A 72,089-nucleotide genomic window follows, 5' to 3' on the forward strand; every position below is an offset into this window, starting at 1 on the left:
ATTCCTAACTATAAGTCTCACTTTATAAGTACATTGGTCTACATTGGGCTACATTTGGGCTACATTTGGGCTCTGATATATATAGCCCAATGTGGCCCAATATATATTTTTTTAAAGTTAATTTTCTTAAAAACCACTTGAGCATATATCTTGAGACATAGCAAAGGCACATCGGGCTACCAGTCCCTTCAATTTTGCATTTTTTTTGTATATATATATATATATATATATATATATATATATATATATATATATTCTGCATTGGAGCGCTCCCGGTGCGCGCCCCGGGGAGCGCAACGGAAAGCGTAATATTATGAAGCGCCCCGGGGAGGGTCCCGTAAGTGCCATTTTCGCGAACGAAAACATGATCGTGACGTATCGCGTAGCCGCGTCTGCGTGATACGCACGGCGTAAGCGCACCCGGAAGCACTCAAGCGAATACGATCGCGTAACGTAATCTTTCGACGCGCTTACGTGACGCGACCCGGGGCGCACCCCGGGACGCGCCCCGGGGCGCGTAGCGTAAGCGCGTCGGGTCATTTGACCTGAAAATAACACTTTTCATTGGTTCATAACAGTTTTACTTTCATAATGATGAAACCCCTGGTCATGTGACCTAAAATTAACACTTTTCATTGGTTCAGGATATTTTTTTTCCCAAATGATGAAAGCCCACACCTTTTTTCCTTATTCTACCTTTTTGCTTTGAGAGAGGAAGACCTGTACTTATATCTGTCGAAAATGGCTACATTAGCTGCAGCTGCTGGATCTTCTGGACCACCACCACCACCAACACCACCACCACAAGGACCTTCACAACTTCACAGTGGTGGAGATCAAGAACAGGAGGAGGATGAGGACGAAGAGGAGAGTAGATTCGTCCGAGAGGACAACATAACCTACAAGCCAAAAGAGCACATCATATGGCAATTTTTTTTTACCCCGAGTGACAAAAAAAAAGTAAATGCACCTAAAGCAACCTGCCTAATCTGTCATCAGGAGCTGTCAAGGGGGAATCCCAACAAGAAATACTCCTTCGGCAACCACACAATGATTAGGCATATGCTTAGAGAGCATCCCAATAACTATTCTAGGGCAGAGGTCAGGGAACTGGCCAAAAACCCTGTCCAATCTTCTGCCAGCACCACCCAAACTACTGTTTCCACCCCATCAGGACCGGAAGTTAGGGAGACATGCTCCATCATACAAACCAACTTTTCACATTTTAAAATGGTTTGTAAATTTTGTGGTCAAACAATTTGCTATGGTGAGCAATGCATCACACCTATTAATCGTGCTTGGGAAAACCACAAGTGCCAAAGGAAATATAAATTTGTTGCACTTTTTTTTCTCCTGTTGAGCTCTTTTGAAATGCCTGTTTTTTGTTTCTCCCCTTAAAAAATACAAAAAAAAACAAAAAATGTTCAAAAAAACCAAGAAAAGAAAAAAATGTTTAAAAACCCCCCAAAAAATATAAAACAACAAAAAGAATAAAAAAAAAAACAGTTCTTTTCAGAACTACCTCCCATTTATATAAAATGACTTAAATTTTAAAACTCTGCCATTCTCTTTTCTCCCTGGTGCGCGTACCGGGCGCTCCCCCCGCGCAAATCGGAAAAAAAAATATTTTTTTTTTGCCCCGCGGGGCCCTTTTATAGCCCCCACATGGGTCTACTCTGCCCCCTAATGGTCTTTTCCCCCTTTGTTTTGGCCACCTCTTGTGTCTCGATCATACCGAGACACAAGATGACGGCCGCTCCGGACCGTTTGGAATGTTTACAGACACCCGAAAGCCAATCAGCTTTCCGTGCGCAAGTCGCGTAGCGCGCCCGGAGAGCTCCCCGGAGCGCGTACCGGGCGCGCTTACAGATATATATTTTTTTGAACCTAAATTACTCAAAATCCCCTGGAGCACATATCTTGAGACAGAGCAAAGGCACATCGGGCTACCAGTCCCTACAATTTTGCCAAGATTGGTGTAAATCCATTCAGCCATTTGGGCTAAAAGTGAGGTCGACCGCCCAATAGAAATTAACATGGGGAAAACATGTTTTGGGACCCCCCTTTTATCTCGGCCCCTGCTTGACGCATCCCCCCCAAACTTTCAGGGAAGGACCGGAGCTCGACGAGGCCATTTTGAGGAAATTTTCAGGCAGATTCGTCAACCGGCGCCAAAGTTATTCCAAATAGAATTTTGAGATTTAACATTGAAAAAAATCCTAACTATAACTACCTACTGGCGACCACCAGTAGGTAATATATATATATATATATATATATATATATATATATATATATATATATATATATATATATATATATATATATATATATATATATATATATATATATATATATACATATATATATATATATATATATATATATATACATACATACATACATACATACATACATTCGGCCGCTTTGAATTGATAATTCAGCACGCATACCAGGAGCGTGTGAAAAGGACCCGTTTCTAAGCGTCCGAGGGAGTTCTGGCTAAAAGGAAGTTACCCAAGGTATTGGAGATGACTCGGACCACCTCATTAAACCTACCCAGCAAGAAGGTCATTTGCACCAATGGCAAGCCGGAAAACACGGAGGAAGACTGGCACTGTTTGATGTCTTCCGTGACCAATTTGGAAGAAGTTTTGAAATGAGGTGAAACGCCTGTGGGGTGAGGAGAGAAATGATTAAAGAATTACAACATCGGAGCATTTGGGAAACAGAACCCACCTCTACATGGCAAGAAATCAGCTGTTTGAAAGCCCCAGCGACAGTGAGTACCTACCAGAGACTTCTGGGAATTGTAGTCAAATGACTTTGTTGGCAGACTACTAGAGACAATTGTGCTTTGGATTGGGGACAGCTGTACTCTATCAAGGAGGAGCCAGAGAGTTTTAAATAAGGGGAGTAACCCGCATCCGGTTCACAAGGCATCTGACCAAGACTATGTCGAAATGCATTATGCCTGCCTGAAGAAAATAAAGAAACCCCTTTCTTTCGCATCATCCCACGAGTGTCCTTTTGGTTGTTTGCGCAGCGAGCGGCCGCTTTGAATTGATAATTCAGCACGCATACCAGGAGCGTGTGAAAAGGACCCGTTTCTAAGCGTCCGAGGGAGTTCTGGCTAAAAGGAAGTTACCCAAGGTATTGGAGATGACTCGGACCACCTCATTAAACCTACCCAGCAAGAAGGTCATTTGCACCAATGGCAAGCCGGAAAACGCGGAGGAAGACTGGCACTGTTTGATGTCTTCCGTGACCAATTTGGAAGAAGTTTTGAAATGAGGTGAAACGCCTGTGGGGTGAGGAGAGAAATGATTAAAGAATTACAACATCGGAGCATTTGGGAAACAGAACCCACCTCTACATGGCAAGAAATCAGCTGTTTGAAAGCCCCAGCGACAGTGAGTACCTACCAGAGACTTCTGGGAATTGTAGTCAAATGACTTTGTTGGCAGACTACTAGAGACAATTGTGCTTTGGATTGGGGACAGCTGTACTCTATCAAGGAGGAGCCAGAGAGTTTTAAATAAGGGGAGTAACCCGCATCCGGTTCACAAGGCATCTGACGAAGACTATGTCGAAATGCATTATGCCTGCCTGAAGAAAGTAAAGAAACCCCTTTCTTTCGCATCATCCCACGAGTGTCCTTTTGGTTGTTTGCGCAGCGAGCGGCCGCTTTGAATTGATAATTCAGCACGCATACCAGGAGCGTGTGAAAAGGACCCGTTTGTAAGCGTCCGAGGGAGTTCTGGCTAAAAGGAAGTTACCCAAGGTATTGGAGATGACTCAGACCACCTCATTAAACCTACCCAGCAAGAAGGTCATTTGCACCAATGGCAAGCCGGAAAACACGGAGGAAGACTGGCACTGTTTGATGTCTTCCGTGACCAATTTGGAAGAAGTTTTGAAATGAGGTGAAACGCCTGTGGGGTGAGGAGAGAAATGATTAAAGAATTACAACATCGGAGCATTTGGGAAACAGAACCCACCTCTACATGGCAAGAAATCAGCTGTTTGAAAGCCCCAGCGACAGTGAGTACCTACCAGAGACTTCTGGGAATTGCAGTCAAATGACTTTGTTGGCAGACTACTAGAGACAATTGTGCTTTGGATTGGGGACAGCTGTACTCTATCAAGGAGGAGCCAGAGAGTTTTAAATAAGGGGAGTAACCCGCATCCGGTTCTCAAGGCATCTGACCAAGACTATGTCGAAATGCATTATGCCTACCTGAAGAAAATAAAGAAACCCCTTTCTTTCGCATCATCCCACGAGTGTCCTTTTGGTTGTTTGCGCAGCGAGCGGCCGCTTTGAATTGATATATATATATATATATATATATATATATATATATATATATATATATATATATATATTGATACATATATATATACATATTACCTACTGGCGGTCGCCAGTAGGTATATATAGTTAGGACCTAGTTTCCATAGGAAATCCGCAACATTCTATTGGGAATAACTTTGGCGCTGGTTGATAAATCTATGTGAATTTCTCAAAGAAGATGGCGCGTTACGCTCCGCTCCTTCCCTGAAAGTTTCGGGGGGATTCGTGAAGCGGGGGCCGAGAAAAAAGGGGGGTCCCAAAATGAGTTTTCCCCATGGAATTTTCCATAGGACCTTTAGACACGGCTACAGCCCGAACGGCTGAACGGAATTACAAGAAATTTGGCAAAATGGTAGAGTCTGATTCGCAGATCACGCTTTTGCTTAAATGGTGTAAATCCCTCCAGTAGTTGCTGAGAAAATTCAAGTTGAAATCAATTATATATCTATATGCGCGCACAGTGCGAGCACCGTGCGCGCACCGTGCGAGCACCCCGCGATTTTTAAAAAAAAAATAATAATTTTTAGGGGCCTTGGGGGTCCTTGTGGGACCCCCTGAGCAGGCCTAGAAGGTCAGGGTGCTTCTACCCTGCCCCCTTTTTGAGTGCTACACATTTGTCTTCCTGCTTTCCTGTGCCTTAGTCTACTGAGACACAAGATGGCTGCCAACTGTTTCTGTTTTGGAGTGTTGATAGACATTAGCAGCCAATCAGCATGCCTTCCAGAGAAAGTTGCATGCTCATTGGCTGTCAACACTACAAACCAGGAAGTGTTGGCATCCATCTTATGCTAGGTAGACCGAGGCACAAAAGAAGCAGAGCTCACAGCCCACACAGCTCTCACAGCCCACACAGCTCTCACAGCCCACACAGCTCTCACAGCCCACACAGCTATCACAGCCAACACAGCTCTCACAGCCCACACAGCCCTCACAGCCCACACAGCCCACACAGCCCTCACAGCCCTCACAGCCCACACAGCTCTCACAGCCAACACAGCCCATACAGTTCTCACAGCCCACACAGCTCTCACAGCCCACACAACTCTCACAGCCCACATGGCTCACACTCTCACAGCCCAAACAGCTCTCACAGCTCTCACAGCCCACAGAGACCTCACAGCCCACACAGTTCTCACAGCCCACACAGCTCTCACAGCCCACACAGCTCTCATAGCCCACACAGCTCTCACAGCCCAAACAGCTCTCACAGCCCACACAGCTCTCACAGCCCACACAGCCCTCACAGCCCACACAGCCCACACAGCCCTCACAGCCCTCACAGCACACACAGCTCTCACAGCCAACACAGTTCTCACAGCCCCACAGGTCTCACAGCCCACACAGCTCTCACAGGCCTCACAGCCCACACAGCCCTCACAGCCCACACAGCCCTCACAGCCAACACAGCTCTCACAGCCTTCACAGCCCACACAGCCCACACTCTCACAGCCCAAACAGCTCTCATAGCCCACACAGCTCTCACAGCCCAAACAGCTCTCACAGCCCACACAGCTCTCACAGCCCACACAGCTCCCACAGCCCACACAGCTCTGGCAAAGATAATACCAGCAGAGAACAAGCACTGGCAAAGACAATAACGGCAGCAAACAAACACTGGCAAAGACAATAACGGCAGAAAAAAGAAAAAAGGCAAAGACAATAACGGCAGCAAAAAAAAAACACGGACAAAGGCAATACCAGCAGCAAACCAACACTGGCAAAGATAATACAATCAGGGGGGCAGGGGCACAAAAAACGGCACAATCAGGGGACAGAAGGCCCGACAAACGGCACAATCAGTGGGCAGAAGGCAAGAAAAAACGGCACAATTAGTGGGCAGAAGGCAACAAATACGGCACAATCAGGGAGCAGAAGGCAAAAAATACAGCACAATTAGGGTGCAGAAGGCAAGAAATATGGCGCAATCAGGGTGCATGAGGCAGGAAATACAGCATAATCAGGGGGGCAGAAGCCAACAAATACAGCACAATCAGGGGGGCAGAAGGCAAGAAATACTGCCCAATCAGAGAGCATCTTGCTCCGGTCCAAAAATCGGATCCCTAGGGCTGCTCAGGTGGTCCCACAAGGATATTAACATATTTAAACGTTATCCGCTAATAGAATTTGCATTTTCAAAACCTTGCAAATTCACTGAAAAAACCATAGGTTTCAGGCCTTATTCAGGTAGGAATTGGCATTTAAAAAACCTTTGAAATTCACTGAAAAAACCATAGGTTTTAGGCCTTATATAGTTAGGAATTAACATATAAAAAACCATTGAAATTCACTGAAAAAAACATAGGTTTTAGACCTTATATAGTTAGGAATTAGAGTTTAAAAAACCTTGAAAATTCACTGAAAAAACCATAGGTTTCAGGCCCTATATAGTTAGGAATTAACATATAAAAAACCACTGAAATTGCTCCTATATAGTGAGTTGAACTAACTATATATTTCGCGCATTCGCAATCCACTGCTGATGATGTCACATATTACATCATTCATGACTTGGTCAGTGACATCACTGATGACATCACTGATGACATCTCAAATGACATCACTGATGACATCCTCCAGTGTCTGTGTGTTTTTGTAAAGTTTAAATATGTTTTACATATTGAAGAATGAGTGGATGTATAAGAGTATGGATGAAGGATTTGATTGTATAAGTGAGTAAGTATGTGTTAGTATATCTGTGAAAATGTAAGCTGTTCTGAGTTTAACTGTATAGATGAAGAAATCAAAGTGTGATTGATTCTTTACAGGACTGACTAGGTGTGTGAGTAACTCCATGGATGAGTGGCAGTGTGTGAGTGTCTGCATAGGTGTATGAGTGCATATGATAGTGTTGTTATAATGAGTGACTGTATGTACGAGTGATTGTATGGCTGAATGAGTGAATGTGTGTGCAGACGTAGGAGTCAGTGAGTGCGTATGTAGTAACTGGTATTCGTGTGTCAATGGTTTCAAAAATGATACTCTGTATTTAACACTAGGTGTAACAGAGGTTATATTAGAGTGTAAGGAGGAGCATTGTATTATCACATGAAGTATATCATCAGTGGTGTGATCATTGATGTCAAATTAGATGTCATCAGTGATGTCATCAGTGATGTCATTTGAGATGTCATCAGTGATTTCATCAGTGATGTCACTGACCATGTCATGAATGATGTAATATGTGACATCATCAGCAGTGGATTGCGAATGCGCGAAATATATAGTTAGTTCAACTAGTTAGTTCAACTAACTATATAGGAGCAATTTCAGTGGTTTTTTATATGTTAATTCCTAACTATATAGGGCCTGAAACCTATGGTTTTTTCAGTGAATATATATATATATATATATTCACAGAAAACACCATAGGTTTTAGGCCATATATAGTTAGGAATTTGCATTTACAAAACCTTGAAAATTCACTGAAAAAACCATTGGTTATAGACCATATATAGTTAGGGATTAGCCTTTTCAAAACCTTATTTTACTCACACAAAACCATTGAAATTTCATATATAGTTAGTTGCACTAACTATATATCGCGCACCCGCAATCCACTGCTGATGATGTCACATATTACATCATTCATGACATGGTTAGTGACATCACTGATGACATCACTGATGACATCTCAAATGACATCACTGATGACATCACTGATGACAACATCCAGTGACTGTATGTTTCTGTAAAGTTAAAATATGTCTTACATATTGAAGAATGAGTGGATGTATAAGTGTCTGGATGAAGGATTTAGTAGGTGCATGACTGACTGTATGAGTGAGTGATTAAATGTGTCTCACTGAGTGCATGGGTTAGTGACTAAACTGTTTTAATTTGTGCATCATTATATCTGTTGTTCTACAAACTGCTGCATATGTTGATCAGTAGCCATATGAGTAACTGTATGGGTTATTCATTGGTTGTCCAAGTATTTGTATGGGAAACTGAGTGTGTGTGTATGGGTGGCTGGGAGGTGTGTGACTCTGTACATAGATGTGTGAGTAGTTGATTCACTATATGTATGGGTTCAAAAGTGCATGTGGAAACAGCTGTATGGGCGGTTGACTGTGCATGAGTGTATTAGTGAGTGAATGGATATCTCAGTGCTACATGTCAAAGTAAGTACATATGTAAAACACAGTACATGTGAGAGTTGACATATATAAATAACTGCATAAGAGCCAGTGAATGTGTGAGTGGCTGTATGGATCATTGTGAACATGTATCAGGGATTGTATAAGAGAGTAAATATGTGTTAGTATATGTTTGAATAAGTAAGGTGTGTATAACTGTATAGTTGAGAAAATGGAGGTGTGATTGATTTTTTGCATAACTGACTAGGTGTGTGAGTAACTCCATGGATGAGTGACAGTCTGTGACTGTCTGTTTACACTGATTGTATCTAAGGTTATATTAGAGTCTGAAGAGGTTCATGGTATTATCACATGAATTATATCATCAGTGATGTGATCAATCATGTCAAATGAGATGTTATCAGTGATTTTATCAGTGATGTCATTTGAGATGTCATCAGTGATGTCATTTGAGATGTCATCAGTGATGTCATTTGAGATGTCATCAGTGATGTCATCAGTGATGTCACTAACCATGTCATGAATGATGTAATATGTGACATCATCAGCAGTGGATTGCGGGTGCGCGATATATAGTTAGTGCAACTAACTATATATGAAATTTCAATGGTTTTGTGTGAGTAAAATAAGGTTTTGAAAAGGCTAATCCCTAACTATATATGGTCTATAACCAATGGTTTTTTCAGTGAATTTTCAAGGTTTTGTAAATGCAAATTCCTAACTATATATGGCCTAAAACCTATGGTTTCTTCTGTGAATTTCAATGGTTTTTTAATAGCAAATATCAAAAGCTGTCAAATGTCAAGTACGTGATAGGTAAAAACTTTTTCGTGTTTATGCACGCTGATGTGCTTTGAACGCTGCCCCCCCCTCCCCTCTTTTCTCTTAGTAGTACTCTCTCTTTGCAGATAGTGAAGAGTAGTTAACGCAGGCCTTTACCCCCGTTGTAATCCGTCGTGCCTGCTTGTCTCTCCATTTGATTGATTGTTATCCAAGCATTTACTGTTTTACAATTGATTCTCTTTGGTTCATTCTCTATTTACAAACAAGCACAAAGTCGCAATACTCTGTTTTGTCTTTGCAGATAGTGAAAAATCGTGAAAAATCGTGTAAAAAAATTAAATTAATCGAGCAAAATCAGTAGGCCACTAATTGGATCTCTTTTTGACCTCGCTAAAATAGAAATATTAGGAACAACCCTTCATGAGAAATACGAAAATAGTGAGATGAACTGAGCTCCACACCATGAGGGCTGCAAGACAGCTCGGCTCCGTCACCCACCCCGCCCAAAATAACGACAAACCCTATGCAAATATTAAAAATATATACAACACACCAGCAAAGAAACAGGGTAAAACATTTTATTAAATAACTATTTACATAACTATTTTATACTTTTTATTGCCCGATCCGGCTAGCTCAATCGATCGAGCATGAAACTCATGCACTCTGATAGCAAGCGTTGCTACTGATGCTATGCAGACCAAAACTGGTTTTCAGTTTGTACATTTTTCTAGATTTTTCCATCCAAGGTTGGTTGAGTTTGTAGAACGATGGCTTCAGATTTTCAACATACGGTGTGGTGGCGCGGACTGGGAGGGGGCGGTTCGCTCCTGCCCCCTCCCCAAGTAAGATTTTCATACGTGAAAGTACGTTAATGGTTTTGGTCCCTGAGTTGCTTCGATGTCACTGCCATTCTCAAATGGCATAAGTTCTGGATGTTGGGTGCCATAGTTCAGAGTTCTGAGCAGCGCTTGTAACACTGTCTGAAGCTTATTTCCACCTACTGCAGCTTCACTATTCTCAAAGTAAGTGAGGGTCGTTTGTGGACCTGACTGCATTTGAAAACAATGTGATATGGTACCTCCCTAAACCGCTTGACGGAGGCCCCCGAGGGGCGGTGTGATGGCACGGACTCGGAGAAGACGCTTGGCTCCGACCCCCTCCCCAAGTCTTATAGCACCGGTTTAGCCTGAGATCGCCCCCGACATAGGCGGCCGGCTCCCGGGGTCCGGCGGAACTTTTTGCCTTTTGATGACTCTTCTATTCTGGACCTTGTCCCACAATCCGTTTGACCTGAAGACACGCTGTAGTGGGGCGCCCCTTTACCGTTTTAGTTGCCATTCCGCCCGCTTTTGCTACACTGTGCCTCTTCCGCCATTCAGCTGTTTACCGCCCGCTCTTGCGACTACAGCGTCTCGCTCACCATGTAGTTGAGTTGCTCCCGCTCTTGCGATGCAACGATAAGCGACTGCCACAGGACTCTCATAATGGCGGCCGGCTCTTCAGATTTGGGCGTGGTCCACTAAAATGGCCCTGGGACACCTTGGAACTCGGACGCTTCCCTGATAGGGCTTGGGTCCCATTCTCGAAAGCGTCCCCTCAGCCGTGAAGATTCTACAAAAGTCTTGGGGGCCCCCGACTCCCGCAGGCTTCTGGTGGGGAGCGGCTGCCATGTTTGCTCGTGGAATGGCCACGACGGACCTACGAGATGGTAGTGCTCTCATGCTGACGCCAGCTTTAGTCTGAAACATCCAGAAACACTGTAGACTACCAATTCGATCAGTTCCGGTAGCGCCCCAACATGACCCGGTAGAGAAGAACTTGCCCTCCCCTCTTTGACTGATGGTTCTTGTTGCCTGTCCCCTCAGTTGTCATTTAACAGAACTTTTTGGACTGCTGAAAGGGGTTGTGTTCCGAACGCTGGTTGGTGGAGACATTTTGACTATATTCTTGACCTACGTTGTCGCGTAATGCGTTATATGACACGCCGCGTTAGCGCACCCGGAAGTGATCCGGGGCGCGGCACGCAGCGCGTAACGTAAGCATAACAGGTCATGTGACTTGTTAATAAAACTTTTTATTGGTTCATTTTACTTTTGTTATTTTAATAATGAAAAGCTTGGTCATATGACCTAAAAAATACGCTTTTTATTGATTTCGAACTTTTTTTTTTTAAACATATATGTTATAATATTCCAGGCTAATGTACTTTCCCGGAAAATTTACAACTGTCCTGCAAGTAAAATATATTCCTTTTTCAAGAAAAAGGGCGTTTCTTCGTTCCATGACGGAGCCGTTGAGTAAAAGAGACTCGGCCTGCTGTCTTAGTCGCCGATACGCCTGATTATCAGATTCTTATCGATCACTTTATGTTGCAGGAGTGGAAAACACAACTGCCCTTGACCATTTATCTTTACTGCGTTCCTACGTATTATACCTTTTATCCGTCATGTAATTGGACTGCTTTATTTCACTTGCCTTTTACTGATTCGAAAACAGTGACTAAAAGTAAAAACTTTACCAATGTAAATACTACTACCATGTTTTGTTTTAAAAACCTTTATTGTGAAAATGTCAGTATACAAATACGGGCCTATAACCACGTGGGCCGGCCACGGAGCAAACTGAAATCGTATATGATGAGGAGACATTTACATTATAGAGGAACGTAACGAGCGGGCCATTAGGTTGCAAGAACTAAGGTGTCTAACAGTTGCGGAATCGGTGGACGTACATTTTGTAATTAAATTACGACAGGGCCACTTACAAAAAAATCATCTAGATATACATTTGCGGGCAAGTACCATGGGTGACGTTAATTCGAACTTTCAATACTACAGTAATCAATAACACATCAGAACTTAATATCAATAGGGATGTCAAAATATTCAATCAATTCTCGTCCCCGCCCGCCATGAGCATCAAAACTGCATTCATATCTCGTGATATCAAGGTTGTTCAACCAGTACACAACAAGGAGTTACGAGTCCCATTTATACCGGCGCCATTTTGGGCGAGGCCGGGCAGGTCCAAGATATAGTCAAAATGTCTCCACCAACCATCGGCCAGACCAGAACCCATTTCGGCCCTTTATGCTACAAGATGGTGTCTTCCATTCAGAAAATATTGTTGGCAGCATTTTTAAAGGAAAGATAAACAGCCGTTCTCCTAGTGAGTCTCACATTGTTACATTTAGGAAGAATGTTGAAGAGTAGTATGTGGAAAATCTGAAGCCATTTTTCTACAAACTCTCAATCAGCCTTGGATGGAAAAAAAAATCCTGAAGAATGTACAAACTGAAAACCAATTTTTGTCTGTATAGCATCAACAGCAACGCTTGAGTCAGCTTTGTGTGAAGCCGCCATTTTGATTCAATCAATAACGTCCCCCTGCACACATTCAGGGACCTGGTTGTGTCTTCAGGTGAAACGGATTGTGGGACAAGAAGCAAAAAGGAAAAGGAAAAAAGTTCCGCCGGACCTCGGGAGCCGGCCGCCTATGTCATGTGCGATCTTTGGCCACACCAGGGCAATAGTGAAGCTGCAGCAGGTGCAAATAAGCTTCAGACAGTCTTACAAGCACTGCTCAGAACTCTCAACTATGGCACTCAACATCCAGGACTTGCCATTCGGATCTTGGCGCCTTGTGCTGGTTCCGACCTATTCACACATCGGTCCACTAAGCCAACGGGGCACCCCACGCCGACTTTCGGCGCAGCATTGTAGGATGGCCACACCAGTGCGGCAACTTGCTGGACACCACCTCGGTGCCATCCGGATCTCGGCGCGTTCGAGTCACTGTACCGCAAGAGTGACCGGAACTCAGCTGGACACGCCGTCTTTCGGCGCAGCATTGTAGGATGGCCACACCAGTGCGGCAATTTGCTGGACACCACCTCGGTGCCATCCGGATCTCGGCGCGTTCGAGTCACTGTACCGCAAGAGTGACCACAACTCAGCTGGACACGCCGTCTTTCGGCGCAGCATTGTAGGATGGCCACACCAGTGCGGCAACTTGCTGGACACCACCTCGGTGCCATCCGGATCACGGCGCGTTGTGCTGCCTTCGGCCTACTGTAGCCGCAAGTGCGGACGCAACTCAGTTGGACGGCGAGTGAAACGCTAAGGGGCGCCCCACTGCAGCCGAGGAGCCTCCATCTTGGGGGAGATGCACAGCCCCCACTGACTGACGCGACCTCACAGGCCAACGGGGCGCCCCACGCCGACTTTCGGCGCAGCATTGTAGGATAGCCACACCAGTGCAGCAACTTGCTGGACACTAACTCGGTGCCATCCGGATCTCAGCGCGTTGTGCTGCCTTCGGCCTATTCGCACATCGGTCCGCTACTGACGCCGCCTCATGTGCCAACGGATTTTCTACGCTTTTTGTAGCCCTATGCCGCATAACAGGTCATGTGACTTGTTTATAAAACTTTTCATTGGTTCATTTTACTTTTGGTTTCCTAAAGATGGAAGGCTTGGTCATATGACCTAAAAATAACACTTTTCATTGGTTTAGAATTTTTTTTTTTCCCAAACGATGAAAGCCCCACCTTGTTTCTGGATGATTCAGACTGAAGCTGGCGTCAGCATGAGAGCACCACCATCTCGTGGCTCCGTCGTGGTCATTCCGCGAGCAATCATGGCAGCCGCTCCCCACCGGAAGCCTGCAGGAGTCGAGGGCCCCCAAGACTTTTGTAGAATCTTCACGGCTGAGGGGACGCTTTCGAGAATGGAGCCCAAGCCCTAGCAGGCAAGCGTCCGAGTTCCAAGGTGTCCCAGGGCCATTTTAGTGGACCAGGCCCAAAACCGAAGAGCCGTCCGCCATTTTAAGAGTCCTGTGGCAGCCGCCTATCGCTGCACTGCAAGAGTGGGCGGAAGTCAACTACATGGTGAGCGAGACGCTGTAGCCGCAAGAGCGGGCGCAACTCAGCTGGATGGCCGCCACCTGGAGAGGCCCCTTCACGCCGCCTCCCCCACGCCCCTCCCGGGCCGCCCCACGCCAATTTTCGGAGCAGCATTGTAGGATACCAAAACCAGTGCGGCAGTTTACTGGACATCACCTGGGTGCCATCCACATCTCAGTGCGTTCTGCTGCCTTGGGACTATTCGCACAACAGACCGCTACTGACGAGGCCTCCCCCCGCACCACCCGGGATGCCCCACGCTGTTTTCCTGAGCTGCATTGTTGGAAACCAAAAACCAGTGCGGCACCCAGGTGACATCACCTGGGTGCTGTCCAGAACTCAGCACGTTGTGCTGCCTTGGGACTATTCGCACAAAAGACAGCTTCTGACCATTGTTGCTTTTTTTTGTCAAAAAATGTTTAAATGTATTTACAGTTTTTGTTGCGTTCGTTATATTTAAAAGTTAATAAAGTTTTATAATCCTACTTTGTTGGAGTGCTATATATTTTTAAAAAATCGGGTGAACGGGGCCTTGAATCGGGTTATTGTTATGTGTGGGCTTTGCAAGTGTACTGCTTCAGGATCGGACATTTCAAACTCAAATGCACGTTCTTTTTCTTACCTTTCCGAAGCATGGACCGCAATAGCAGGCAGAGAAAGGGTGATGCAAGTGTTGAACACTGCCTGGCCTGGCAAGTTGCTGGCAGTGCCCCCCCCCCCCCGCCCGCTCCTGAAAGAGGGCACACACACCGCCGCCCCGAGTACTTCACAGATCTTTAAAAGACCATGCGCTTGTTCATGAGGCTTAAATGGTTTATCACCCCTTCTAGAACCCCTGCATCGACCCTCTGACGTTTCCTGGAAGAATTACCACGTAACACAATACCAAGCCCTGTCAGCTGAAACCCCCGAGGAATCGTGGGGCATATTATCAAGGGGGTTTATCTCCGCTTTTTTGGCTTTAAAAGCCAAGAAAGCGGAGATAAAATTATCTCCCTATTACCAAGCTGTCGCTAACACCAGTTAGTGACAGCTAAAAGGAGATAGCGACCATCTTGGGCCCCGCTTTGCATGTCAGTGATATTTATCACTAATGACATGCAAAGTGGGCGTGCCAAGATGTTAGCGACTGGAAACAGTCCCTAACATCGCTATCTCCTATTACCAACTTTTGGAGATATTTGCGCTAAGCGCGAATATCTCCAAAAGCTAACACCTGCCCTGAGCAGTTCTTAGCCATGTTATCCAATGGGAGGTGGATAACATGGCTAAGAGCATTTGCTCGATAATGCATGAATATCGCTGACTTTTCAGCGATATTCATGCATTGCGGCCGTTTTTTATCGCATTTGCGATAAACCTTGCTAATAGCAAGGTTTATCTGCGATAAAAATCGCCGATGTGCGGCGATAATTTTTGTCTCTAAACAAGTTAGAGACAAAAATTATCGCTAGTTGTTGGTAATATGCCCCCGGGTTTTTGCTTGCAGAAATCGGGAGGCGGGAGACTAGCACTGAAATCAGTAGTCTCACGCCTGAATCGGGAGGGTTGGCATGTCTGGATTCTCTACAGCTGGGGCCATAAACTACATCCGCAGGGCTAGGTGGTAGCCTGGGACCGGCCTGGCATCTAAAATGGCTGCCGTGCACGACAAAATTGTGGCATTGGAAAAAAGGCAAGATGGCGCAGACAATGTTTATCAATAAGGATTCATTTATAACAAAATATTTTATCGCACTGACAAATTGGCGGTCAACACTTCCTGATTTCCATCGAATCGAACGTTAACAGACGTCACGCAGCAAAAAAAAAAAAAATCTCACGCACAGCCGCTGGAAGACATGTATCAACATATATGAGCCTCCTCAGCCACCCTCAGAAAACATAAGGGATCAGGATACGTCTCCCGCACCCCCTTATACCTAGTAATTTAATTAAAACGAAACACAAAATGGCGAATTCCCGTTTCGCTACCAGTTTGCGGCCCAGTTCGCGGCCCGGGAAGCGCTTCTACCGTGAAAAATATATATATATTTTTTTTTCCCCACGGGACCCTTTAATAACCCCAACAACATTCGTAGGGGGTCAAGAGGGGTATACCTTGCCCCCTTTCATTAAATTCCCCCTTCGTTTTTCACCTATTCTTCTCTCTCGGTCCTACCGAGAGTTAAGATGGCGGCCGCTCCGGACTGTTTAGAATGTTGACAGACACCGGAGAGCCAATCAGCTTCGCATCGCAAAGTTCCGTTTCGCGAAAAGTAAGCGGACCGGAGCGCAGCCCGGAGCGCTGTTACAGATATATATCTTGTTTTGAACGTTAATTTCTCAAAATCCACTGGAGCACATATATTGAGACCTAGCAAAGGCACATCGGGCTAACAGTCCCTACAATTTTGCCAAGTTTCGTGCAAATCCATTCAGCCGTTCGAGCTAAAAGTGAGGCCAACCGCCCTATGGAAATTAACATGGGGAAAACACGTTTTGGGACCCCCCTTTTTTCTCGGCCCCTCCTTGCCGAACACCCCCCAAATTTTCAGGGGCTGCTCAGAAACAAAATGTGCCATTTTCCTGAAAATTTCAGCCGATTCCGTCCACAAACGCCAAAGTTATTAGACATAGAATTTTCAAAAATCCCATAGGGAAAAAATCCTAACTATATATACCTACTGGCGACACGCCAGTAGGTAATATATATATATATATATATATATATATATATATATATATATATATATATATATATATATATATATATATATATATATATATATATATAGATATAAATTAAAGAACAAATAATACATTTGTTATAAATGAAATTGATATTAAAAAATAAAGTAGTTTTAATATAAAATAATAAACTATTATTTGTATTTATATTATTATTTTAAAATTATATAAAAATGTACAAATATATATACATATATACATATATATATATATGTGTGTGTACGAATAACAGAAAATCGAATTAAAAAACATTCTATTATAAATTAAAACATTCAACTATTTTAACTTAACTTTCCCACTCCAGTGAGTGGAAAAGTAGAGAAAGTGTTGGATAGCGGAGGGGTAAAAATTACTATTCCATCTCCAGTGGGTGCAACAGTAGGAAAAGTGTTGGACAGCGGAGGGGGTAGAAATTACTATTCACCCTCCAGTGAGTGCCACAGTAGGGAAAGTGTTGGATGGCAGAGAGGTAAACATTACTATTCCCACTCCAGTGAGTGTAAAAGTAGGGGGAGTGTTGGACAAAGGAGAGGTAACAATTAATATTCCTACTCAAGTGAGTGCAACAGTAGGGAGGTGTTGGACAGCGGAGGGGTAAAAATTACTATTCCCACTCCAGTGAGTGCAGCCCTTAAATAACATAATTAATTACCAATTAAAGAAATATTATTAATTAAAAAAACTAATTAAAACTCATACACATTTTTTAACTTTCCACACTTTACCCCTATAATTATTTTTAATTAAAATTCTGATAGTATTGAACAACAAATGATAAACTAAGTAAAATTAGTTTATTCCCCGCACTGTACCCCTATACCAATAAAGCCCTCACACAAAAAATAAACAAATACCCTAATTAAATATAAATGAATTAATATTAATATTCATCTAATTTTCAATTAATTAAACAAAGATTGTTTCCCACCCTTTACCCCTATAAACCCCACAACCCACACCTAAAATTATTTACACAAATAATTTTCAATTATGTAATTTATATTAAGTATCAACTAATTATTAATCAATTAAACATAAATTACTCCATATCCTTTGCGCCATAAACCCCACAACCCAAACCAAAACAAAATCACACAATTAACATAATTAATGAGCAATTAAATAGGTAATATACATTAACAATTAATGATTAATTAGTTAAACATACATTACTTATCGCTCTTTACCCCTATAAACCAGACAACACACTGCTAAAATGTATAAAAAAAATGTCCATAATTAATTTTCAATCATTTAATTAATATAAATTAACAACACATTATTAATTAATCAAAAATAAATTACTTTCCACCCTTTACCCCTATAAACCCCACAACCCATACCTATTTTTTACATTGCCATAATTAATGATCAATTAATTAATTATTATTAATTAACACCCAATTAATAATTAATTACAAATAAATTACTTCCCACAATTAACACTATAATATATATATATATCTAAATCAAATAAATACAAAATAATCATTAATTTAGTTCAATTAAATTACTTCCTACCCTATTCGACAATAAACCCACAACCTGCAACGGAACGAAAAAATGCTAATCTTAATTAAAATAAAATTCATGACTATTAAAAATGTAACACATATATTAAAAAAACATAAACAATAGTTATACAACAAAAATACATCACCTGGATTTAAAATATGAACTAAAATACATAACACTAATTAAAAAAAATTATATTTTAAAGATCTATATGTTTGCAAACAATATTGATAACTCTATAATATTAACAACGATATTTCTTACTTTAAATTCGATATTCTTGACCACAATATTCTTGCTGTCGATATTTCTGTATGTCTACATTTCTAACTCGATATTCAGCACCATGTTTTTAATATCATTTGATCCTTTTGAGATAGAAACACCAAATTTTGAGTTTGATATTATGTAGTAGATGATGATCATGCTGCAAATGTGGTAATTCATAATTATGCAGAAATTCTGCAGTTGCAAAATCACATACTTCCACTCACCTGGCTCTTAAGGCAAAGGACAACGCCTGGGTAAAATCTAAATTACGTTGGCGGAATTGGAGTAATTTGGGGTATTTCATGTAACAAAACTTCAGTGAAATTACAGAGATCATCAAGGGTGTTTTGCACAAATTAAACATATTTATTTTCAAATAATTATAATTATTTATTTTATTTATAATTCTTACTTACGTCGGTTATAAATCAATTATTTGGTGAGTTTTCACATTTAATGTGATAACATCAATAAATTCTAGGGAATCATTATGATGTTGAGCAGAATTACCTCCGCCTGACTCTGACTCAGTCCACAGACCGCCGGACACTAGGTCATCAGTCCTGACCCCTTATTAAGATTCCTATATTTCGCTATTGGAGCATGCATTATGGATGTAAGCTAGCCGTAAGGCATTCTCCCTTAGTGAAATTGGAGGTGCGGTTCATTCCTGCACCCTGTGGCAGGCACCTCAAGTTGTCTGACACAATGTGCAGGGTTCAACAAGGCAACCAGAGGCCATGCACCAAAGGAGGCAATGCTGGAGGCACCCAAACACGCTTTCCAACATGGTTTCCATTTCGGGCAGACCGGCATGGAAACCATGTTGAAAAATGCATTGTAATCTCAAGGATGGAAAGCCCTGCCCTTGGGATTACTAGCCAGCTTCCGACTGGCGGACGGACTCTCTGAGCCTGTAGAATGCCTTCCAGAATGACCAGTCAATTTCCTTTCCGACTGCCTCTATCATAATGAGGCGATCGGAAAGGATACCGTGTGACCCATTATGATGCAGCCCTACAGGCTCCGACCCTTTAAGGCCCGTATTTTATTCAGATCCAAAATAATCTGTGTCCTAATTATTACCTCACATCCCACTACTGTATTCATGTATCCTTTAGCTCTGAACCCTAATGCACTTTGGACCTTCCTTATCCTTCATATTAGGGGTATTTCATCATAATCTGCAAATCAGGATTAACCAACAATCAAACAAGTTCTTGCAAAATTCTGGCAATATTCACCATGTACTTTGATCAGAGAAGCACAAGCCCAATTGTCATCCAGGTATAAAACCAACTAAAGATGTCATCAGCAAAGGATGGTTAAACAATATGTTACTGCCAACACTCTTTTTTAGCGATGAGTTCAAAATCAGTAGTGAGTTAGCATCAGCATGAAGACTTTTGAAAATAAACTCTAAAAATGTATTATATATTTATGGAATTACCAGCCATAAATTTCTATACCCTAATGAAATACATGTTCCATTATTTCTAAAGATACATTCACATAACCTTGAACAACTCCTCTGACTACATGCGCGTTAAGGAAACCTTTTGTAATGTGATATTATAATATTACCAAATAAAAGCATTTTCATAATTCATCTAAAGCGAGGCCCTCGTCTGAGCTGTGGCCATCCTTGACTTCCTGCCACTGTTCTGACTTCTATGTTAGGTAAACATCAATGTATAAACATAAGTGTTCTTCAGACACTTCTCTTTAGTGTATGCAATATGCGTGAAAGTGACACATAACATAAGAAATTATTTGTGGTGAGAGCTAGCTCGATACAGTGTTGATATTTCGTAAAAGTATTCTAGACAAAAATAATGACGGCTCAATCACATCCTCCATGTAAAATATGCCATCTTCTGTTGATAATACGTTTGATGATTTTGTAACTGCTCATGGAATATTTTGAAAGCAAAGGTGAATCTGTGGGGAATCATGTTTTCCAATACTTGTGTTCTGCTCATACTGTCTACCCTTTCAACTGATATATTGATTATGTATTGCAACATAGTAAGATCAGATGTACTCCATTTTTATTTGGTAAATTGTGACAATGTTAGATTCCTTTTCAGAGAGTCAGGTTGAAAACTTTGGCAATGCAGAACATTATTTCAATCAGTTGGTTTCAGAAGGTTTTAACGTATTGTCTTCTAATGTCATTAAAACATCTTGAAAGGATATTTGATGATAGTTTACACAGGATGAAAATTTAATACTCTGATGTTTTTCATTTAACTCTGTAATACTGTAATTCTTAAAGTTCTCCAATCCATATGAGAAATAAGTCGCTGATGAACCTGACAAACATTATAAGATGTTTCATCCAACAATCAATATTATAAATCAATTTGTTTTCCAATTTAGCCAAGAAAATGTTGGTGTTGCTTGGGGATCCAGTCTAACACATAGAAGACCCACTACTTTACAAGTAGTATTCATTTTGCCATCGAAAAGTTACTGTGGAATAATGTAAAGTGCAATAGTTCCAATAAAGACACATAATTTACTCTGACATTATCTGTCTGCAATAAGGCCCATTCTACTGCTTCTAAAGCCCCAGTGTTTGGTATTGCATTGTACAATGTGTTCAACTTAATGGTGTCCAACCAAATGTTCCTGTGATTCCTGACATTGAAAGTGTGCAATTGTGTAGAAATTCTGTTCTATCCCTAATGCATGATTTGGTTGCTTGTACAATAGGTTCCAAAAAATCATCTGTTGGAAAGTGGATCATTAGTAGTGATAAGTAGTGACTCACCACTAGTAAGAAGGCCACAACAAAAAACAGGAATCAGCCAAGGACTTAATAAAATATTCTCCTGTGCAACCATTGGTAAAAGGCAACAAGCAGGCAGGCGTAACTTACGATACAGGTATGTAAAGCATTTAAAACACCAATACAATAGATTTATGAACAAATAAACACAAAAATGGCAAAAATCCAATGTAGGGAACTAGAGATACACATTTTTAAAGATTAAAAGTAAAACTAGCGCTAAGAAGCAAATAGAGTCTAGAGTTCTTGAGACTTACTTCCTGAGGTGTTTCTTGATGTAGGAAAGTGATCCAAAGCACCCGTCAAGGGTCCAGATCTGTGGGGTTGTCTCCTAGGGTCTGGGACTACAGCTCCAACCTAGCTCCTGGTCAACATATGGAGCTTTTATACAAAAAAATTCCACACTTCACCAAACCTCCACAACTTATTCCTGAAGTTCCTACTCTGGGTTCAACGTAAGGGTGGGCGTAAAATCCGTTTCGCGGGCGAATTTGCGGATTTTCCGCGATTTCGCGATCCGCGAATCTCGCGAAATCGCGGTAAGTTGAACCTAATTTCTTTGTAACCTTTTACAAAAGGGTTACAAAGAAATTAACTTCAATGTGGGCACCTGCTACTAATTGCTTCCTGGCTCTTCGTTGCCTACTTGCAACTATTCTCTGACCCTGCTCTGACCCTTGAAGCAGGGTCAGAGAAAAGTTACAAGTAGGCAACGAGGCACCTTTCCAAGGAAGTAAACTTCATCAGGAAGCACTTACATATATAAAAAACAGGAAGAAGGGAGAGGATGGCAAATACACCCATTTTGAGTTGTCAGGAGGGGTTAAACTAAAAGAGACCTTTACACCACAATTGTCATATGCATTTTGCTAAAAATAAAAAGCTGTATGTTCTGTAGGGGCAACTCAGGAATCTGGCCCTTCAGAGATCCGGCCTCTCTTTCTTTCTATCGTTCTCTCTCTCCCTCTCTCTTTCTCTCTCTTTCTATCTATCTATCTCTCTCTCCCTCTCCTTTCTTGCTCTATTTATCTATTTCTCTCTCTCTTTCAAGTTCTTCCTCTTTCTCTGCTTATCTCTTTCTTTCTCCGTTGTTCTCTCTCAATTTCTCTCTATCTCCCTCTCTTTCTTTCTCTCTCTCACATCCTCTCTTTCTCGCTCTCGCTTTCTCTCTCTTTCTTTCTCTCTCACTCTCCCTCTTTCTCTCTCTCTTTCTCTTTCTCTCTCTCATCCTCTCTCTCGCTCTCCCTCTCTGTGTGTCTTTCTCTCTCTCTTTCCATGTCTCTCTCTCTCTTTCTCTCTCTCTTTTACTTTCTTGCTCTTTCTCTGTCTCTTTCTTTCTCTCTCGTTCTCTCTTTCTCTCTCCCTCTCTTTCTCTCTCTCGATCCCTCTCTCCTCTTCTCTCTCCCTCTCTCTCTCTCTCTCTCTCTCTCCCTTTCTCCCTCTCTTTCACTTTCTTGCTCTTTCGCTGTCTCTCTCTTTCTTTCTCTCTCATTCTCTCTCTCCCTGTTTCTTTCTTTCTTTCTTTCTTTCTCCCCCCTCTCTCTCTTACTCTTACTCGACTGCATGGGTAACTTCGCCATGCAAGCGGCTCGCGAAGACGCAAAAAGCACCGCGAACACGCAAAAAACGTCGCGAACACGCAAAATACCCCGCAAACACGCAAAAAACCAAAAATCCGCAAATTCGCACAAATTCGCGAATTTTGCGGATCCTGAATTCGCAAATCCAAAAATTCGCAGATCGCGAATTCGCAAAATTTGCCCATGCTTAGTTCAACGTAGTCTGGAATCTCCTTTATAGTCGTTGGGATGTCTGGACTACAATTCCCACAATACACCAAGATCAATTCCTTAAAACTCCACTGGACGCACTCCAGGGTGGGAACTCTGTAGCTTGCAGATAGTCCACTTCTTAATCCTTCTTGAAGCAAGGCAAAGTCCTATGGCTGTAGTACCAGAATGAGCAGCAAGTGCAGTCCTCCAGGTTGCAGTCCTTTGGGTGCAGATCCAGATTCCAACAGGACCGTCCTTCTTCTCCTTGCAGTTTCAGGCAGCAGATCTGAGGAGCAATGCATAGCCCTATATTCATTAACAGTTTATGGGTGTACAGCAGCAGGGCATCTTTGAACAATGGGATGCAGGGTGCCACCCAGGTCTATAACCACTTACTCCAAAGTGTGGCATATTCTTGTTGCAGAAAGCATTATTGTCTCAAAATCCAACATGGAGAAAAGACTCACCTTTGGGGTTAGATCTGGCTTTAACTAATATACCCCTTCGAACCCTCTGACTAATCTGATTACTGAGGCTCCTGTGTGGCTGGGAGTCCAGGATGTGGTGGTCATCCTGTACTGGTCCCAAACTGTCTTTCTCCCTTTGAAGACCAGTTTGGCTCCCCTACCCTTTTCATGCTTTTTGTTTTTTGCAATTAAAGCTCTCCACCCGCAGGAAGTCCATTGTCTACTCTGACACAACATTTTACACCTCATCAAGCAGCTCTGACTTAGTACAGGAAAGGATGGCCAATCAGGAGAGGGCAGCTGGAAATCTGGATTTTAGCTCACAGAAATCATATTTACAGTTATCACAAATAAATCTAATATTGGCAAATACATTTTCAGTTATTACAAATAAATCTAACATTGGCAAGTTGTTGGATTTATTTGAACTATTAATGAGAACCTTGATGTTTGTTTATTTTTAGGTGGCTCCCGTCAATATTTATACTTAAATAAAATGACACAATGTGCCATTTGCCACAATGGGAAAAGATTGAATTGGCAGTTATTCTCTCACAAGGGATTATAAAAATTATTTTATAATATCCTGCTTGTAGTTAAAATCCACCCTATCCCTTGGACACCTAAGGGACACATCAGGGGTGCCTTATATGCAAAAAGAAGGTTGTTTGAGACTATGGAAGTACCTTTAAATCCAAAGTTGTATTTGCATATATTTTCAAGGTAAAGGCAGCCTGAAAGGCAGTGTGTTTTTTAAAATTACAAAAAATGCAAGAACAACAATTGATGGGCAGAATGCAGAACAATGTCATACATTCACCCCAGTACAGAAATATGGGTCTAAAGCCTACGCATGCCATTCCAGTTTGAACCCAGCCCCCTGCGCTGATGAGGAGTGAAACCCTGAAACCAGTCCTAGGAAGCGTTTCTCCAGTCCAGGGAGTACCTGCACTTGCAGTTTGGGTTAGGCTGTTATCATGAGTCACAGGGCCAAGACTGATTTGCATATAGCTGTGTCAGAACTTGGGTGGCAAAGTAAGCTAAAGAATGATGATGGATTCAACCCAGTTCTGTGACTGGGGTGAGTGCCTGAAAAGTTTCAACGCTTCGTCAATCGTCTCCTTGTGTTTGTCAACTTCATTGGCTACATGTGCACAATTGCATAGATTTTAGTACATTGTACATTGCTTTTAAAACCCTGCAAAGCTTAGGAATTGAATACTCCAAAAATAAATTTGTCTGGAACACTTCACTCAGAGCTCTGCAATACTCATCAGCTCACAATTTGGTTGTTCCAAAATTCAAGAGAAGCCACTGGGGTGGAAAAAGCTTTGTCTATGACACTACTAAGCAGTGGAACTCCTTGCCATCCCATTTGAAGAATTATACTTCCTTGTCTTCTTTCAGGAAAACCTCAAAACCTGTTGGGGTTTGTTTACTGGCCTTGCTTCACATTTATGCCGCTGTTGCGCCACTTGCGTAAATAATGCACCATGTTGCTTCATACTTATGAAATGACGCATCTAGGCAGATGCGTCACTTCATAATGCCCTGCGCCTCATTATACCTGCGTTAGGTATAATGTATGCAGTGTGGGAATTCCCCCGCATCAAAGCCTTATGGAAGAGGCACATTCAAATCTATAGGATTTCAGTGCTCCACTTCTAGGATGCCACTGCATTAAAACCTTATGCCTGCCTCATAGCAGGCGTTAAGGGAGACACAGGGCTGTAATCATATCCATCCCCCTTCATTGCTGGAGTTGCGTCATGCTTCAGACACAACGCGTTAGTTTTGCGCTAGCAGATACATCAGTATTACTGATGTACCTGTCATTCCTTGTGACATGATGCATCATACAGTTAATATGACGCATAAAAGGTGTCACAAGGATAGCGCACTGAGAAGTGTTGCACCGCTGCTTTGTCGCAGCAATGTGACACTTCTCATAAATTTTGGCCAGTTTTTTTGTCCTCTAGATCAGTTACTCTTTTCTTTCTTTTCCTTCCCTTACGCTTAATTGCATGGTACCATGGCGCCCTCTGGTTTTATGAATCTTGTTTTATTTAATTTAATTTCATTGTTGTTTGCCAAACTCTTCACAACAGCTCAATCTTTGTTTGTAAACTTTCTCCTCAGTTGTGTGTCATAATTCAGTTGTTTAAAGTCACTAAAACCTCAAAATATATGTTTTGGGAGAAAAAGAATATGTACATTTACTCTTAGAACTGGACTCCTTGTATTCTATGTATGTATGTATGTATGTATTCTATGTATGATTGGGCTCCTGTTGACCGTCTTTTGTTTTGAAAAAATATTTTGATTGCAAACTTCTCATGAATGTGGACATGTTAATTTCAGTTTCTAACATGTTAGATTTATAGGTAGGTATAGATAAGGTTCCATTAAATAATATTTCCATTTGGTGTTTATTGAGTTCACAACTTGATGTATTAATTATCAAAGTCTAGAGTTGCTCTGCAGGTTTCTCATTTCTCGAGTTTATTTGATTTTTCCACACTTGTTTATTCTTTCAATCGTACTGTCTCCGGTTTGCTGTTGGCAGCAGGACTCCTTGCTAGAAAAGTCAGATCTTTATTTGTTTTTTCTCGGTCTGTTGTCCTTGACTGACTACTTCCTGCCAAATCTACTCTTTCTCTGTGTGCCATTTCTTATTCCAATCCGATACACTGTTTTCTTTAGACGTTTCAGTGTTTTGATTTCTGTTTGCAACAAGTGTGTGTGGGGGAGGTTTGGGGGAAAAGGAAAGGGTGAGGAACCGTATAATTGTGAGGCCGCGTAAGTGGTTTCTTCCATAACTTAGGTCAGTTATATGAAAGCTTACACAAAGAAAACAAGCAGTATCTATCATTGGGGCATCCCAATACGTGGATTGGTGTCACAGGTAAGAATAATGAAACAGGGTCTATCGGCTGAGAAGGACAAGGATCATATATGCACCAAGATGAGTGCAATAGACTTCTGTGAGATTCAGAAAGATATCCCATATCACCTTAAAAATTTGCAGTTGATTATGGAGCCTATAAATTCGTCTCTTGTGGTTAACTATGTTCGCTATACTTTACAGCCAGTTTGTCTGGGTGGGATGATGGTTTGTTTCAATTTCCTTAGGATGAATGGCTTGGCAGTGGTCAAGGAGGTGTAGAGCCATCGGTTAGTGTGGGGATGATAGGTTGTTAATATCTTCGTAGTGATGGAGTAGGGGCCAGTGCCATGGATGGCTGTATGGCAACTAAATGTTCCATGTCAATTTGGTCCATATGGAGAGCCAGTAAGGTTGAATTATTGGACATGAACAATTAATAAGAGGCAACTCTCCGCCAGGGCAACCATATCTCCAGCAGTTCAGTTTAGCACTTAGGCCTGCATCAAACAATCTTTTGGGAGGGGGACCTGTGGCAGTCATGCATCTCCTAAGCTTTTGCGGTGGCTTTGCATTAGGGTTGGCCAGTCGTCATCCTCATATTCTTAAGGTAGGATGGTTTCCCATTTGTTTTAAAGCCGTATTTAGTATAGCGATCGTTCAGGGTGGAGGTTCCTTTCGAGAGATGGGTGGGGGGGTGGGGGCAGTGAATGGGGTTATGTGCAATGCAGATTTCAAGTTGCGCCATATAGGAGCCTGCACTGAAGATAGCCATGAAAGCCAAGTTTCTTGTAACTACTTGTCAGTACATCTGCTGTCCCTGCCAAGATGGGGTTCTGTTGGTCTGTTACTGTTTTATGTATAAGATATGCATTCGAGGAGCACATATATCTACTTAAGATTTAATAGGGGGGCAATCAGGGATCCCTGTGTCTTCTGTGAAATAGTACTCCATTTATGAAACTAGATGAGCGGCATTGTAAAGCTCTATATTTGGCAGCCTTAGGCCTCTGGATGTTGTTGACGCATGGAGTTTAGTTGAGGAGAGCCTCGGACATTATCCGTTCCAAATCTATTCCTTTATGGAATCATTCATGCTTTGGAGCTGTGATAGATGAACTTTCAAGGGGATCATGCCTTACATGTAAATAAACCTGGGGCTACCACCATCTTGAGTCTCTGAGCCCCTCCCCAGAGGGATGGGTGTAATGCTTCTCAGAGCTTAAAGTCTGCTTGCATTTGTTTATTTTGACATCATCTTAGCCACAACCATGCATTTTAGGTACCTTTAACTAATATGCACAGATATATGAGCTTGTGTGGGAAATTCTTAATTAATGTGTGTGTGGTTGTAACAATCATTGGCACTGCTTCACATCTCAACCAGTTTATTTTGTACCCACGAAAGCTGGAGAAGATCATGTTGATATCAATGACCAAGAATATGGACATTCTTGGTATGGAGTGGGTAAGAAGGATATTGTCAGCGTACAACATGATCTTCGAATCACCAGATGCACTTGGTATACATTTGACATGTGGTGCTTGTTAGCCATGTTGTACTTACGCGACAGCTGGAGGTAACGGGAATTGGAGACAGTGCACTTACCCTTCACACCTCCTACCTCTCAGCTAGAGAACAAAGGGTGTGTTGGGATACCCTAGAATCAGGCAATATTTACCTTCCAAGGGAAGTGCCTCAAGGGTCCGCTCTCTCCAACGCTGTTTATCATTTATGTTACATATTTGGCCAAACTAATCAGGGACCATTGGTTCTTACTAGTATTGTATGTGGACGATACCCAAGTTATTATCTTCATCTCTTCAATGACAGATTCGGAGGGCAACAGATTCCATAGCTGTCCAAGCCACACCATGAAATGGATGCATAAGAACTACCTAAAATTGAACACAAACAAAGCCAATGGTCATGGAATTTGGAAATGGTCCACCAATCTCGACCCAATCATTGTTGCCAGCAGCATCGGGACTCTGTCCTACCCCTGCTACCAAAGTGAGAAACCTAGGCTTCTTGTGTGATGCCCAGCTCAACTTCTCAGGGCAGATCAATCAGCTGACATCTGCCTGTTACTTCCTTTTAAGAATGCTATGTAAAATCCTACCTTTTCTACCTATGGATTTAAGGAAAAAAGTTTTGGTGGCCTTGTTCTTTCCCACCTAGACTGCTGTGATGTCCTGTACCCAGGCATTGACAAACGCCTGCTCTCTAAACTTCATTCCCTACAGAATGCAGCGGCACATACTCTGTTAAACATTCCAAAATATAGTCACATTTCTGGTGCTATTAGAACTCTACATTGGCTCCCAATGAAACAGAGAACTGAGTTTAAGGTACCTTGCCTGGTTCATAAAGCACTATATGGGGGTGGGCCGAATCCTTATCATAAACTATTCCAATGGCATGCCCCCGTCAGATGTTAAGATCACCTAACAAAGCTGTAGCCCACGTTCCTAGAGTGAACAAGACAAGATGGGGGGGCAGATGTCTCTCCTTTATGGCATCTAAGCTCTGGAATGAACTTCCACTTAATATTAGTCTTACTCCATCCAGGTCCCAGTTCAGGAGACAGGTTAAAACCTATCTCCCCCCTATAGCGATCAAGTGCCTCCTGACTCTCAAACTCTGCTCTCTCTTGCTTCCTCTAGCACCAGCATTTGTGGGCTTTATAATCCCTTTACTTACTAATTTGGGTCAGGTGTTCTCAGGAGTGGGACCACCATGGGGCTGGTGATCTTGTAGAATTCAATGGGAGAAATGCCTATCCCTGGTGATTTTTCCTGATGAGTCATAGTAAGAGTCTCTGCTATCTTAGTGTCTTCAATTTCTTCATTAGGAGACTGGCCCTAGGTTAGGGAGGGTTGCTGTAGTCAGAGATCTTGTAGGAAGGCTGAGTCTGTAGACGGGTCAGTGGGTGTGGTGCTGGAATACATGGTGGTACAGAAAGATTCTAATTCGTTATTGATTTCAGCTGGGTTGGTTAGGAGGGTACCGCTGGTAGTACATATCGCCGGGATGGCCAAGCACCCTCCCCAACAGTTTCCCAGCCTTCTCTCCATGCTCATAGTGACACCTATTCAAGCCCAGCAGACCTTTTTCAGCTTTGAAAATGTAAAGCGCATTTAACTCATGTTTCTTGTTGGCCAAAAGTCGCAGTTGGGCATCCTAAAGTCATGTCTCTCTTTCCAGGACTGTGCGCCATTCAAATCCATGCAGCTCTTTCGGAATCAAGAGCTTAACTGTACCTACCTATAAAAAGCTGATGGGTGCCTTACAGGGGCGGGGGCTCTCATATGTTTGTGAATATACTCATTTTACGTTCTTCAAGAACTAGAAGGCATATTATCAAGCACAGAGTTCACAATATTGCCGGTTTAGTGGGAGAAAACTGCAGCTAAACCTGTGATAATGAGCTTGATAATATGCCCTGCAGAATTCCAATAGAAGCCCAGGCTCACACCAGAACATGGACTTATATTGGAATTCTCAAGGGCGTATTATCAAGCCCAATATCGCCGCTTTAGCAGCAGTTTTCTGTCGCTAAACCGGCGATAATTTTTAACGCCGGTCTTGATAATATGCCCCCAATAGTCTACAGTCAGCGCAACATTGTATAGGTGCTGCTGTATTTTTAGTGCATGTCCTAACTTGACAATCTATCCCTTTATAATTTACTAACTCTTGTCATTTCTCAAATCCATATTTTCTTATAACAATATATTTAGACATACACTTTAAACGTCAGATCTGCAAGTAAGCAATTTCATTGTTTTTTGTCTCTATCCCTGTTGCAGCTTCTTTAGAAAAAACTGTTGAAAGTGGTTACTTACAAGACCACTCTTAGTCACAACATATTTTTGGCAAGTGTGGCCTTCCAGGACAATTTGTCTTCCATGTTCATTAATTATAATTCCGCTCTTTTCTACAAATTGCTGGAGCTACAGACTTGCCAAGATTAGCTCGGCCAAACTTTTCCCAGCTGTGAGGAACAATCTTATCAATAAAGGCCGTCCATCGAGTTACATTTAAAAAGATTGCTAATAGATGCAAATTGTTTCCCTGCTGCGTCCTGATTAAACAATCCACATTACAAAAACAAGTCACACATCATATATTACTAAAAAATGAATTTGCATTTAATTGTGATTGTTTTACCTTCAATTCCCTTGAATGTGGTGCCTAAATATGGCATTTTACAAACATTCCTACTAATTAAGGAACGAGGGCAAGGGCTCCCGTCTCACTCATTTTACACTAATTACCTGAATTCACTTGTGAATAAAAACGATATCTCTGCTGGCAAAACCTGAGATTCTCATTCTGTGATTCAAGACCTGATCACATGGCCACAGTGCTAGAGTTGAAGTGGCTGTATGGTGGTTACCAGGGCTAATTTTTGGCGGGGCTAGAACTAATTTTTCATCATCACACTTTGACCTATATATGTCAAGACAGAGAAAAGCAAAAAAGAAAGAATGAAGAAAGAGAAAGTTAAGGAATCAGTGATGAAGGCAGAAATTAGGGATGAAAAGGTAATTGCAAGGTTGAGATAAATGGACCTTTGGGTCTGATTACAAGTCTGCCGGTCCTCTAACAGACAAAAAAAACATGGTGGGGCGGCGGTGGTGGTCTTCTGACAGCCACATTACGGCAGTGGCGGTGAGGAAAGAAAGATTCCTGTAGATGCACACAGGGGGGCACAACATGTGCCCCCCCTGTGTGCATCCACCTCCAGTTCCAGCATGGCATTTTATAGGCACCACCGTGGAAACACCAAAGAAACTGCCCGCCAGTGACTAAAATAGTCATAATACGGCGGGGGCTTCTAACGCGGATTTGGTGGTGCGGCAGTGCAACAATTTTAACGCTGCACCACCAAACTATTAATTGGGCCCTAGGAGTAAGATGGTGGAAGAAAGAGGCACAGACTGGGCTGAAGAGTATGTTGCCTTTGTAATGGACAACCCTGGAGTTTGCCAGCACTGTAGCATGTGCTTGTAAGACGGTTTTGGGTTCCAACACTTTGTTTGAAAACAACTGAGAAAAAATAGCAGAGTATGGGAGAAAAGTCAAGTCCTATATTGTAGCAATTTCTAGAATATTCAAAATGAATCAATAGGTCTGTGAAAATAACCAACAGAAACATAACTTTTGCTGGCCATTAGTGCATGCAGGTCATCGTGCCAGCTTCCCCTGCAACAGTTCTCCTGTCTACCTTGCCCGAAGTGAGCTGCCCGTTGCTGCCTCTCTACCTGCTGTCCTCTGTTTGTGCCTCTGCTTGTTTCTTCCACTGTTTTGTCTTTTCCGCTTGTTTTTCTGCCCTCTGTTTTGCCTTTCCCACTAATTTGTCTGCCCTGTTTTGACTTTTCTGCTAGTTTTCCTGCTCTCTGTTTTGCCTTCTTACTCGTTTGTCTGTCCTTTGTTCTGTCTTTTCTGCACTGTTTCACCTTTTCTTCTCATCTCTCTGTTTTACCTTTCTGCTTGTTTTTCTGCCCTTTGTTTTGCCCTTTTCTGCTCATTTCTTCCCTCCTCCCACCGTTTCCCTCCTCCTCCTGTCTTCCCAAGGACCTACAGAACGGGGGCGTAGCACAACCGCACTCGTGCTCCCTCAGTTACTGTTCTCATGTCCAACTCTCCTGCTGTCTGCTATCTTCTGCTGCCTGTTTAATATGTTCCCTCTTTTTTTGCTTCCTCTGCTAGTTTCTTGCCTTGTTTTGCCTTTTCGGCTAGCTCTTATGCCTCTGTTTTTCCTTTTCTTCTCAGTTTCCTGCCCTCCATTTTGCCATCTCCTGCTCTGTTTTGTCTTTCTGCTTATTTTTATGCCCTCTTTTTTGCCTATTCTGCTCTTTTTCCTGCTCTCAGCTTTGCCTTTCCTACTTGTTTTTCTGCCACCTGTTATTGCTGTTTCTGCTTGTTTATTTGCGTTCCGTTTTGCCTTTTCTGATAATTTTTCTCCCTTCTGTTTCGCCCTCTTCTTTGTCTTTTCTGCAGTATGTTTTGAGTTTTCTGTCCATTTTTCTGCCCTCTGTTTTGCCTTTCTGCTCTTTGTTGCTGCCCTCTGTGTTGCATTTTTCTGCTAGTTTCTTCCCTTCTCCTGCCATTTCCCTCCTCCCGCCTCCCAGGGCCCCACCCTCCCCTAGGACCTACTTAATGGAGGCCGCAGCGAGACCCCATTGAGCAGATTTTCATGCCAGCTCCACCTGTGACAGTTCTCCTTTTCAGCTTGCCCGCAGTACGCTACCCTCTGTGGCCTGTCTACCTTCTTACCTCTGTTAGTGCCTCCTCTCCTTGTTTCTTGCTCTGTTTTGAGTTTTCTGCTTGTTTTTCTGCCCTCTTGTGTACCTTTTTATACTCTGTTTTTTCCCTCTGTTTTGCCTTTCCTATTCATTGTATCGCCCTGTTTTGCCTTTTCTGTTTTGTTTTTCTGCTCTGTTTTGCATTTACTGCTCATTTTCTGCCCTCTGTTTTGACCTCTTCTGCTCTGTTTTGCCTTTTCCTGCTCAGTTTACTGTCTTCTGTTTTACCTTTTCTGCTTGCTTGTTTTTCTGGCATCTGTTTTACTTTTTCTGCTCTGTTTTTTTTGTCCTCATACTGCAATATTTTAGAATTGGAGGTGTCGGGGGCCCATTGTCCATTGTTTTCCAACCTTTCGAGGCCTCTTCTGGGTAAACGCGATGTGTGCATAGATTGTTTCTGGTACCCCTCTGCACTAGGGCCCCTTTTTGTCCATTTCCAGTGCAATAAAATTCTGGATTGAGCTAGCCATTTTGACTACTCGTTCAAGTTTCCACCTGAAGCTTTACTGCATTGCCTAATCATTGGACCATTCAACGCATTTCACCATTCTAATTCTTAAGGTTGTACGTTTCCCAGATGCTCCAAAATGTATTTCTCCTTCCCCTGTGTCCACTTGTGTCTAGTTTATGTGTTCTTTGTACTGAAATTAACCTATCTTTATGTGTTGGAGGTATGCTTTTCACCCACTTAATGCATATTTCTCTCCTTGCTCACAGTATCAGGAAGAAGAGTATTTTCTCTTGGTCTTTGCTCCGATTTAATACAAAAATAACCAAGTCTATACTCACCTCCACCTGCTGTCCCAGCACTTTGGACAAGGTCTTACCCGTCTCCTTCCAAAATTCCTCGAGTTGGGGCCACTGCCGGAACATGTGGAGGTCGTCTGCACCCTTCTCCCCGCATTTGGTGCAGCTTTTCTCCCCTTAGCCTTTGATCTTTGATAGCCTCTTTGGCATCCAGTATGCTCTATGAATAGTGAATAAGTGGTTTCTTCTTAATGGTGCAGATTTCACAATTTTCCACCAAGTAGCCATAGATACTTGCCATTTTTGTGGATTTCCAGCTCCGGCAGTACTCCTCCCCAGATCTCGCCTGAAATGTTGTCTTCTTCCTCCCCTTCCTGTATTAGAGCCCAGTACCAGTATGCTATTTCTTTTTTATTAGTCTTATTTCCCTGTAGCTTTTCTTCCACTTTCTCATTTCCATCACGGCTATCTTTTAAAATCTTGACCCAGCTGGCTAGTTGGCTAGTTGATAATATTTAAATTGTGAGATTGTGCCCTTAGTCTTTTCACTCAGTACTTCCTATTCCATGACAGCGTTTTGTGTTTTTAATTCACACCATCTTGTAATATTATTTTCCCTCAAGGGATTCGCTAGCTTATCTTTTAGGCATGCTGGGGTTACAGGGAATCCCAGATTGGTGCACATCCACTATAGTATGGGATTTTAAGATATCTTCTCATTTGGTACTAAAGCACCGCTGCCACCTTCAATGTCTTCAGTTTTATTTTCTTGAAATACTTTGGGTGACCAAATTTATACAAGTAGTGGCTACCTTTCTTGTCGACTGTCGCCTTCAAATGTTCAGGATATAGCTCAAATTCCCCTAGCAATTTCCTGATGTTTTCGATTTGAAAAGCTCTACAATATTGTAGGATATCTGGGCTAGCGATTCCTCCTTGTGCTTTGTTCCCCCTTATCTTTCTCCAGGCTATCCTTCCGCCAAAATGGAACTACTAAGCTCTCCTTGTAGTTTTTTTTATCCGTCCAATTTAAGTATCCATGGGGTAGTGCTGAATAAGTAAGTGAATTTTGGGAGTATAGCCATCTTTATTATATTGGATCTTCCCATTAACGTGAGTGGTAGACCCTCCCAAACTTTAAGCAATTTCCTTACTTCTTTGTGGATTCTCTCTAAGTTCAGAGTTACTGTTTCCTTTATGTCCATTGTGAGGTATATACCCAGATATTTAATTAAATGTTTTACTCTAGGATCATGAGAATCACTGTTTCACTCTAGGATTTCTGTCTTTGATTGATTCCCCAGGTAACCTGACACCTTTCCAAATGTTTTCACAATTTTTTTTTCTATTTTTGGAAGGGATACCTCTAGGGGGTTGAATCTGATTTTGGCCGGAAGGGCTCTGAACGATGGTCGGAGCCCTTCCGACCGACCTGGAATGTGTGGCCTGGATTTCTTTCCAACTTAGCCATTCTGATGGGCTCGGTCAGAAAAGAATCCGCGTCGGATTTCTGGATTGAGGACGACAGGCTCGGAGAGCCTGTCCACAGTTCGGAAAGCCAGCAGTACTCCCCGGTCGCCTCTTTACGACCTAGGGGTACGATGGCAGCTTTTCACTGCCTTTTCATGCCAGTGTGTCTGGCACGAAAAGGCAGTCGGAAGCTGTCTCTGGGGGCCCCCAGCAGGGCCCCCATGGGTGTGAGGCTGCCGGATGGCGGCCTGGGAGAACCTATGGTGCCCCTCTGTTGATCTCTGCACACGGTGGCAGGCACCTTGGGGTGCTGGCCACATGGTGCAGGGATGAACTGCACCCCTGGTTTCAGCAATGCAGGCATGCAATCTGCTCAGAATGCATTATTGTATTGCAAAGTATACGAATGCGACTGAACCCTGTTCGGTCGCATCGTACTAGCAGGGCTGTAACCGACGACAGCAGGTTGGTCGGTTACAGCTCGTGGCCGATGTCGGACGGACTCAGGTCCGTCCGACATCGGAATCGGCCCCTAAGTTGCTAGTAAACATCATCAAGTCATCTGCAAAAAGTGCAACCTTCTTCTCCCAACCCTTATGTTTGAATGGTATTATTCCCTTGTCTTACCTTAATAATCCTGCTAGAGGCTCTATATATAGGTCAAACAGTAGGGGAGATAGTGGGCATCCCTGTCTTGTGCTCCTTTGTATCATAATTTTTGTATCATAATTTTTTCCGTTAATGATTCATTCACTAAAACCTTGGCTGAGGGGCTTGCGTATATTTGTCCGATTGCACTCAGAAAAGGGACTCCCAGGTTGAATTTAGCAAGGGTTGCATTTAAAGAGGGGCAACTCACCCTGTCAAATGCTTTAGCTGCATCCAGGGTTAAAATCGATAAAGGAGTTTTATGTTAAATTGCTAAATCGATTTCATGTGTAGGTTCTTGTATGTATCTTCCCCTGATAAAACCTTTTTGGTTTGTCTGCACCACAGTCTCCACAGCCTTTCCCAGCCTTCTCGCTAAGATTTGCGTGTAGACCTTATAGTCTGTATTTAAAAGTGAAATTGGCCTGTAAGATTCGCATTTTGAGTGGTCCTTCCCTGGTTTAAGTAGGACACTGATAATTGCATCATTCCATGAGGCTTGGAGGGTCCCTTTCCCTATAAATACTTTGTTTAAATGTTCTGTCATAGGGCTGACCAGGTGGGCATATAACTTGTTTGGGAGTGCATCGGGGCCTGCTTTTTGCTTTTTTTGAGTCCTTTCGTCATATCTAGTACTTCCTCTCTACTAATACCCTGGTTAAGTTCTGCCATGTGTTCTTGTGTAAGTTTTGGTAGTGATATTTCTTCTAAGAATTTGTTGATCTGCTCTTCCGAAGCTGTCGCTTCTTCCGAGTACAAATTGTTGAAACATTCTGCAAACTCCTTCCTGATTTCTTCCTCTTCTGTAGTGCACTGCTGGTCTTCTTTCTGAATTTAAATTATCCTGTTTCGTGTTGCCTCTGTTTTCAATTTCCATGTTAGTAGTTTCCAACATCCTCCCCATACTCGTAATGTGATACCTTGCTAGCCTCCCATTTTCCTTTAACTATTAATTCAAGAGTATCAACCAATTCTGTTTTTTTCAGCATTCTCCTCTCCTCGATATCAACTTTCTTTTGTGTGGTATTAGTATTTTTATCTAATACGTCTCCAATAAAGCTAAATCTTTTTCTAATTCATGAATCTTATTTCTTCTGGCTTTGTTCTTATGTGCCGCAAGACTAGCTATTTTTCCCCTGATGACGGCCTTGTAAAACTCCCAGGCGATTTGCTTTGTGGTCTCTTCTATGTTCAGGTGGAAGAACGAATCCGTCTCTTTTGTTAATTCTTCTATGCAATTTCTATGCAAAGATAATCTCTATCTACTGTCCATCTAGTACTGGAGGTGGGCCACTTTAACTTAAGGTGCAAGATCACTGCAGAGTGGTCCTAAAAGTGTGCTGGTATATGTTTTACCCCTTGCGTGGAATTTAGTAAACCCCAGTCCATTGTTAATTTATGGGTCTTGTTACCTTTTTCTCTCCATATATTCATGATCCCCAAGTCTTTAACACAAAGGCTCACCCACTCCCTCATTTTAGGTAGATTGGGACCATACTTGGTTATGAATCTGTCTTTCTTTGGGTTTGGTGTGATATTAAAATTCCCCCATAACTTCCCTCATCAGTAGAAAAAATAGTTTGGGGTGGAAGAGAAGGCCGACAAGCAACCGTCAAAGGCCTCGATGCCCAAACCGGCACGCTGGTGCGTCATCCAGGAGCTCGTCAGCTCAAATCTCAAGGGAGCCAATTTGTAGAAACAATTGCAAAGGACCGCACACCGCTAACCCCTCCTCCAGATCCCGCACCTACGCACCTGAGTGGTACTAAACTTGGCAGATATTTGGCAGCCATCGGCAACCCCAGAACACAGCCTGACTTAGATGTATTGATATTACAAATAACAATGGCTTTTAATTTTTTTTAATAATTAATACTTAAATAAAAGTGATTGTAATTTATAATGGCAATAGCTTAAACTTTTGTAAATAACTTTTGTGAAGATTATGTTTAGTGTATTTTATTGTGACGAAAATCCAAGAACAGAAGTGAAATATTAACATCTTTTTGTGACATTTGTAATAAAGCTTGAAACATTGACAGAACATATTTGACCCAGTTGTTGTTGAATTGTTGCACAGATTGATGCTGTGATGGCGCGGAGTGATGTTGTGGTGGCGACGAGTGATGCTGTGATGTTCAGTGATGCTGTTGTAGCTCATAGTGATGTTGTGGTGCCCCTGAATGATGCTGTGGTGGCCCTGAATGATGCTGTGGAGGCCGTGAGTGATGCTGTGGAGGCCGTGAGTGATGCTGTGGATGCCGTGAATGATGCTGTGAAGGCCGTGAGTGATGCTGTGGAGGCCGTGAGTGATGCTGTGGTGGTGCTGAGTGGTGCTGTGGTGGTGCTGAGTGGTGCTGTGGTGGTGCTGAGTGGTGCTGATGAGTGATGCTGTGGTGTTGCTGATTGGTGCCGTGGTGGTGCTGAGTGATGCTGTGGTGGTGCTGAGTGGTGCTGTGGTGGTGCTGAGTGATGCTGTGGTGGTGCTGAGTGATAATGTGATGGTGCTGAGTGATAATGTGGTGGTGCTGAGTGATGCTTTGGTGGTGCTGAGTGATGCTGTGGTGTTGGTGCTGTGGTGGTGCTGAGTGGTGCTGTGGTGGTGCTGAGTGGTGCTGTGGTGGTGCTGAGTGATCCTGTGGTAGTGCTGTGGTGGTGCTGAGTGATGCTGTGGTGGTGCTGTGGTGATGCTGTGGTGGTGCTGTTGTGGTGCTGCTGTGGTGGTGCTGAATGATAATGTGGTGGTGCTGAGTGGTTCTTTGGTGGTGCTGAGTGCTGCTGTGGTGGTGCTGAGATGTTGTGGTGGGGCTGAGTGGTCCTGTAGTGGTGCTGAGTGATAATGTGGTGGTGCTGAGTGATGCTGTGGTGGTTCTGAGTGGTGCTGTGATGGTGCTGAGTGATAATGTGGTGGTGCTGAGTGGTGGTGTGGTGATGCTGAGTGGTGCTGTGGTGGTGCTGAATGATGCTGTGGTGGCGCTGTGGTGATGCTGATTGGTGCTGTGGTGGTGCTGAGTGATGCTGTGGTGGTGCTGAGTGATGCTTTGGTGGTGCTGAGTGATGCTGTGGTGTTGGTGCTGTGGTGGTGCTGAGTGGTGCTGTGGTGGTGCTGAGTGGTGCTGTGGTGGTGCTGAGTGATGCTGTGGTGGTGCTGTGGTGGTGCTGAGTGATGCTGTGGTGGTGCTGTGGTGATGCTGTGGTGGTGCTGTGGTGGTGCTGCTGTGGTGGTGCTGAATGATAATGTGGTGGTGCTGAGTGGTTCTTTGGTGGTGCTGAGTGCTGCTGTGGTGGTGCTGAGATGTTGTGGTGGGGCTGAGTGGTCCTGTAGTGGTGCTGAGTGATAATGTGGTGGTGCTGAGTGATGCTGTGGTGGTGCTGAGTGGTGCTGTGATGGTGCTGAGTGATAATGTGGTGGTGCTGAGTGGTGCTGTGGTGATGCTGAGTGGTGCTGTGGTGGTGCTGAATGATGCTGTGGTGGCGCTGTGGTGATGCTGATTGGTGCTGTGGTGGTGCTGAGTGATAATGTGGTGGTGCTGAGTGATAATGTGGTGGTGCTGAGTGATAATGTGGTGGTGCTGAGTGATGCTGGGGTAGCGCTGAGTCAAGTCAAGTCAAGTTAAGTCAAGTCAAGAGATTTATATAGCGCGCTACATACCCATAGGGTCTCAAGGCGCTTGAGGCAGGGTGGGGAATTACTTGTCGTAAGTATTAAGTTGCTTTCTGAATGCTAGGTGGTTCTGAGTAAGGCGAAGGTGAGTGGGAAGTGAGTTCCAGGTTTTAGCTGCCAGGTAGGAGAAGGATCTACCTCCCATGGTGGTTTTGTTGATGCGAGGTACAATGGCATGGGCTTGGTTGGAGGATCGTAGCTGGCGGGAAGGGGTGTAGAAGGACAGTCGTGTGTTGAGGCATTCGAGTCCGATTTCGTAGAGTGCTTTGTGTGCGTGGGTTAGGAGCCGGAAAGTAATCCTCTTATTGACGGGGAGCCAGTGGAGGTTTTTCAGGTGACCAGAGATGTGTTCTTTACGCGGGATGTCTAATACGATCCTGGCTGAAGCGTTCTGGATGCGTTGGAGTTTTTTCTGGAGTTTTGCGGTGGTACCGGCGTAAAGGGTGTTTCCGTAGTCCAGTTGGCTCGTGACCAGGGCGTGGGTGACCGTTTTTCTAGTTTCGGTGGGGATCCAGCGAAATGTTTTTTTGAGCATGCGAAGAATGTTGAAGCAGGATGAAGAAACAGCGTTGACTTGCCTGTTCATCGAGAGTGAGGAATCCAGGATGACGCCCAAGTTCCCTGCGTGGTCCGTCGGGATGGGTGCTTTTCCAAGGGCCTCTGGCCACCAAGAGTCATCCCAGGCGGAGGGGCAGGTGCCTAGGATGAGGACTTCTGTTTTGTCTGAGTTCAGTTTCAGACGGCTGTGCTTCATCCATTCGGCTACTTCTTTCCTTCCTTCATGCAGGTTGGTTTTGGCAGTGTTTGGGTCTTTGGTGAGTGAGAGGATCAGTTGAGTGTCGTCGGCGTAGGAGATGATGTTGAGGTTGTGTTGGCGTGCGATGACCGCGAGGGGGCTCATGTATACGTTGAAGAGGGTGGGGCTGAGTGAGGATCCTTGTGGTACGCCGCAGATGACTTCAGTGGCCTCTGACTTGAATGGTGGAAGGCGGACTCTCTGGGTTCTTCCGGTGAGGAACGAGGTGATCCATTCCAGTGCTTTTCCTTGGATTCCGACGTTTCTGAGGCGTTGTAAAAGGGTGCTATGACAGACCGTGTCGAAGGCTGCAGAGAGGTCGAGGAGGATGAGGGCGACTGTGTCTCCATTGTCCAGTAGAGTTCGAATGTCGTCTGTTGCTGCGATGAGGGTGGTTTCAGTGCTGTGCTTGGCTCGGAAGCCGGATTGTGAGGAGTCGAGGGATTTGTTGGTTTCGAGGAATGCGGCGAGCTGGTTGTTGACCGCTTTCTCGATGACTTTGGCCGGGAATGGAAGGAGTGAGATAGGGCGGTAGTTTTTGAGTTCGGTGGGGTCAGCTGTAGGTTTCTTCAGGAGGGCGCTGAGTTCGGCATGTTTCCAGCTTTCCGGGAAGGTTGCGGAATTGAGGGAGCAGTTAATGACGTATCGGAGGTGCGGTGCTATAATGAAGTCTGCTTTGTTAAAGATGTGGTGAGGGCATGGGTCTGTGGGGGATCCTGAGTGGATAGAGTTCATCAGACGGATGGTGTCCTCAGTGGAGATTGGCTTCCAGTCATTGAGGATGTTCAGGGGGGGTGGGGGTCCTGCAGGGGGTTGGGTGGGTTGGTCCTCGGGTCGGTTGTCGAAGCTGTTGTGGATGTCTGCAATTTTGTTGTGGAAGAATGAGGCTAGGGAGTCGCAGAGGGCTTGAGAGGGGGTGATGTTGTTGGTTTTGGCTGAGGGGTTGGTAAATTCCTTGACGATGTTGAATAGTTCCTTGCTGTTGTGGGCGTTGTTATCTAGTCGGTCCTTGAAAGCGGCTTTCTTGGCATTTCGAATCAGTTGGTGGTGTATGCGGGTGGCGTTTTTGAAGGCGTCCTTGGTGCTGGTGGATGGGTCTTTTTTCCATGCCTTCTCAAGGGAGCGACGGAGTTTCTTGGATTTCTTAAGATCCTCGTTGAACCAGGAGGCCTTCTTGCTGCCTAGTTTGATTTGTCATTTTTTCAGTGGTGCTAGGATGTCGGCGCTGTTGGATAACCATTGGGTGAGGTTGGTGGCTGCTTGGTCGGGGATTGAGGAGTGGTGATGTGGTGATGCTGAGTGGTGCTGTAGTGGTGCCGAGTGATGCTGTGGTGGTGCTGAGTGATGCTCTGGTGATGCTGAGTGGTGCTGTGGTGGTCCTTTGGTGGTGCTGAGTGGTGCTGTGGTGGTGCTGAGGTGGTTGTGCTGAGTGGTAATGTGGTGGTGCTGAGTGGTGCTGTGGTGGTGCTGAGTGGTGCTGTGGTGGTGCTGAGTGATGTTGTGGTGGTGCTGAGTGATGTTGTGGTAGTGCTGAGTGGTGCTGCTGAGTGATAATGTGGTGGTGCTGAGTGATGCTGTGGCGGTGCTGAGTGGTGCTGTGGTGGTGCTGAGTGATGCTGTGGTGGTGCTGAGTGGTGCTGTGGTGGTGCTGAGCGATGCTGTGGTGGTGCTAAGTGGTGCTGGGGTGGTGCTGGCTGATAATGTGGTGGTGCTGAGTGATAATGTGGTGGTGCTGAGTGATAATGTGGTGGTGCTGAGTGATAATGTGGTGGTGCTGAGTGATGCTGTGGTGGTGCTGAGTGATGCTGGGGTGGCACTGAGTTATGCTGTGGTGGTGCTGTGGTCGTGCTGAGTGATGCTGTGGTGGTGCTGTGGTGGTGCTGTGGTGCTGCTGAGTGGTGCTGTGGTGGTGCTGAGTGATAATGTGGTGGTGCTGAGTGATGATGTGGTGGTGCGGAGATGTTGTGGTGGGGTTGAGTGGTGCTGTGGTGGTGCTGAGTGATAATGTGGTGGTGCTGAGTGATAATGTGGTGATGCTGAGTGATAATGTGGTGGTGCTGAGTGATGCTGTGGTGGTGCTGAGTGGTGCTGTGATGGTGCTGAGTGATAATGTGGTGGTGCTGAGTGGTGCTGTGGTGGTGCTGAGTGATGCTGTGGTGGTGCTGTGGTGGTGCTGAGTGGTGCTGAGTGGTGCTGTGGTGGTGCTGAGTGATGCTGGGGTAGCGGTGAGAAATGATGAGGTGATGGTGAGTGGGGCTGTGGTGGTGCTGAGTGATGCTGTAGGGGCGCTGAATGATGCTGTGGTGATGCTGAGTGGTGGTGCTGTGGTGTTGCTGAGTGGTGCTGTGGTGGTGCTGAGTGATGTTGTGGTGGTGCTGAGTGGTGCTGCTGAGTGATAATGTGGTGGTGCTGAGTGGTGCTGTGGTGCTGCTGAGTGGTGCTGTGGTGGTGCTGAGTGATGCTGTGGTGGTGCTGAGTGGTGCTGTGGTGGTGCTGAGTGATAATAATGTGGTGCTGAGTGATAATGTGGTGGTGCTGAGTGATAATGTGGTGGTGCTGAGTGGTGCTGTGGTGGTGCTGAGTGGTGCTGTGGTGGTGCTGAGTGGTGCTGTGGTGGTGCTGAGTGATGTTGTGGTGGTGCTGAGTGGTGCTGCTGAGTGATAATGTGGTGGTGCTGAGTGGTGCTGTGGTGGTGCTGAGTGGTGCTGTGGTGGTGCTGAGTGATGCTATGGTGGTGCTGAGTGGTGCTGTGGTGGTGCTGAGTGATAATAATGTGGTGCTGAGTGATAATGTGGTGGTGCTGAGTGATGCTGTGGTGGTACTGAGTGATGCTGATGTGGGGCTGTGGTGGTGCTGAGTGATGCTGTGGTGGTACTGCTGTCAACGAATAGGAATTAGTGGGCACTGGTTAGTAACGCGAATTCCCCAGTTGACTAAATTGCACAATTTACACACAGCTTGCAAATTGAAAATGGCAGCTGACGTGGTACGAGAAAGGGAACAGGCGACGGCTATGTTTAACGATGAGATAAACTTCTCCAAAAATGGACAGTAGTATTCAAATCACACAATAATAGAAATAATTATTCATAATTGCGTGAAGTTGATAAAAGTCAAACTGCAATGACACTTACAGATACACCTAATAACATCCCTGCCACTTCCTGCGACTTCTTATGCTTCTTTTTCAATTTGGACTTCCGGATGATCTCGATATAAAGCCGACATAGCAAAGCGCATCTGTCGCTGGATCACAATCGAGAGCAGGAACGCCTTCAACCTGATATCGGGACTTACCTGAGGTCCGTGACTTCTTTCAGGGTCCGGCTACCTACAGCTACAATTCACTGTCCCTGATCACCTTCGGGTGCATAACGGCACAGTCTTCGCAAGACTTTGAGTCATGCCCGACCCCAAGCACCAGAGGCACACTTATGTGGGTCTGTCACCGACATCTGTTTCTGGCAGTCACGACACGGTTTGAACCCTTTTGTAATAAGGGCTGGACTGGGAACCAAAACCGGTCCCGGCAAAGTGCTCGGCTGCAAAATGCTGCTGCAAAAAACGGCCCTGTAACAAAACAACCCCCAGGGGCCCAAAACTGGCCCCCACCTTTGTGGCGCACCGGGGGATTGCCCGGTGCCTGCAACCACCAGTCCGGGCCTGATTGTATTTGGCGGGAAAATAGTTCCATTGAACACTGGAAGATTTTGGAAGGAATTCATTAACCGCCACAAAGGGAGCGGAGTTCCGGATCAGAGTTTGAAGATGTGGAAAGAAAGGAACAGACATCAGCACGGATGGGTGCCAACTATATGCAGGTCCCCGCCGTCACCTCCATGGCGGATTGAAGTCGACATGGAGCAACATGACGCCATGTAGCGCCTCGCGAGTGACTATTGTAAAACAAATCTGGCTCCAGTCTGGTGCCTGGAAATATTCTAAAGGAGAGGAATCTGCCAATAGATGTATTCATCAGGACATGAGATGCAAACATAGGTATGTCACACATTTGCTTTTGCACAGCTCATCATAAATGGATTTTATTACATTCCAAGGTCACAGTTACTCCCAGAGAGGCCCTGACTTCTTCTTGAGCTTAATAAATGTGCTTTTGTCGGTGGGCGTGGTCGCACTGAAAATGAGGCTTGGTTGGCGGCGGCCAATGGAAACAAGCTGACAAATGTTTCCCTGGTAGCCGGTCAACTCCTGGACAGCAATCACACTACCAATGACCTGAGATGGACTATTATAGAGGTAATCACTGGTACCACTAACATCCAAGCAGGCTGTTTGAGAAAGAACAGCGTTGGGTTTATCGCTTGGGCACCAATGTAGTTGGGCTGAACGATGATATCCCATCGAACACAGTACTAAGGTAAAGAGAGGACTGCAAAACTCCTGCACCTCCACTATGTACTGCAGGCTGACCCCAAATAATTGATCTGCTTGAGAACTTATGTAATTCTGTGGTACGCGAAGTAGTGTAAGATCCACCACTGTATTATCGCCAAGTGGTGTTTTCTTTCTTGCTATAGGATTAAACATACATTGCGATCCCAGCGGCTTCCCGTTCACCCCTGCATAGTTGTGTGGATATAAGACAAGGTGGGACTATGATTACTTTGATCAGCCCTTTTTTCTTAGCACTGACGCTTGGACTGCATGTCACCCATCAATCAGACCAAGCCTAGGGTAATCCGCCCCCTGTGACCTTTTTCACAGCGCAGCGCATTCCCCTTTCTCGATCATGGAGTATCCAGGCTGCAGCATGGCATTGTCAGCCTGGCTTCTTCATTGAACAAAGCTTTAATCAACGTCCCCGTCAGAAAGTAGTTGACCGACCACCATGGAAACATTTGTCAGCTTGTTTCCACCGGCAATCGACCGGTGCGTTCCAAGCCTCGTTTCAGCCCAACCACGCCCACCCGGAAGTGCATGGAGCAACGAGGATTGCCTTTTAAACACGATGACCGGCCACGCGGAAGAGCCAGGTGAGTGGGGGAGAATGGGGCGGGGGAAATGTGTGCGTGTGTGCATGTGTCTGTGTGTTTGTGTGTTTGTGTGTTTGTCTGTGTGTGTGTGTGTGTGTGTGTGTGCGCGCGCACGTGTGTGCCTGCCTGCGTGTGAGTGTGTGCATATGTGTATGTGTGTGTTTCCGCACTTCAGGGAATCTGAGGCAAAAGATGTGCACGGCGCCGGCCTGGACGTGAGTGTCCACAGACATAAATCGCCGCGCGTGCCCGACCCCTGTCTCAGATTCCCAGGAGGCGGGCAACATTAGTTGTCGAGCTGGAGACAATGCTTCACATTGCTTTCTCTAGCTCGACCTAAAAATGGATGCTAAGTAGCAGCTTTGACTGCAGTATGAACATGTAAAAATTAAGAGTCAAATAAATCTACGTCTTAAGTAACAGTACCTGTATGTCCTCCTCCGTTTATTCTGATACTAACAAGAAGTGTTTCTTGTCCTAAAAATATCTTCAACTAATATTCTTATTTCTTACCTGAATATATCTGCAAACTCATAAAATGTGCCCCTTTTGATGATGGAGTGTCCATGCAGGTACAGTGAAGTTGTGAGGAGATAGACACTCACCACCTTTTGAGGGCTTCCCTTGTTACCTCTTACTGACAATGGACCCAGCTGACATCTATGGTGCTTACTGCTACCCGTGGTGAACTCCTCACTTCTCCGGTCTAATCTCAATTGGGTTGTTGGTTGAATGGGGTGTTAACCCTCCTCAAGCAATAGCCACAATCCCTTTCAAGGTGAACTACAAAGTGACTAAATTACCCTATGCTTAACCTTCTGGTAGCTTGGCATAAAAAAGCTGTCAGGCTTAACTTAGAGGAAACATGTAAGGTATTTATGTAGCACACAGACAGTAATAAAGTGAAAACACACAAGAAAATCTCACTCCATTTAGAAAATAGAGAAATGTTTTCTAAAGAGTTTGACACCAACACAACAGTAGTCTGATCAGTAAAACCTGAGTTATGAATTTTTAAAGTTTATGTTGGAACTAGCACCTAAACAATCAAAGTGGCAACCACGGAAATCTAGTCGTGGCAGACAGGGTTGAAAAGTATGGGCAACCATATTGGAGTGTGGGTCAGATAAAAGTAGTGGATTAGGCATGGTTGGTGCTTACCTTCAGACTTAGAAGATATTTTGTTGGAAAATGCTTGAGAAGGTACAGTTCACTGGAGAAAGGCTGCTGGCTGTGTCCTTCGTCACCAAGGAGCCGCTGTTTGAAGTTGTGTTGAAGATTTCCACTCTCAAACCTAATCTCTTTTTTGGAAGTCAAAAACCTCCAGCAGGACAAAGCAGAAAGCTGTGGCCAACAGCAACCGACAAGGCCAGATAACCCTTCTGTGAAGGGGCCCTGAACATGAATTGCTGCTGTAGAGAAGAATGTAGCTGGAGGTGCTGTTAATTCAGGCCGACTGGCAATTAACCTTGGGTAGAGCAACAAGCATGTATGTCCTGCTCTAATCTCATTTCTCAGAGCACATTTTAGCCAAAAGTTTTGGATTTTGATTATCTGGGCACTTTTAGCGCCACTCACAGGGTAACAGGATTGGCGAGGCTCTACTTGCAGAGTCACAACTCACTCACACCAGGTCCAGATGTGGGTTCAAGGTGGTTCAAGCCTTTTCTGTCCTTGATGCTATGATCAGAAGGTCAGACATTACTCCGTTGAGTTACTATGGTAGTCCTGGTTTCAAGCAGTGAAACAGGGCTCAGGCAGCAGGGCAGGCCACTGAGGGTTCAAGTCAGACTTCCGGCAGCAGAGGAGTCATTCCTGGTGAAGCAAAGAAGTCCTGTGATACACACAGCAGGCCACAGGAGCAGGCAATCCTCTGGAAGTCCTTCCACTGGGCCAGAAAGTGACTTAAAGAGTGGCTCTAAGGGTCCTTTTTAATACCTGGTGCCTTTTTTGAAGTAGGAAGAAATTCCTATAATTTCTACTTGAAGTGCTTGGTATTTCCTGTCTCCCTCATCCAGCCTGGCTACGGGCACGTTAGACTAGTGTGAAGCCCTTCATATGAAAGCATGGCACAGCCTATTGATTGTCAAATAGGGCTGTGTCCAGTTCCGCCCACCCATCCGACACACATAATACCTCTATTGTGTGGCTGTCTGAAAAGAATATAAAAAGTCCAACTGCCAACTGCACCCAGTCGTGATCCAGAAACAGGCTGCAGGCACAAAATAGCTAGGGCAGGAAAATTCCAACTTTCTAAAAGTGGCATTTTCAAAATTGTAACTTAAAATCCAACTTTACCATTAAAGAAAATTTCAAATTACAATTTCTTAGACACCATACATGAAATCTGTACCTGTTCTCAATCCCAAGTTAGCACTTTTTTAGGCAAATCAATGTTATCCTTTGGGAGAGATAGGCCAAACAGTTGTGAAAAACAAATGTTGGGGGGGCTTCAATACCAGGACATGTAAAACTTAAAAGTGCAAATCTAACCTTTAATTACCAGTGCACTATGTCCTTTGGGCTACTTACGACCTCCCTTAGGGATGACATGTTTGTAATAAAAGGGGAGTTTAAGGTTTGGCAAGGGGTTTATTTTGCAAAGTCGAATTGGCAGTTTGAAACTATGTTCAGGCTGCAATGGCAGACCTGGGACATGTTTATGGGGCTACATGATTGGGTGGTGCCGCAGCCCCACTAATAGCATTTACTTTAATAGCACTGGGTATACAGTATACTACTTTACTAGTGATGTATAAGTAAATTAAATATGCCAAACAGGTGTAAGACAACTTTACCATGTTTTAGGGAGTTAGCATAAGCACTTTAATATTGGTTAGTAGTGGTCATGTACACAAAGTCCTAGGACCAGCAAAAACAAAATACAGAAAGATAGGAGGGGGAAGGCAAAAGTGTGAATGTCGGCCAATGGCGGACACCCTCACTACCTCCCTAAGGCATGTGTCGACCATTGGCCACCACTAGGGAGAATTTTTTTTACTTCAGGCTGTTCAGGAAGATCTTCCCAAGCAATGAAGATCATGTGCAGGGGGACCAAAGGCCATCACTGGAAAGTAGGACTGGGCAGAACTCGTGGAGCTTCACTCCATGACACTCCGCATGATTCCGTGGAGTTCCGCAGGCGGAGTGTATAGGCTTTTGCTAAAAACAATCCTGCTCCGTAGACTTTCTTTGCCCTTCTTTCTTCTGGACCCTTGCATTGGCTCACCCAGCACTGTCTCCCTTGGTCATGCTTGAAGAAGACAGGTTTCTTCTTGAAGCAAAGCACTGAAGCAGGGGATGGACATATCCTGCCGTCTTGCAACATGCAGAAAAGGGAACAGATTGAGTGTGTTACAGTTGAGTGTAGCACTTAGTACTCACCCCTTGGAACTGAAGCCGCATGGTAGAAGGTTCCTAAGCTGCAATGTTCCTACCTCACACTCTGAAAAATAGTTGGAGATGTTATGTTTGGTGGATTTACAAGGGGATATTTTTTTCTTACATCTTATGTACTATGGCTTGGTATGCAGCAGCATAGGAAGTGTGATGGTTACTCTCCTTAGGATGAAAAGCGGAGCCAGCCCACCAGCACTTGAACATGCAATCCCCAGGTCACATACTCATTTCATCTGTTGATTAATACATTGACCTAATTTACCAGAGCACCAAATTCCATAAATCAATACACAAAACATAGATTGGGAGGAGGTGGTGGGGATGTAATAGATCCTGATAAAGCGGGTAGGTGCCGTTCTGTGACATCTGCACATGTAATTGTGTTATGCAAAATTAAGGTGGAGCCTACAGTAGATGCCACTTTTTACAAAAAATGCACACTTTTATTCTAGACCCAAATACTGTGGCATGTGGGGGTAGGGGGGGTGAAACTGCATACTTGCAATTACAACAGTTTGCTCAATTACATCATTAGTGTCATACCAGTGAGGTTGGACTCATATTTACGTGTGCAGGCACTGTATATGGAGCAGTAATGCTATTTAATCAGTAGAGTCACAACTCACCTTAAGTTGAATTACAATCAGGCAGTACGTATATTTTTCTCATGCTGGGCCTTTTTCACGCAGTGTCCAAGAATATCTTTGCAAATTGTAATGTTCATAATGTGGTGTGTATTGTGTAGAGGTAATTTCGTAGCGATGCAGCGTGCGCTACAAAATTTAAATTTTTATTTTTTTTACTTTTTACTTATCTCTGATCATCCATATTCCGGTGTTTACTACCCCCCCCCACTCCGCCCCTCCCCCGCCCCGCCTCTCTGCCCCACCGAGCTCCCTCCACGGGCCGCTACTGGCTTTGGAATCCTGAGCAGTTTGTGTGAGAAATTTGGAAGCATTCACTCTTTTTACAGTGCCACACCTGTGAAAAACATCTTTCTTTTCATTGCAGTAACTGGACAGTAGTGAATACATGGATTTAGCAGTATTTGCAGTTACATTAATTCTACCATTATAACAATTGTATGAAAACATCACTTTTGTGTGTCCACCTCATTGGCTTAATTGTCCAGCATATCCTGTTCCTCGCCAAAGGCATCTGTCCTCTAGGGCTGAGTTTTCCATTGAGACCACATGTTGTCAACTTTAGGGCACATGCAGTGCTACACTTGCCCCAGCAGAGTTTAAGCTTCACCAGGCTGTAGCCTTGGAGGACCAAGAAAAAGAGGCAGAGCAGCAAATTAAAAATTTGTGCCGGCCCCTACTCCTCTAAAATAAATGTTACCCAATGTGCCAGCCCCTCTCCTTATCCTTCTTAGTTGACAACTGCGGGAGAAATGGCAAAAAAATGAAAAGCAATACAAATTAAATCTAAAGAAAAAAAATGCACTTCGCATAACATGATGACACACAAAATCACCAACAGATTTTGCCATTTTATGTAAATGTGCTTAGGATTGCGTCATTTTCAGACAATTTTGTGAGATATCCTGAAAAACATTCTGCAGATTATGCACAAATGTTTTCGTCATCTCACGAGCATGCGCTTTCTGCTTTCTATCTCCACCAGTCCTAGTCCAAACATAACAGCAGGAGGATGGAGGGAAATGTCCCACTCATTGACAGCTCTTGCTTTTTATGAGAGACCTCTTTCAAACAAATATAAGCACATGACAAATTGAAGTATTTTAACACAGTAACAGGTTATTCAAACAAGCCAGTGTTTTCCAGTGTTGAAAAGACTAAGGACCAGATGTAGGTACCCAATACTGGTTGGTAAGGGCCAAAATCACTGAATTTCGGCCGTTACCGACCGGTATTGGGAATTTGTAATGTAGGAGCCCAAAAAATACCGATTCGGTAAATACGAATCGGTAAATACCGAATCTGATGATACCAAATCGGTTTACCGAATCGGTAGATGATATGTAGCAAGCACATCTAAGAGTGCTCATGTGTATTAAGGATTCAGTATTTACCATCAACTCATAGTTGGTGGTAAATATCGAAAACCTTAAAAAAAGCAATTGTGTGCTTTTTTCAACTGTGCCATGTGGCAGACATACATGCCCTTATGCCATGTATGTGTGCCACATGTGCTCCCATGCACTATACAGGGGTGCAACAGGGTGTCAATGTGACACCCTGCCACCCTTCTATGTCTACCCCCTATTACCGATTCGGTAATATCATTAATTCCTATGGGCCTCCAAATTGTATCCGACCAGCCTTTCTACGGTGCATAGCGAGCAAGTGCATTGAGCGAGCATGACCATTAAAAGATGACTGGGGTGGGGGGTTCCCCCTAAGAAATTTGGGGAAAAAGTTGTGTACTGTGTGTGTGTGTGTGCGCGCGCGCGTGTGTGCCTGCCTGCGTGTGAGTGTGTGCATATGTGTATGTGTGTGTTTCCGCACTTTAGGGAATCTGAGGCAAAAGATGTGCACGGCGCCGGCCTGGACGTGAGTGTCCACAGACATAAATCGCCGCGCGTGCCCGACCCCTGTCTCAGATTCCCAGGAGGCGGGCAACATTAGTTGTCGAGCTGGAGACAATGCTTCACATTGCTTTCTCTAGCTCAACCTAAAAATGGATGCTAAGTAGCAGCTTTGACTGCAGTATGAACATGTAAAAATTAAGAGTCAAATAAATCTACGTCTTAAGTAACAGTACCTGTATGTCCTCCTCCTTTTATTCTGATACTAACAAGAAGTGTTTCTTGTCCTAAAAATATCTTCAACTAATATTCTTATTTCTTACCTGAATATATCTGCAAACTCATAAAATGTGCCCCTTTTGATGATGGAGTGTCCATGCAGGTACAGTGAAGTTGTGAGGAGATAGACACTCACCACCTTTTGAGGGCTTCCCTTGTTACCTCTTACTGCCAATGGACCCAGCTGCCATCTATGGTGCTTACTGCTACCCGTGGTGAACTCCTCACTTCTCCGGTCTAATCTCAATTGGGTTGTTGGTTGAATGGGGTGTTAACCCTCCTCAAGCAATAGCCACAATCCCTTTCAAGGTGAACTACAAAGTGACTAAATTACCCTATGCTTAACCTTCTGGTAGCTTGGCATAAAAAAGCTGTCAGGCTTAACTTAGAGGAAACATGTAAAGTATTTATGTAGCACACAGACAGTAATAAAGTGAAAACACACAAGAAAATCTCACTCCATTTAGAAAATAGAGAAATGTTTTCTAAAGAGTTTGACACCAACACAACAGTAGTCTGATCAGTAAAACCTGAGTTATGAATTTTTAAAGTTTATGTTGGAACTAGCACCTAAACAATCAAAGTGGCAACCACGGAAATCTAGCCGTGGCAGACAGGGTTGAAAAGTATGGGCAACCATATTGGAGTGTGGGTCAGATAAAAGTAGTGGATTAGGCATGGTTGGTGCTTACCTTCAGACTTAGAAGATATTTTGTTGGAAAATGCTTGAGAAGGTACAGTTCACTGGAGAAAGGCTGCTGGCTGTGTCCTTCGTCACCAAGGAGCCGCTGTTTGAAGTTGTGTTGAAGATTTCCACTCTCAAACCTAATCTCTTTTTTGGAAGTCAAAAACCTCCAGCAGGACAAAGCAGAAAGCTGTGGCCAACAGCAACCGACAAGGCCAGATAACCCTTCTGTGAAGGGGCCCTGAACATGAATTGCTGCTGTAGAGAAGAATGTAGCGGGAGGTGCTGTTAATTCAGGCCGACTGGCAATTAACCTTGGGTAGAGCAACAAGCATGTATGTCCTGCTCTAATCTCATTTCTCAGAGCACATTTTAGCCAAAAGTTTTGGATTTTGATTATCTGGGCACTTTTAGCACCACTCACAGGGTAACAGGACTGGCGAGGCTCTACTTGCAGAGTCACAACTCACTCACACCAGGTCCAGATGTGGGTTCAAGGTGGTTCAAGCCTTTTCTGTCCTTGATGCTATAATCAGAAGGTCAGACATTACTCCGTTGAGTTACTATGGTAGTCCTGGTTTCAAGCAGTGAAACAGGGCTCAGGCAGCAGGGCAGGCCACTGAGGGTTCAAGTCAGACTTCCGGCAGCAGAGGAGTCATTCCTGGTGAAGCAAAAAAGTCCTGTGATACACACAACAGGCCACAGGAGCAGGCAATCCTCTGGAAGTCCTTCCACTGGGCCAGAAAGTGACTTAAAGAGTGGCTCTTAGGGTCCTTTTTAATACCTGGTGCCTTTTTTGAAGTAGGAAGAAATTCCTATAATTTCTACTTGAAGTGCTTGGTATTTCCTGTCTCCCTCATCCAGCCTGGCTACGGGCACGTTAAACTAGTGTGAAGCCCTTCATATGAAAGCATGGCACAGCCTATTGATTGTCAAATAGGGCTGTGTCCAGTTCCGCCCACCCATCCGACACACATAATACCTCTATTGTGTGGCTGTCTGAAAAGAATATAAAAAGTCCAACTGCACCCAGTCGTGATCCAGAAACAGGCTGCAGGCACAAAATAGCTAGGGCAGGAAAATTCCAACTTTCTAAAAGTGGCATTTTCAAAATTGTAACTTAAAATCCAACTTTACCATTAAAGAAAATTTCAAATTACAATTTCTCAGACACCATACATGAAATCTGTACCTGTTCTCAATCCCAAGTTAGCACTTTTTTAGGCAAATCAATGTTATCCTTTGGGAGAGATAGGCCAAACAGTTGTGAAAAACAAATGTTGGGGGGTTTCAATACCAGGACATGTAAAACTTAAAAGTGCAAATCTAACCTTTAATTACCAGTGCACTATGTCCTTTGGGCTACTTACGACCTCCCTTAGGGATGACATGTTTGTAATAAAAGGGGAGTTTAAGGTTTGGCAAGGGGTTTATTTTGCAAAGTCGAATTGGCAGTTTGAAACTATGTTCAGGCTGCAATGGCAGACCTGGGATATGTTTATGGGGCTACATGATTGGGTGGTGCCGCAGCCCCACTAATAGCATTTACTTTAATAGCACTGGGTATACAGTATACTACTTTACTAGTGATGTATAAGTAAATTAAATATGCCAAACAGGTGTAAGACAACTTTACCATGTTTTAGGGAGTTAGCATAAGCACTTTAATATTGGTTAGTAGTGGTCATGTACACAAAGTCCTAGGACCAGCAAAAACAAAATACAGAAAGATAGGAGGGGGAAGGCAAATAGTTTAGTGGAAGATTACTCTAAGTCTCACAGGGCATCCATTCATGTCATCCTCCCTTAACCTTTTAAGTGTGAATGTCGGCCAATGGCGGACACCCTCACTACCTCCCTAAGGCATGTGTCGACCATTGGCCACCACTAGGGAGATTTTTTTTTACTTCAGGCTGTTCAGGAAGATCTTCCCAAGCAATGAAGATCATGTGCAGGGGGACCAAAGGTCATCACTGGAAAGTAGGCCTGGGCAGAGCTCGTGGAGCTTCACTCCATGACACTCCGCATGATTCCGTGGAGTTCCGCAGGCGGAGTGTATAGGCTTTTGCTAAAAACAATCCTGCTCCGTAGACTTTCTTTGCCCTTCTTTCTTCTGGACCCTTGCATTGGCTCACCCAGCACTGTCTCCCTTGGTCATGCTTGAAGAAGACAGGTTTCTTCTTGAAGCAAAGCACTGAAGCAGGGGATGGACATATCCTGCCGTCTTGCAACATGCAGAAAAGGGAACAGATTGAGTGTGTTACAGTTGAGTGTAGCACTTAGTACTCACCCCTTGGAACTGAAGCCGCATGGTAGAAGGTTCCTAAGCTGCAATGTTCCTACCTCACACTCTGAAAAATAGTTGGAGATGTTATGTTTGGTGGATTTACAAGGGGATATTTTTTTCTTACATCTTATGTACTATGGCTTGGTATGCAGCAGCAGAGGAAGTGTGATGGTTACTCTCCTTAGGATGAAAAGCGGAGCCAGCCCACCAGCACTTGAACATGCAATCCCCAGGTCACATACTCATTTCATCTGTTGATTAATACATTGACCTAATTTACCAGAGCACCAAATTCCATAAATCAATACACAAAACATAGATTGGGAGGAGGTGGTGGGGATGTAATAGATCCGGATAAAGCGGGTAGGTTCCGTTCTGTGACATCTGCACATGTAATTGTGTTATGCAAAATTAAGGTGGAGCCTACATTAGACGTCACTTTTTATACAAAATGCACACTTTTATTCTAGACATAAATACTGTGGTATGTGGGGTGTGAAACTGCATACTTGCAATTACAACAGTTTGCTCAATTACATCATTAGTGTCATACCAGTGAGGATGGACTCATATTTACGTGTGCAGGCACTGTAGCTGTAATGATATTTAATGAGTAGAGTCACAACTCACCTTAAGTTGAATTTCAATCAGGCAGTATGTATATTTTTCTCATGCTGGGATTTTTGTCACGCAGTTTCCAAGAATATCTTTGCAAATTGTAATGTTCATAATGTGGTGTGTATTGGGTAGAGGTAATTTCGTAGCAATGTAGCGTGCGCTGCAAAATTCTTTTTTTATTTTTTTAACTTTTTACTTATCTCTGATCAGCCATATTCCGGTGTTTACTACCCCCCACTCCGCCCCTCCCCCGCCCCGCCTGTCTGCCCCACCGAGCTCCCTCCACGGGCCGCTACTGGATTTGGAATCCTGAGCAGTTCGTGTGAGAACTTTGGAAGCATTCACTCTTTTTGCAGTGCCACACCTGTGAAGAACATCTTTATTTTCATTGCAGTAACTGGACAGTAGTGAATACATGGATTTAGCAGTATTTGCAGTTACATTAATTCTAACATTATAACAATTGTGTAAAAACATCACTTTTGTGTGTCCACCTCATTGGCTTAATTGTCCAGCATATCCTGATCCTCGCCAAAGGCATCTGTCCTCTGGGGCTGAGTCTTCCATTGAGACCACATGTTGTCAACTTTAGGGCACATGCAGTGCTACACTTGCCCCAGCAGAGTTTAAGCTTCACCAGGCTGTAGCCTTGGAGGACCAAGAAAAAGAGGCATAGCAGCAAATTAAAAATGTGTGCCGGCCCCTACTCCTCTAAAATAAATGTTACCCAATGTGATAGCCCCTCTTCTTATCCTTCTTAGTTGACAACTGCGGGAGAAATGGCAAAAAAATTAAAAGCAATACAAATTAAATGAAAGATAAAAAAATACACTTCGCATAACATGATGACCTCACAAAATATTTTGTGTCAAGATGCCGCCTTCCATCTATTTTTTGACACACAAAACGATCAACAGATTTTGCCATTTTATGTAAATGTGCTTAGGTTTGTGTCATTTTCAGACAATTTTGTGAAATTTCCTGAAAAACATTCTGCAGATTATGCACAAATGTTTTCGTCATCCCAAGAGCATGCATTTTCTGCTTTCTATCTCCACCAGTCCTAGTCCAACCATATCAGCAGGAGGATGGAGGGAAATGTCCCCGCTCATTGACAGCTCTTTCTTTTTATGAGAGACCTCTTTCAAACAAATGTAAGCACATGACAAATTGAGGTATTTAAGACAGTAAAAGGTTAATCAAACAAACCAGTGTTCTCCAGTGTTGAAAAGACTAAGGGCCAGATGTAGATACCCAATACTGGTCGGTAACCGCCGAAATCACCGAATTGCGGCCTTTAACGACCGGTATTGGGAATTTGTAATGTAGGAGCCCAAAAAATATTGATTCGGTAAATACGAATCGGTAAATACCGAACTGGATGTTACCGAATCGGTAGATGATATGTAGCAAGCACATCAAAAACTGCTCATGTGTATTAAGGATTCGGTATTTACCACTAACTAATAGTTGGTGGTAAATATCGAAAACCTTAAAAAAAGCAATTTTGTGCTTTTTTCAACTGTGCCATGTGGCAGAGATACATGTCCTTAGGGCATGTATGTGTGCCACATGTGCACTCATGAACTGTGTGTCAATGTGACACCCTGCCACCCTTGTAAGTCTACCCCCTCTCACCCGTTCGGTATTTACCGAATCGGTAATTCTCTTTCATTCCTATGGGCCTCCGGGCCCATAGGAATGAATGGGGAATACCGAATCGGTATTTACCGAAATTTACTGATTCAGTAATATTTACTGAATCATTAGCTACATATCATTTAGGAAAAAGACAGAATTTGTTGTATGGGATAAATATGGCGCATTCATGCACTTTCCCTGTGACTCAGAGCCACCCTGCAAGGTGACTTTCTGTGCTGCCCTGCACTAAAAAAAACATGTTGAGAGGAGTAAAGGCATGGTGCCACTCTTACGGCCTCTACTGCATCCACCAAACTCTAGGCCACACCCTTAGCCTGTGAGAAGTTGGCCTGGCATATGATGTCCACTATTCTAGGGGGCACCTTCCACCAGACCAAACAACCCTTATTGATGGTAGGTTTAAGGCAACCTTTATAGTAAGCTATCCTAGTGGGAGCTGTGGAGAGCAGCCTTCAGGCTAAGTCGTGTAGGAATGTAAAGCAGCTTGTTTTACCAGTCTATAATATCTTGAATGATCAAATGAAAGTGCACCACTCAAGGTATGTATATAACATTTATGTATTTATTCTAAACACAACCCCTCTAGTCTCTTTATGAGGCTAGAGGCAAAAGTACAATACAGGACCTTAAATAACACACAGTAAATAAGCACAGTATATGTTTGGCCCTGGGGGCCTCACAAACCATATATTAAAATAGTGGTATAAGAACCACGTGAGAGTTAGAAGTGAGGCCTAGGGCCTGTAGAACCTCTGGGGCAACCAGGAACCACCCAAGGTAGGGATGCTGGAGACCCACGGGGACACGTGCAGTGTCTAAACACAGCTGCAAATCGCCATAGACTTCTATGAGGAAAGTTAAAGTTACGAAGTTAAAGATTTAGGACACTTAGAAGTGGAATGCGAGGGAACTCCTTTAGTACTGGATACTTCGAGAGTCAAGACCCCCAGGAGCACTGAAGTACTTGTATTACCTCACCCAGGGAAGCCGGGTACATAGGTGTCTTTTCGTGTCGGGATTCGTTGTCGATTCCTATGGAGAGCTGCAAAGAAGTGCTGAAGCAACCAGTGACCAGAACGGCGACAGAAAGAGGCCAGCCGATGTTGTATGCTTTAAGGTGAAGTAGATGAAGCTTGACTCTTCAGCCACGAGGTTCAGGAGGCATTGACGACAACCAGGAGATGGATTCGAGATGTCCCACCTTGGATGTTGAATGCTGCAGCATCGGTATCTGGATTGGATCCAACAAGCCTTGGCAACAGCAACCCACGCAAAATGAAAAGATTGGCTTCGCTGCAGACCAGCAAGGCCTGGGGGACTCACCCTTTGAAGGGGAGTAAGGGCTTGTCTGGAGCAGCCATGGAAGACCAAGAAACAAAGGACTGTCTTTTGTGTGAACCCACTAGCCAACAGACTAGAGATTGCAAATGAGCCTCGAGCTGCGATGGACAAAGCGGGCCCACGGAATACTCATGGAGTGTAGGCCTCTAAGCTTCGGTGCAAATGGTGCGCGGGCAAGGGCAACAAATAGACCAATGCACACCTTCGGGAAACATCCATAAGTAGGTGCACCTGCAAGCTTACAGGATGTCCAGGAGTTTTGGTCCCACGTCACTTGTGATAGCTACAGGTCCCAGCTTTGCTGGGGACTCGTGTCAGCCTCTAAGATGTCTGGAAGTCCGTGACCTGTGTCACAGATTGTTTGGGATCCGTCGGGAGCCTTGAAAATGCAGACGGGCAAGATGCTTCTTAGGTGCCTGTTTGAACAGGGGAGTCACTCCTTGACCCCAAGGGAGATTTCTTCCATATTCCAGTCGATATGGAATGTCGAAGGTCCAAGATTTTGTCTTCAGAGTTTTGTCCAGGGTAATCTAAAGTCCTAGTGACTAGGGGGCAGATGTATCAAAGCCATTTTTAGTCGCAAACACAGGAATGGAACTACCATACACCATGACGCTTTGTACTAGAGTGTTGCAGGTTAGCTCTAACAGAGAACTTTTTTGAATATAATGGAACCTTATTCATCCAATGCCATGGTACTTCCATGGGCAATGCGTTTGTTCCTTCGATAGCAGGTCTGTATGTGAGCAATTTCAAATCCAGACACGTATTCAACAACTCCAATCCATTCATCACCAATATATTGTTTTGGAAATGATATATTGATGATATTATTATGTTCTGGAAAAATGACAAAGATCTGAACCTATTTATTGAATGGCTTAACCAGAGGGACGAATGTCTGAACTTTACCTTCATGGCAGACTCGAAGAGCCTTGACTTTTTGGATACAAAAATCTTCATTGAGAATGGACTGATTGAAACTAAGACATATCACAAACCTACAGCAAAATATTGTCTGCTGTCATACAACAGTTTCCATCCGAAACCATTGCGAGAGAATTTACCTTACAGCCAATTCCTCAGGCTGAAAAGGAATTGCTGCAAAGTGAGCGATTACAGAACACAAGCCAAAGAACTGAGCATCAAATTAAAGAACAGAGATTACCCAGAAACAACAATAACAAAGTGTCGAAAGAGGGCAAAACATCAGCCCAGAGAATGCCTTCTCCAGACAACTGTTAAAGAACCTATCCCAGACCTTGTAACATGCGTGACAACATACTGTCCAGCTACATATGCGGTACAAAAATTTGTAAACAAGAACTGGCGAATCCTAACATCAGGGAAACTCAATTGGCCTAAAACCAAGATTAGCAAACAAAAGAACCCGGAACCTAGAAGATATATTGGTGCACACCCGACCACAAAAACATCAAAAAATGGCAGTGGCGAGAGACATTGGGATGGCCCCAATAACCGGCCACTACCCATATGGAACATGCTTGGTCTGTAAATTAACAACAGTCACAAAAACACTAAAACTCACAGATTCATTGCTCTGGACACAAAAACAACACACCAACTGTAATTCGACGCATGTAATCTACATGGGCGTATGCCCTTGCGGGAAGAAATTTATGGAATGACGTGCAGGAAAATAAAGACAAGAATTGGAGAGCATAAAAGTAATATCAAAAAAAAAAAAAGAACACGACAAAACTATGTGCTCACTATATAGAACAAGGTCATAAAGCTGAAGAACTGAGATGGACTGTAATAGAAATGTTACACAACAAGACCCAGAATGCAGAGAGAATATTAATCGAAAAAGAGCAAAGATGGGTGGACCGTTTGAAAACCAACGTAGAAGGATTAAACGACAAGGTACTGTGGCACCAGTTCTCAAAGTAAAGACCCCATATGCTAATTTTTTCAATAGAGTACATATAATAGTATTTGTAATGACTAAAACATTAGGTGGAAATCACACATATTTTGTACATCTGCCACTATTAGTAAAATTGAGGAAATCAACTATAGTATGTCTAAAGGAGTAACAACCAATTTAATCTTTCGAATACTGGAAATATCTGTAGTAGAATAGACAATAGTCCTCTCTTTGTTTCTATGACCAAGCGTGAGAGAATGACCAAATCACGGACGTGAGGTACTTTAGAACAACTAAGAATATAGTACGCCGTCAATTATTTAAAAAACTGGTCACGCATACATAGTCCAGCCCTTATGAAACTGAACATTTTAGGAATTATTTCAAAGACATAGAGTAGATCGCTATCTAAACATATAGAGCAAATCTATATTTTAATACAAGTCACAACATTTGTTAAACAATTTTCCTCTACCCTAGCAGACTTAATTTTCTAGAGAATTGGAGATATAATATATAAGACCACTAAAGACACCGCTAGTCCCATTTCTATTATGACGGACACATGCAGTAAAAAGACTCCCGCTAGCCTGCTTCCGCGTCCGGGGGCAGAGCCAGCACAGGTCACGGAGCAAACTCCAAACGTGGGTAAGATATCGCCGGTTATAGAAAGATTCTAAGAGATTGCAGATCCCGTATACAGATTCATATTTATGATACTTCATTTACAACCTGGGATCAGAGAATCCACAAGAAACCCCTGCTGATTTGCCCCAAAAAGACAATAGAGGTATTTAGAATCAGACGGCAATTGTTTACCGAATGTAAAACAAGTAATTTAAAACTGCGTAAAACATCTAACAATAAAACCCGATATACCGGGGATTCTTAACCACATTCTACCATTGGACAGACAGAAAACACAACTTTGAGGCAAAGCAGTAGAGTCTCAGAATGGAATTTCCAATTATAGCTGAAACATCATGGTCTCCATACAGAAGCTACCCTAGTGTTAAAAGAGGGTCATACGGTACTCTAATTGAAGATGCAGATGTATGTGAATGAATATTGTGCTGTGCATGTACCCCACATTGTTTTTTCTTGTTTCCCCAATTACAGGTACACTTATACCTCGACAGAAACATAGTGGCCACGCTAGGACCACACTTATTACTGCACAAATCGTGTGAGTATTTTTATCTAGTCCTGACAAATACCCCATAGACCCGGCTGGGCGAGGTGGGGCAGAAACATGTTGACTGTTCTTTTTAAGTGGTATAATAGGATCTGGTAACATGATCTACGAATGTACCCATTGAGAGTTTTTAATAGCAAACCCATCCAATTTCTATTTAAAAATTACTTTAGGATGTAGTATTGCTTTTTAGAATCAAACTATTCCCTTTTTTTGTGGGCGTTACCAATCTTTGGACACTACTGTGCTTTCCAGACATTGCCTCAGGCTTGAGGCAGGCATACAGCACATTAACAAACCCGATGATAATGCCATAACGCATGCGTGGGGCGTAAAAACAAGATATACCGCAAACGACTTTACCATCGCGTTTATGAGGGTCTTTTGATATAAACTATGGTAACGCAGTTACAACTGTCCATTTCAAACCTGATTTTTTTCAAGTGCAGATGTATCAAAGCCATTTTTAGTCGCAAACGCTGTGATTCGCAAAAAAGCAGCGTTTGTGACTAAAAATTTGCAAAACTGTATGTATGATGGAAATCGCTTAGCAAAATTGAGGAATCACAAAATTTGGGATTACTTAATTTTATGTAAGCATTCCATTTTTGCGATTTCTCCTTAAGAAATCGCAAATTACCACCAACTTCAAGTTGGTGGTAATTTGCGATTTCTTTCACAAATGCACTTTTTGGCATTTGTGAAAATGTCATATGGCGCACATACATGCCCTTAGGACATGTATGTGCGCCATATGCACACACATGTTCATTTCAGGGGTGCATCAGGGTGTTCTTTTGACACCCTTGCACCCTCGAAATTATTCCTAATTTGCAAATCTCAAATTGCGAATCGCAAATTGAGAATAACTTCCCATTTATTCCTATGGGCCTCCTGGCCCATAGAAATTAATGGGAAATTATTCCTTAATTGCAATTTTAAATTTGCTAATCACAATTAAGGAATTTTAAGAAATCGCAATAAAATTGCGAATGCATCCCTATTTGCAAATCTCAAATAGCGATTTCTAAAAAATCGCTAATTTAGATTCGCAACTCAGGATGTTGATACATCTGCCCCTGGGTTCCTATAGTTTAGGGGTTGGACTAACTCTAGGGTCCCACCTATGGGAGGACCTAGGGAGGGGGTGGTTACACCCCTTCCCCTTTGTTCAGTTTCGCACCAGAGCTGGGGCTGAGTGCCCCAGTAACTGGTTTGAACTGGGAAATGCATGGAGCACCTAGTGTGCCCCAGGCAGTGTCTGAAAAGCATTCACTGAATGCAACCCACCCTGTCCCAATACACTAAAGCCTGTCTGGGGAGGTGCTGCCCCTCCCTGTACAGGAAACCTATTGTCCAGGCCTCCCCTGCCGAAGTTTCGTACAGCAGCAGGAGGTCAGAATCGTGTCTGTGGAAGCAGCATTCATTTTGTGATGCTGAGGCTCTTTTAAATATTTACCAGGAAAGTAAGTGTGTACATGTCTTTTCCCTCTGAAGGGTGGGATGCTACCCCTGCCACCAGAACTGGCAGGGGGGTAGTATTCTAAAGTGTTTGACACCAAACACAACATGTTTTGATAAAGCCAAACCAAAGTTAGCATTAACCGTGAGGATTATAATGCACTTAAGAATATATGGTATGGCCATATCATAGAACAGCTATAAGGAAGGGATTCCGAAAGCTGCGGAGAGGCTCAGCTCATGCTCGGGCACCCTCTCACACAAAACCAAGCACTCTGCCTTCAGGATTGTGAAGGTCTGCCATAGGAGTGACTTATCGGTTAATATGTGTCTATATATATAGGGAGATATAGGTATACTATATCTAAGTAAGGGGTGCTTATGCTTACACCACCTTTCCCAGGCTGCAAGTGCAGACCTGTGGTGCCATTTTGGAAGGTTCCCAGGGGTGGCATAATACATGCTTCAGCCCCTGGTAGGCCTCTGGGGTACCTATGCCCTTGGTACCTAAGGTACCATATACTAGGGAATCACAAGGGTGACCCAGTAACCAATCTGGAAGGTACCTAAAGTACATGCAATCAATTTAGAGAGAGAACAGCTAGGCTGTGGTCCTGATTAGCAGGGCCACACCCAGTCTAAAGTCCAAAAAAAACAGTGAAACACAGCAAAAAGTGGGGGTAACCATGCGAAGTAGATCCTACTCTCCTACACAGCCTTTAAACCATTCACCTGCTGAATAAAGGCAAAAATGATACCTTCTACAAACTTATAATCTATATGAATTCAAAATAAAAGATACATTAAAAATTCAAAGTTTTTATATATCTTTTATTCATGAATATATAAATGCTCCTGTTTTTGTCCTATTAGATACTACCTGTCCAGAGACGATAATATATTAGATGTTTCCTATTTATGTTTAGTTTGAAGAGAATGTTTTCCAACTACATGTCTGGCATGAAAAGAACAGGAGACGTTTTATATGGTGATGAACATGATACATTTCCTGGACTCATTTTCTTTGTACACAAATGAATAGGCACAGATGGCACCGTACTCACACAGACACCACAAAACCGATTTAAAAAGTGCCTGAGTCATCCTTAACCTCTGGAAATGACTCTGAGTGCATTCAATTGCAGGATTAATTTGTATATGGTCTGCTCTTGTCTCTAATGGCGCAATGAGAAAAGAGATGCTGGAATGAAATGCTTCAAGGAGTGATTACCTGTCGGTAATAAGAATTTAAGCATCACCATCATCACATTTTGTTTTTATTACTGTATTAAATTAAGTAATAACTGTTTTTATTTGACAGCTCTCATTGTCAGCCTAGCAACATGGCAACATGCCTGTCAACTCCCATCTCATCAGGAGCTGTACAGAAGTATTGCTGACACACAAAGTATTTTAATTATTACAAGTCTGCTGATAAAGATTAAGAAAGACATACAAAGTGGGGATTCTTTTGCTAAGTATGTAGTTTTTAATCTGTACATTTTTTGCTGATGTAGAGTAACAAGGAGCCATAAATTGCCATGAGGATAATATCCTTCTTGGGCATGTCCTTTCATCCTAGAGTAGGAAATTGTGAAATGTTGGTTTTCTATGACTGCATATTGGTTTGTACAGCCTGTCCTGGCTCGCGAGGGCTGCAGCTGGAGTGACGTGGCAGGGAATGTGGAGTGCTGGGCTGAGTAGCTGAAAGGATGCTGGCCAGACAGGGTGTGGATAAGGGGCTAGGAGAGCAGCCACCTTGGGGGTAGGTGTTTTGTCTGGCGTCATCAGCAGAGGCAGCCCAGCACCAGGGAGGGGAGGCAATATGTGGGACTGGTAGCAAAGTTTTGCCCTAGGATGGAGGTGAAGAACGTGAGCGTGAGTGACACTTCGTCTTGCACCACCTGTAACCGGCTGATGAAGTTGAACTTTTTTACACATTCAACTGGCGAAATTTGCAAGTTTGGCAACCTGTTAAAAAAATTTAAAAATCAAGTCTTGTCTATGAACGTTGTAACTACTTGCACCTTTACATAGACCCAAATTTGCATAAAATGACACAAAGTATTTTACTTAATACACTTGTGCCCACATGCATCAAAGTCAATTGCATTCGCAAACGGTGCGAATCGCAATTTTCGGCCGTTTACAAATGCAATTAACTAATTTGGAATGCATCATACATTTCGCAATTTTAGGAATCGCAACCATGTTTCGATTTCTAAAATTGCGATTGCATTTCAGAAATCGCAATTTCAGATTTCTTAAATGCAATGCATGATCATTTTTCAATTGCAAATTCGCAATTTGGAAGTGCTAAATTAGCATGAAGTTGAACTTCATGCTAATTTACCGAAAACTTTCAAATATGCACAAATTGCATTTTTGAAAGTTTTAATTTACACACACACATGCCCTTGTGGCATGTGTGTGTGTAAATTGCATTTAAAGTTACATTTCAGGGGTGCAGGGAGGGGTTCTTTGGACCCCCCTGCACCCTTGAAATTGCATTCACATTTCGCGATTCGCAATTTGAAATTCGCAAAATGTGAATGCCTTCCCATTCATTCCTATGGGCCTTTTGGCCCATAGGAATCAATGGGAAGGGTTTTCCTTAATTGCGATTCACAAATTGCGAATCGCAATTAAGGAAAAACACCGAATCGCAAAAATAAATGCGAATTGTTCATGCATTGCAGTTTGCGATTTCTAAATTGCGATTCCTTAATTTTTGCAATTTAGGAATCGCAAACGGGTGCAATGATGCATGTGGCCGTTGTATTCTTATAGTGGTAGGATTTCTGCCTACTTACACACCTATAGTATTCCATGTTGACTCTGCACAAGGTAAATAGGGGCTGGTATGCTATTTTGAAATGGACACAATACACGTTTCTCAGAATCCGTTCATTGTGTTAGCTTTGGCCTGCTTTAGATTCTGTAAGACTTCCTTCTTCCTTTTTGAAAGGGCACCCTCAATGAGGGATTTGCAAACACTACATTTTTCTTAATGGAGTGACTTCATTTCAGTGTCGGAATGTGTGTTTTATAATGTGCAGACAGTTATTGATCCAATTTTTAATGAATAACGTGAACCGCCGAGACCACAGGGTTCATGGAAACCTCGGAAGCTTGGAAGGCATATCCAGTGTTTAACGCAATTTAATTAACTGGTACATTTATAGATTTTAATTTCTTATGTATTGTACTAACTGTCCAGGAGCTCGTGTGGATGCATACCTAATTCAAGACATGTTTGAAACGTTTGGTAAAGAATGGAGCTTATTAGTCAGGAATAATAAATGTATTTAGCCCAATTAACAGTCTAATGGAGGCATTCTAACAAGCAAACCCTCTTTGCAAAGCCCTGCTCTTCTGTCTTCTAAGTGTGCATGAGAATATGAAGTGGATTTTCAATTTCATGGTTTATTTCGACGACCACCGTTCGTGTGTAGCACAGATTTTCTTTTTCCCTGCAGGGCTACAATTTTAGAGGTTTGGAAGAAGTCAGGGGCATATTATCAAGGAACTGCGTTAACGTTATCACTGCTTTAGTGGCAAACAAATGCAGCTAAAGCGGTGATAGTGGTCTTGATAATATGCCCATGTGAATTCCCACCTACCTACAACAACACCAACACTCTAACTCCGCTCACCTCAAATATCAGTTTTTTTTAAGCATATGATTAGTGCAGTGTGCAAAAAAGGGGCATATTTACAACGAAGTGGCAAGGTGCAGTGTAAATTCCTTGGCTTAACTCCGCGCTCAGCATCTTCTGAAAAGCATGGCTGCGCCATATTTACAACAATATGGTGCAGCCCTGAGTTTCACCCTTCGCTGGTGCTAAATTTAGCAGCCTAGAGCCAACGCAGGCAACCTTGCACTATGTGCAAGGGTGTCTGAGTTGAGGTGAAGATTGTTTATGTGCAGGAAGGTCTCCCTTCCTGAACATACACAATCGTTAAATGCAGTTTTGTAGTTTCTATAGGCCAGATATACGACCTGCCACATAGCGCCGCACAAATTGTGTCGCATTTACGAATCACAATTTGAGAGGCGCTATTTGGCATGTACAACAGTGTGTTTAACACTGTTTGCGATTCCCAATGGGGTCGCAAATTGTGAGGCTCATGAATATTAACCCGTTCCCTGCTGCCGTCGGGGGTTGGCCGACGGGAGCACTACCTTTCTAGTGCTGCCATCGGCCAATGGCCGACGCAGCCCTGCCCACCCTTTAGAACACCTGCACTGCGGCAGAAAAATCGCCGCGGTCAAGGCATTAATGAGCCTCTCGCAATTTGCCTTTGGGAATGAAAGGCCCTCCCAGGAACGGTGGCCTGCTGGGCACCATGTCTGGGACTGCTTTTAAATAAAGCAGCTTTTTAAAAAAATGCATTTAAAAATAATTAAACGTTTTCATTTGAGGGTGTTAATTTGAGAGTGTTTTGCGACCCCATTGCGTTTGCAAAACATTCATACATGGGGTTGGACTGGCTATTAGAAAGGGAACCCCCCCCTACCTAATAGCAAGTCCCAAAACAGTATTTTGCGAGTCGCAAATTATTTACGAGTCGCAAAATACTGTTTGTACATGGGCCCATGCTTTTTAACATGAGAAAACGGTTCTAGGACCCATTTACGCATTCTAAAAAGCGTTGTACATCTGGCCAGAGTGTGCTACTTAAGACTTAATGCTTGCAAAACGTCATGTTCTTTATTGATTGTTTATGTGCAGGAAGGGAGACATTCCTGCAAATAAGCAATAAATGGACATTTGCTGTTTATATGTGTGCTCTGCTTGCAGGGCCGGTCGCTCCACAAAATGTGTGGCTCCCTCCCCGTGGGTGCCCAAGACTCCTGCTCCCTCCGCTGCTGCCGTGAGCCCTCAGATGCTGTCTCGCTCAGAGCAGCGTTGATCGCCCCAGTGCTCGTGTCTCCTGCACTCTCGCCAGCTTAGTGCCTGTCTGCCAGTATCTGTTGACTCTCGTTGTGCCCAGTATTTTTGTGCCAGTATCTTTGTGTTTTGTTTAGTTCTAGTATTTTACAGAGTCCGTGTTCCGCGTGTTTGTTTCCCGACGCATCTCCCCTCCCCCGCTCCTCACCGCTGCTCCCCTGCGGCCCGCCCCCTTTTCTCTTCTGTACCTCTTCTTCGACCGCCCAATGGCCACCCCGCACCCGCCTCCCAGCTTCTCCTCCCTCCCACTTGGCCATATCTGGAGGTCGCCGCACGGTGGTGAGCTCTGACACCTGACCCTGCTTGCAGGGCCGGTCGCACCACACACCGCGTGGCTCCCCCCGTGGGTGCCCAAGACTCCAACCCCCTCCGCTGCTGCTGTGAGCCCTCAGCTGCTGTCTCGCTCCAGAGCAGCGTTGATCGCACCAGTGCTCGTGTCTCCTGCACTCTCGCCAGCTGAGTGCCTGTCTGCCGGTATCGGTTGATTCTTGTTGTGCCCAGTATTTTTGTGCCAATATCTTTGTTTTTTGTTTAGTTCCAGTATTTTGCAGAGTCCGTGTTCTCCGTGTTTGTTTCCCTCCGCATCTCCCCCTCCCAGCTCCCCGCCGCTGCTCCCCTGCGGCCCGCCCCCTTTTCTCTTCTCTATCCCTCCCTCGACCGCCCATTGGCCACCCCGCTCCCGCCTCCCAGCTGCTCCTCCCTCCCACTTCGCCATTTATGGAGGTTCCCCGCACAGAAGCGCAGCCGAAGGCGCGCCAAAGGCAAGCCCGTCTATTCCCATCCGCGCCTGGACCGTGCCCAGTGCCAGGACCCCTGGCCATCAACGATGCCAGTCCACCCGACGGACTTACGATGCCGCCACCCTCCACGCACTCAACGCCAGCCGGAACCCGGCCTGCCACCGAGCCACCCCCAAACGCACCCCCGGACCGTTCACATGCCAAGCCTGCAAATTCACCTGCCTCCGAACCTACACCGCACCCGCCAAGCCAAGCGCCAACAACAATCACCTCAAGTGCATCTTGCTCAACACCCACTCCATCCACCAGCACGCCGTCGAACTCTGAAACCTCCTCGACACAACATCACCAGACGTCGCCTTCCTCACAGAAGCCTGGATGAAAGCCTCCTCAGCCCCTGACATCGCCATAGCCATCCCGGATGGCTACAAAATCACCCGAAGGGACCGCGTCAACCAAACCGGAGAAGGTATCGCCATTGTCCACAGAAACACCATCCGCATCACAACCAACTCCGACAACACCCTCACTGCCGCCGAGCACCTTCACTTCCAGATACACACGACCCCAAGACCACCCTCAGAGGCACTCTCATCTCCAAACCCCCGGGACCACGCACACAATTCAGCGAAGCCATCGCAGACATGTTACGGCTAAGCATAAATAAAAAACACCCTTCCCTGAAGAAAGGCTAATTTGTAGTTTACAGACTAGAGAGTCACAAATTATTACATTTGTTTAGGTAGTACAAGTTAAAAAATTTCATTCCTAGACAAAATAGGGAGTGGTGTATACAGCATCTAAGATTATGAAACTTATTTTCTAGACGGAACATCTGCACAGCCATCCACCGGTGCCGGGGCCAGTGCGGAGGTGGGCACTCCTGGGGCGGAGGCGGTGCAATAGCCATCTGGAACTGCTGTGGGGGATGCTACAGGAGTGGCGGGCAGAGGTAAGCTATTATATTCCTTACTTATTGAGATTGCAGTTTACAGAGTGTGCTCTCTGCACGGGTGTATATGTTGTACAGTACAGGTACACTTTACTGTTAAGAAGACTTGCAAATTTAGAACTACGTTTTTGTCAACCAGGTAGAAGACATTCACCCTTGACTTTGCATTAGCAATAGCATTAGCAATAGCATTAGCAGCGGGAGTTGACGAGTAACTAAATTTGACTTCAACTCAGCTGTGAAAGTTTTATCGAGAAGCCAAGTCAGATCAGAGATGACCTTGATGGATGGGAGGAACGAAAAGGGAAAGAAGGGTGTAAGGACTGACGAGCAAGTTAAAAGTAATGACTGGCAAAGAATGATACGTGTGTTTGAATGTGGCCTGAGGTGGCTGGGAAAAAGATGCATGGTCGGTTGAAGGCTGAAGCAAGGATGGGTGGAAGAAGAAAGGGAAGAGAGGACTGCCTGGGTGGGTGAAACAGAAACTGTATGTGTGTGCAATATATCCTTTTCTTCAAATTCAAATGCAAGTCAAGCACAGATGCATGGCTGGCGGGTTCCAAAATAAAATTAAAAGGTAGCTTTTCCGTGAGAAAAACTAGGGTTTGTCCAGTTGAGACATTAAGAAGAATGATTGACATTTACTTTGAATGAATGGATGCCTGGATGATGGTACTATCTTACTCATAGATAGCATAGGTGTATGTAGACAGAGTAAATGGTGACTGGATGAAGCAAGTGTTACTTTGAAGAGCATGCAACACTGCACCCGCACGTCCGTTCCAGTGTAGCAAAGGCGAGGGAAAAGAAGTTGTAATTTTTCAGAATACTACCAGGACTAGTAACAGTAGTTTGCAAGCACAGCATATATCCTGCGATTACGGGAGCCACTTACTGCCTCTGTTAATAATTTTATTACAACTCTGTCTTTCATGTGTGGCCTATCAGTGTTCACTCAATAAAAAACAAAGCACCTGAAGTCATTCCATATGTAAGCAAATATCCTGTGAAGGGATAGATAATCATACATGTATTTATCTTCTTCATTTTCCTTTTCTAGTAGTCATTGGCACTGCAGGGTGAAAGTTAAATTAATGAAGCAGTAGCCCTTGTAACAGAGTATGGCCAGTGCCACCTGTAATAGAAAAGTAATAGCTTCACCACCCGAATGTACTAGAGTGGTATAGTAACGCAAGTCTGTGTCATCATGGCTTGCGTCTGTTTTTCTCGGGTGCAAGTTGACTTCGCTGGCATTATCCCGGCTTCCAGAAGTTTATGTACCAATTTCGCTAAACAAGAGAGAAGAAGAAGAAGACTGGTATACTGTCTGAGTCTAATGTAGTGAGTCCATACAGTGCTACTAGAATTGATTCCTGAAACTCGCACTAATGTTAGAGCAGAGGCCGACGAAGTGGGAGGTTAGATAGATACAGGCCACACATGTTATGTACTGTGCTTGCAAGTTGCTAGTGCTACTGTGACACGACTTTCTGCTGAATTGTTTTGTGTTAATCTTAAAGAGCATTGGTTACAGTATGTTTTTCTTTCTTCATATAGACGCTCCTTCCAAACTAACACGGAAGGAGCTGGTTAGATGGGCCCGACAAAGGAAGCTGGAGGCGACTGTATCCGAATATCGGAGCCTGGTGGCCCGGGAGGAGGAGGACATGCCGTCTCAGTCCACAACATCCACCACGACAGCTGCATCCTCCTCCGCGCACCCTGGGTCAGCCAGTCAGCGCAAGCCTCCAGCGGTACGGAGCCATGGTACCGCAGCCGCCCGCCACCGCCAAGCTGCCTAAAAAATCAGCTGCCCCCCACAGCAGGGGCAAGGCACGCATACACCGCCTAACCCTCAGGGTGTCCAACCTTCAGCAGAATATGAAGAGAGTTAAAACCCTGCTCAAGAAGAACCTCCACAAGGAGCAACGGGACCACCTGGCCAAAGGACACCGCCGGCGCCAGTAGAGGAGGAGAGACTGTCCCTTGCCCCTTTTTTAAAGACTTTTGTGGGGGTGGGAATTGGGAGTTGGGTTTTTTGGACTTTGGGGACTTTTTATTTCACGACATTCTTTGGGGTTAGGGATGGGGAGATACGGGTTTTGTGGGATAGTTTATTTTTGTTAGGGATAAAAATAATTATTTACTTTCAACTTAAACAATGCATACGCATGTTTACTGTTTTGCGGGGGAGGCAGGGGTGTTAACTGTATGTTTGTTTTCCTAAAACTTAACTGGCTGCTTGATTCAAATTGTCTAAGAAATTGCCCAAATGTTTACAAAAGTAAGTGCCACTCACAGAGTTAGTTAATTCAATTGTCCTACTACTTTACTAGTGCTACCGTCAGTCTCGCCTCTCTCCTCCTACTCCATTATTCTTCCTCCCCCCAAACGCTTATCTTACCTGTGATTCGTGTTTAAAAATAGGGATAGGCACAGGGCTGGCTGCATGGCAAATGGTGATTAAGGTTGGCAATCCTAAGCGGATGAAATGGCATCATTTTGGTGGTGGTAGTAGTGGTGGTACACAGTGGCAGTAGCAGCATATGAAAAAAAAGGAAATGAATCCTTGAGTGGCCTGAGCGTAGCATTAGAACAGTACAATAGATAGCACAGTACACAGGAACAGTGCCATAATATAGCCTAACAAATGCTAAAGTATTCAAAGTATAACTACTAGTTGCTTGGAGTTTGGCTTTGGCTCCCACAATAAATAGTACTGAAGGTGAAGGACACAGCAGCGTAATCATTCACAACTTGTAGGAGGAGGATGTTTTTGATGATCAATCCAGTTGATGGCTCCCATGAAAATCAGATTTGATTTGCAAATAGTCATGGGTCTGTGTCAAGCTGAGTAAGAATATATCATCAGATTCATTCACCAGCCTTGAAATTTAATTAATTTTCTGTTGCTAAGACCTTAT

This window comes from Lissotriton vulgaris, chromosome 3_2 (assembly GCF_964263255.1).
Source record: "Lissotriton vulgaris chromosome 3_2, aLisVul1.2, whole genome shotgun sequence".
NCBI classification, from domain to species: Eukaryota; Metazoa; Chordata; class Amphibia; order Caudata; family Salamandridae; genus Lissotriton; species Lissotriton vulgaris.